Source organism: Artemia franciscana, chromosome 14, assembly GCF_032884065.1.
Source record: "Artemia franciscana chromosome 14, ASM3288406v1, whole genome shotgun sequence".
In the NCBI taxonomy this organism is placed as follows: domain Eukaryota; kingdom Metazoa; phylum Arthropoda; class Branchiopoda; order Anostraca; family Artemiidae; genus Artemia; species Artemia franciscana.
Genome location: NC_088876.1, coordinates 9,434,789 through 9,506,877, shown reverse-complemented (window position 1 = coordinate 9,506,877; position 72,089 = coordinate 9,434,789). Strand labels below are relative to the sequence as shown.

General features: G+C 36.8%; 1 protein-coding gene across 1 annotated transcript; it reads left to right on the top strand.

The window, feature by feature from the left end:
• Positions 1-20,405: 20,405 nt before the first annotated feature.
• LOC136035285 (proteasome assembly chaperone 2-like) lies at positions 20,406-66,134 on the top strand. Its single transcript, XM_065716968.1, has 7 exons — positions 20,406-20,521; positions 28,505-28,673; positions 30,697-30,755; positions 41,186-41,355; positions 51,931-52,062; positions 58,944-59,058; positions 65,955-66,134. The coding sequence occupies exons 1-7, from the start codon at positions 20,468-20,470 to the stop codon at positions 66,030-66,032; spliced, it is 777 nt and encodes a 258-aa protein (XP_065573040.1). The 5' UTR covers positions 20,406-20,467; the 3' UTR covers positions 66,033-66,134.
• Positions 66,135-72,089: the final 5,955 nt, after the last annotated feature.

The following is a 72,089-nucleotide window of genomic DNA, read 5'->3' as shown; positions in this document are numbered from 1 at the left end:
AAATTGTGACTTCCCCACTTCACCTTCATTTACTAGCGGTATGAAAATTCCGTGCAAAGTTACGCCACAAGCGTGCCCTAGACCTAGATCCTTTGGCAAAAACACACCCATAGTCACACCAAGGAATTCTAATCCCAAAACTAAGACAGTAACTAGGCCCAGCAGTGAGGATAAAACTCCATGCACGAATTGTTCTGAATACGTTAATGAAGTCTCAGCTTTAACTGACAGATGTTCCGTTCTTGAGAATCAACTCTCAGCTATTCAAAATGAACTATTACCCTTAAGAAATGCTCACGAATCACTCCAATCTGATTTACGTAACCTTCAGAACTTAACTGACGAAAAAACAACAACTATTGACACCCTAATGATGCAGTTAAATCAGTTGGGAATCCTTTCACCCATGCCACCCGTGAAATTACGCTCGTCTCCCTTTAGCTCTGAAATGAATAATTCTATACAAGGCCCGAGCAATCAGATTTGTAACTCATTAAGTGACGTAAAAAGTGCATGCAGTGTGAGAATGATCCTCGATAACGAGATTCAGGAAAGTGTTAAATTAGCTGACGTAAGGTTAACTGACGAGAATAATTTTCGTAACATTCAACCGACTGAAGATGAACCGTTAATTGTTTTCGAGAAAATAGTGCAACAAAAAGTTAAGCGCAAGCCCTTAACCAGTAAAGGATGTAATATTATATGCAGGTTTTTTGTGAAAGAGGCTCCCAAATTTAACAAGATATGTCGGTATTTTAATGAAAATGGTTTCTGTAAGCACAGAAAAAAGTGTCGTTTTTTACATATATGTCCGCGCTTTATTTCGAAAACTTGCAGTAATAATGAGTGTAATTTTGACCACGTTGATTTATGTTGTGTTTTATCATGTACGGAAAAAGAATGTGTTTCGCGCATGCGTGTTGCGGTACATCAAAAAGACGTAGCTCCAGTCACACCAATCGACAGGAAAATACTTTTCTGGATCCGAACCCGGCATCAAAAAACTTAATTGGACGGGGGTTACGAATTCAAAAACATCGCGATTACACCTTTTGCGGACCTCCGTGGCCCCCCTTACCAACAATCCCTCCCGTACATCAACATACCCCCAACCAAGCGTGTGTTGCGCCTTCTCGGTCGGTCGGAATGTTTTTCCCGGATCCGCTACCTCAGCAGCATCAACTTTTCTACCCCCCACAAAAGATAACGTCCCCGAGCCCCCCGTACCTCCCCCCTCACAGCCCCCAATGGCGAGGACACAATTTCTTTCGTTTCAGCCGAAATTCCAGTACTGAATAAATTTGAGCCCCTGGTTGGTATGGGTAATCCTGATGACAGCCTCACCCACCAGGGAAATAACATATTCTTACAAAGACCTACAACAAGAACATCAAACACCACTAAGGTAAAGTATTATAATTCTGATGTTTTTTCCTTCCCTAGGTTTATTTATGCAAATGCCGAAAGTTTAAATTTTGATAAAGTGGCTGAGTTAGAAAGTCTAGCTCAGGCAACAAAGGCATCTGTCCTAATGGTTTCTGAAGTTCATCGACAAAACCCAGAACTCCTGAAAATAGGTGGTTTTGATGAGTTTATAAAAATACGACCTGATGACCATCCACTGGGGAAAAAAGGTGGCGGAGTTCTTATTTATGCCCATGAAATTTTTAAAGCAGCTAGACTTGATGTCCCTTTTTTAACTGAGTACGACGAAATAATGTGGGTCATTCTAAAACCACGACGTCTCCCCCGGAAATTCACTGGTATTGCTCTCTGCGTGTATTATTACTCGCCGGGTCAGACGAGTGAATACCGCCAAGCATTCGTAGAAAAGCTACAGCTCAGTTCGGATTTTGTTTTGGGCAAATACCCATCATGCGGAATTTTCATGATGGGCGATGCCAATGAATTAAAGCTCCATCACCTGGACGCCGGAATCGGCCTGAAGCAGCTCGTCAATTTTCCCACAACCAAAGGTGGCACCTCCCTTGACCGAATTTCCACAAATATGCACGAATTTTACAACATACCTACGACCGGGGCTCCAATTGGAGGAAGTTACCACTTTTCTCTTGAACTTAACCCCACCTGTTCCATTAAAATCGATTACACTACAACTGTAACTATCAGTCGACCAATCACAAGTGAGGGACTTCTGACTTTTGGCCAATGGTTAAGCTGCGAGAAATGGGAAAAATTCCAAGATGCTAAAAGTAGCAACGAAAAAGCTACTATTTTCCAAGAAGCTTTGCTTCATAATTACAAGGCCTGTTTTCCTGAGAAGTCAACAAAACGTTTCTCGTCAGATCGACCATATATTACACAAGAAGTTAAGAAAATGGTAATGGAAAAGAGATGGCTTTTCCGTCAAGGTAATACCCAACAAGCCAACAGGTTGAAAAACAAACTAAGAAAAGTCACTCGAAAACACGCGAACAAATATGTAGAACGTAAAGTTAATCATCTGTTCGAGTCCAAACCAAGCCAGTGGTACAACCGAATCAAAAGGATGACGGGCAAGCTGGAAAAAGGAGTCGATTTTGGCATTGATGAAGATGACGTCGTAACAGCCAACTCCCTTAATAAACATCTGGGTAACATTGTGCAATCCCTCCCGCCTTTACTGAGCGTGGGAATACCCACCCCTCCTCCTGAGTCTTTTGATTTCCCTTTGATATCAGAGTCCCAGGTGTTTTTCAAATTAAAAAGGCTTAAAAGAACAAGCATTACCCCTGTAGATATTCCCATTGATCTCATCAAAGCATTTCCAGATTATCTTAGTGGCCCCCTAACACTCCTTTTTAATCAGGTGACAAAAACAGGTGAGTATCCATCAATTTGGAAAAATGGGTTCATTACACCAATACCAAAAAAAGATGCGCCCAATGATTTTTCGGGTGTCCGACCGATCACTATGACACCCATTTTTAGCAAAGTGTATGAAAGTTTTGTTGCAGCATGGCTGAAAGACCGTATTCTGGACAAAATTGATCCAAGGCAGTTTGGAAATATGCCAAACACATCTACATCTCATTACTTAGTAAGTATAATTGACAGTATTTTGCAAAAACTCGATGAACCAGATTCTTGGATTAATCTTATTGCAATAGATCTAAGAAAAGCTTTTGATTTAATTTGCCACAAAATTCTTGTAAAAAAACTTCTTGGACTAGGTGTAGATTCATTCCTTGTACGTTTAATTGCTAGTTTTCTTTCTGGTAGATGTCAACGGACAAAATATAAGTCCACCTACTCCGACCCACTGCCCATTTTTTGTGGAGTTCCCCAAGGTACCCTCTTGGGACCACTTTTGTTTCTTGTTATAATAAATGATTTGGCAACAACACTGGACGATCGCTGGAAGTATGTCGACGATCTGTCGCTCATTGAATGTTGTCGGAAAAACCTACCAAGCAGAGCAGGTTCATTAATGAAAGATATATGTCAAGAGGCAAAGGTGGACAAAATGACTGTCAACTTTGATAAATCTGTAATTTTAACATTTTCTTTTTTAAAATCTGCGCCAGTTTTTAATCCACCTATTCCCAGCGCCAGTCACGTGACCGAAATTAAACTGCTCGGCGTCCATATCACTTCAGATCTGAAGTGGAATAAACATGTTGATGGCATGTTAAAAAAAGCTAATTTGGCCATCAGGTCTCTAAAGTTGTTGGCTCGCCATGGAATCCCTGCACCACACCTCCTACGCATCTATTTCTCTTTTATACGTTCCACACTTGAATACTGTTGCCCTGTATGGCATTTCGGGCTGACTAGGGAACAGTCGGACCGGGTTGAGAGGGTGCAATACCGTGCCCTCCTAGTAATCTCAAAAGCCCCAAAAATACCGTACATATCCCTCCTTAATCAGTTTCAACTTCAAACCCTTCAATCTCGTCGTTTAAAACTAGCCCTATCCTTTGGTAATAAAATTTTGTCCAGCCCTATACACCGAAATATCCTTCCTCCCCAACATCAACCGGCACGGGTAAGGCCACTCAGGGCCGTTGCAGAGCCTGTACCAAAACTTCAACCTGTGACTGTGTCACATGCTGGTTATGAGCTTAGTTTTGTGCCCTCGTTTGTTAAGTTGTTTAATGCTGGATCGACTTTTTAATCCGGATTATTGTTGTTAATTGTATTATTATAATTTTGTGTATATTTGTTGACTTATTTTCGTGTGTATGTGACAATTATTATTGTTAATTGTATATATTATTAATTTTGTGAATGTTAATTTTGACTTGTCGACGAATTTTTGTGTGTGTATGACAATAAAAACTAATAATCGGCTCTGTCCGTCGAATGTTTTTTAAATAAAATGAATTTGAATTTGAATTTGAACTCCTGATTTAATACGAAACCAGCCGCTAGCCTCATTCCAGCAACTAAACATAGCAATTTTATCCTCGTACATAGCACTATTAGATTTAATGAGTTCATCTGGCATTCCATATAAGGATAGGACCTTTGCTGAAGCTCTTCTATCAATTCAAATCAGACACTTGCTCACAATCTATAAATCTGAGGAATAAACGGGATTGATGACACGGGCATTACTCAATTATGAATCTAAGAGTAAAAATTTGGTCAACACAAATTTAATTGCGGAATTCCTTTCACAAAGTTATACGTCCAAAATTCACTTTCAGGTAGTATTAGAACATTCAAGCTATATTGTCGTTTATCATACGGAGCACAAAAGTCCTGCCAAAGAAAAGAGCAATGAGGGCCCAATATGATATTTTTTTTTCTCCAAGGCCATTTCTATAGAAGAACTTGTAGAAACTTCGAAAGTGGCTATATCGATACAAAAGGAAAAGTTCTAGAACTCTATTTAAGATGTAGAAAGTCATTGTAGGATAGCCAGTCACCCTCCCACACAAATCAATTCCCAAATACATCCAATCACATCATATTCATACTCAAATACATCTATTTTGTTCATTATAGTTGAAAGGTCCAGTAACAATGTCTCTGGGGATGTCGACCCCCTCCCGCCCCCTAGAGGCCTCGGGACATGGGCTGTAGGTAATAGAATTTACCTATTCTTTACTATTGTTATTGTAATGTTCCTGTTATTGTAATAGTTTTTGTTCTTGAGAAAGGCAGGCATGTTTGACCTTTAGTGTCCAAAAACACGAAGGGCATTCATGTGAAGCTTTCAGAGAATATAGAGAGGAGGGTTTAATTAATTTAAAACATGTTATATGCATATGGGTTTTCAAAAGGGCATTTTTCAGGAATGACTGAGTGTATTAAGTTGGAACTTTAAGGAAATGATGAGAGGGATGATCAGCTGACCAAAAAGACAATATTTGCAGGCTACTAACACTACTACTAATGATCGTACTACTACTGCTACTACTACTAATGCTACAATATTTAGTGCTTCTGTAGCGACTACAATCAAGGATGAGGATACTGAAGTGAAAATTGGAGGAAATGTTGAGGGGAAAGTTGAACTAAACTAAAACATACTACGTGCATACAGATTGTCAAAAGGGTGGATCAGCACTGCCTTAGAGACGACTTACCATATCAAATTGAAACTTCCAAGAGATTATGGGGGGATGTTCAACTGACCAAAAAACAACACCTGCATACAACTACAGCTATCAATACTGCTGCTGCTACTACTACTACTACTTCTCCTACTGCCATCATTGACACTAGTTGATACTCCTACTATGATAGTAGTACTATTAAGGCTAATGGTATAAAAGTGAAATGTACCAGAATATTTGAGGGAAATTTGGACTAAATAAAAAGAACTATATGCATACATATAGTCAAAAGGTGCGTCTGAGAAATGGATTACGAAACCTATTAAGTCGGAAGCTTAAGAGAATGCTTAAAGAGGAGGGTCAATTGAAAAAAGTAATGTGCGGACGCTACTACTAATACTACTACCATTACTACCGCTGTAATATATTCAGCCCCATCCAAGAGAGGAGCTTTCTTAATCGATAGATCAAGTTTTTCACTCCGGTTACTCCAGAGCTGAATAGGTAACCACTAACATAAATCATCTACAACACCTAAAGTTATTGGTGATGCTCATCGTACCGTGTCTTCTAACCGCATATTTCCCTGTGCATTATTTACCCTAGGGCATGTGCAACCGTAGATTTTGTCATGAATAATTTTCGTTTGCAAGTCGTTGTGATACTTGATGTCATATGTCTTCTAACCGCAAATTTCGCTGTGCAGCAGTTTCTCTTACGATTCACAGTGAGTCTTGCTTTCAGTAATCTTCTAGCCTTAGATTTCGTTGGCCCTAATTTTAGTTGGCAGTTCGTTATGATGCTTGTTGTCGCATGTCTTCTAACCATAATTTTCGTTGCACGTCGTTTTCGTTTGGAGTTCGTTCTGATTCTCGCTGTCTATTGTATTCTAACCGCATATTTTGATGTGAGCAATTTTCTTTTACGATTAGACATGATCTTGTTGTTGCTTGTCTTCAGACCATAAATTTCATTGTGCATCTTTTAGCTTGAAGTTCAGCGTGCTTCTCGCTGTTGTTTGCCTTTTAACTTTAGATTTCGATGTGCATCATTTTCATTTCTGGTTCGTTGCGATGCTCATTGCCACATGTCTTTTAACCAGAGATTTCGTTGTGCTTCATTTCAGACATTTTCCCCTTTCTTTTGTTTTAACTATTCGGATACATTCGTCATCCTGTATAATTTTGCCTGACGTCATATATACTAAAAAATATTCAAGAGCTCATATGACACTTGTGACGAGGTCGGAACTTAAAATTAGACTCGGTACTAAAATTGTCGATTTCATCGTCCTAGCACGTCAAGAAGCACCAAACACGCAAAAGCACTAGAAATCCCTCAAACTCCCCCAAAGAGATCGATACGGTTAGCTTATGTCAACCACGTATCTATAACTTGTACCTATTCTCGAACTTACCAAAGTACTAGAAATCCCGCCAACTCCCCCAGAAAGAACAGATTCAGTCCGGTTATGTCAATCACGTATCTAGAGATTGTGCTTATTCTTCCCATCAAGTTTCATCCCGATTTCTTCACTCTAAGAGTTTTCCAAGACTTCCAATTTCCAAGATTTCCGTTTCCCCCCTCCACCCCCCTATGCCCCCGGATCCGATCCAAATTAAAAATGGAGCCTCTGAGACATGAGATCTTTCTATATATCAAGTTGCATTAAGATCCGATCACCCATTCGTAAGATAAACATACCTCCATTTTCACGATTTCCCTCCCTCCAGCTCCCCCAGATGGTCGAATCGGGAAATGATTCTTATCAAGTCAATTTGTACAGGTCCCTGACACGCCTACCAATTTTCATCGTCCTAGCTCGTCCAGAAGCACCAAACTCGCCAAAGCACTGGAAATCCTCCTCGACTCCGACAAAGAGAGCGGACTTGGTCCGGTTATGTCAATCACATATCAAGGACTTGGGATTATTCTTCCCACCAAGTTTAATCCCGATCTCTCCTCTCTAAGCGTTTTCCAAATTTTTCACTTTCCCCCTCCAACTCCCCCCAATGTCACCGGATCCGGTCGGGATTTAAAATAAGAGCTCTGGGACACAAGGTCCATCTAAACATCAAATTTCATTAAGATCCGATCACCGGTTCGTAAGTTAAAAATAGCTCATTTTTTCTAATTTTTCCGAATTACCCCACCCCCAACTCCCTCAAAGAGTTCGGATTCAGTCCAGTTATGTCAATCACGTATCTACGACCTGTTCTTATTCTTCCCACCAAGTTTCATCCCGATCTCTTCCCTCTAAGAACTTTCCAAGATTTCCTGTTTTCCCCTCCAACTCCCCCCAATATCCCCAGACACGGTCGGGATTTAAAGTAAGAGCTTTGAGACACGACAATCTTCTAAATATAAAATTTCTTTGAGATCCAATCACCCCTTCGTCAGCTAAAAATACCTCACTTTTTCTTATTTTTCCGAATTGACCGTCCCTCCACCACCCCACCCCACCCCAGAAGGTCGAATCGGGGAAATTGGTAAATACCAAGTGCCGTAAAAACGAATTTGCCTAAAATCCTAAATACATCTAGATCCTCTTTTGAAGCTGATAAATACTAGTAAATCAATATTCAGAAAAAGTTATCGAGCCGTTTTCGAGAAACAATTATTGCTCTCTTAAAAAGGTAGAGATATATATCATGATAAATAAAATCAAATGAGTTCATGAATTTGTTTCAGTAAATTTTTTTACCTGGATGATTTATTAGCCTCCCATTGTCTAAGTTCATCTTCCATAATTGGCATATACTGCAACCAAGAAACGAAGCTTTTTGTTTTGATTTTTTGTCCATTCTAGAAAGCGAATACGCCAACATCAATTCTTTCAAGCTAAAAAGGGAGAAAAGTGTTATCTTTATATACTATCCATGTATATAACCTTCTAGCGATTTGCCACTAAATTATTCGAGCATAACTATGCGACAGCCGAACTATACGCAGTTATACTATACGACATTTTTCCAGATTAGTTATAGAATCATGAAAATACACACTGTAAAAATAAAATTGAAGGAATATCCTGTATGCACAACGACAATGTCAACCTGATCGCCAAGAAACTTCGTGAAGCTGTTGAGTATACTGTTGATATATTTTAGGCCTAAAAATCCCCATCCCTAGAAGGCCCTCTTCATAATTTTTGCGGTAACTGAAATGGATTTTATCAACTAACTGGTCATTTCTACTGCTTCATTTGGCTGATATTACTGTTGAAATTACTTAATCAAAACCAACAACAAATAAACACGCGTCTACGATCTTTCTCCTGAAAAAAAAGAAAAAAAATCCGAACGTCTGAAGGGAAGAGCTTGATACTTCCACAGTAGGGTACACTAATATGCTAAATCTAATCACAGGACTAACGTACATAATGCTATACTAATGTAGCTAGCGTCAGGGGGCCTGCAAAGAACATTAAAAATCAAAAAATAGAAAGTGGAACACATTAAAAAATACTTATATTTTGTTTTTCAATTACAAAAAACGTAGAAGAAGCAATTTCCTTTGGAATGAGCTCTTAAACAGCTTCTATGATTTTCCAGTTGCCTGCTATTTTGTTCTATCATACAGCTTAAAAAGGATGCCAAATTTTATCTGATCCTAACTTATTAATATTAATTTTTATGTAGCGTTTAACTGGCTTTGGGGATTGAATTGAGTTTTTCTATTTGTACAACGAAATAATCAATTTATAAGCTTTATGGTTGTAGTTTAAGCCTTTCCTGGTCGCTCATTACTTTAACTTCAGCAATTGACACATAATAATAGATTCCAGATCAATTTCGCAGTATATGTAGCTATGAACTCTTTCGTGCTTTTGTATTAATGAACATAATATTCTACTATAAAAAAAATATCTCTTAGTATGAAACTACATTCAAATATTCATGCAATATATAGCCAACGCTCAACATATATATATATAAGCACCAGGGATGCTCAAAAAACAGAGTTTGTAGTCTTGTTCACAATTGGGGGTTAAAGTGATAAGCTCTTGAACCTTACAACTGACTTTTGCAGAAGAATGAGAAGGAATGAAAAAAAGAATAAAAACTGAAAAAAATTGAGCATTGCTCACCATATTTCCTTTCTTTCTTTGACACATTCTGTACAAGTTATTTATGCTAAATACTGAACCATAAAAACTAAAAGTAACGAGAAAGAGGATATGAGGGATTTAGGTGGCACAGGCACAGAGATATAATAAACTTCTTCCAAAATTTTTGAAGAAATATGGGAAAAACAAGTTCACATAATATGCCCGAAAAGGTACTTTTAGCATGTCAGACACCTATCCTTGCCCCCACCTCAAATTAGATTAAAATTGAAAATTAATCAAAAATATCACTTGAGTGTCCTATTGAGTGTCCTATGTCCTACTGTCCTATGATTCTCTTGTTAAAAAGGGGACTTGAATTCCATTTGTTTATTTTTTTCTAATGTCTATTCTTAAATTCCTTTTCAGCGTTGAGTAAAATAATCATTCATGAGGAAAAATTTATGCATCTTCATGTTTCAATCCTCTTCATTAACAGCCTTAAACCGAATTGAGGTAAAATTTTACCACTGTTCAGCATACACGAAAAAATTGTATTAACACTAATGAATCCACTTCTAATTCCATCACTAATGATTTGCAGCAAAGTAAGCATCTTCTGTGCTTTTATTCCTGGTGAAGTATTATTTACTACTTCAAGGTACCTGTCCATAAAATATATCTTGGTATAATCTTCAGTTTTTCCATATCCACTTTGCTTGGCAATTGTTGAAATACAAACGTTCAAATACCTTCCTAAGTATGACAAAGAGTCGTTATTGTTTTCAATCAGACTCATTTTCTAGAATAGAAGAAACAAAGATAATAATACTCTTTGAAAAAAATGGAAATTAAAGCTTCAAACTACTTGCACTTTTCGTACTTATATCGCCAATGCCAACATGAAAGAACGAGATTTTTTCAATGCAAGCCGGATTCAAGTTTAATGCTTGCATCTCTTTAGCTCAATACGAAATTCAGTTCAGAGCACGTTACTGAATATTAGTGGTAGCTTACAGTCATTTCTCCTCTGACTACATAAAAAGAATTAAATTTGATATAACACGTTTTAAAATTAAATCTATGGTGGCATTTATAATTAAAACTATAATGGTCTTCAAAATCTTGACATCCTGTGACCAAACGTTACAAGATATCAGAAGAAGAAATGTAGGTCAGGCACAATTAATGTCTACTGATATGTCACTTTACATCTATTATTGTCTCTAAACGCCGAATTCAAGCTGAAGCCAGTAATAAATTCAGAAAAAGAAATTCCTGAGAAATCTTGGGTTTGCAAAACTCCTAAAAGAAATATTACCAATATCCAAAAACCTGCAATTTAATGATAAATTTTGCAAAGTGGAAGATCTAGCAATAAGAAGGGCAGTAGAAGTGATCACAGAGAGAGTAAGAGAATAACAACTCCTGGCTAATTTTGTAGGATAAAGAAACAATTGCAAACAAAGAGGGGCCCCATCGGCAGCCGTATCGCTTCAGTCCACTAATCGGTTCACGGTCAGACTTAATGGAGTTCTTTTAGGATTTTGAATAGCCTCCGTGCCTTTTTTCTGGCCTGGGAGTGCTTTGCACCAAAGTTCCCTAGAAACAAAAGGAGCCATCAGGCCTGCACCAGGCATTGCCGAACCAGGAAAGATAGCAGCAGCATATCCAGGTCAAGTTTCTGTTTGAAATACTGTCTTATTAGTTCATTCTGGACTCGGTCATCTAGATTCATTGTGACAATCAAAGTTGCCACACCTAAAGATCTATCACTATTTCTAGTGATTTTTTTATGTTGCCAAGTGATTTTCTTCTAGCTAAGTGATTTATAGCAATCTTTGTTCTAAAACAAGTGGTTTTTCTCTAAAACTAGTGATTTTCCACGATATAGCATTTAGATTGATGATTCGAACGAATAAATCATACAAGAAGCTAATTAATAAAAGAAACAACACAAAATAGTGATTCACTACAGTTCCTAATATGTTCCAGATCAGTATTTATGCAAATACACCGCCTTTGAAACTTCCAATTTACCAGCATATGTTGTTACCAGATATAAACCTCAGAGCGTTATCATCAAGATAATAGGAGAACCTAGTTAATCGCCAAACTGAAAAAATGATCAATACTTCCTATTTCACAACATTTGCTCAGGTCAAATTTTTGTCTCCATATTTATGGAGCTTTTTTTTTCTCTGTAATCTATCAGTTTTAAATTAGATTTTTTCTATTAACACCTTTGAAAATGGGGTAAACGGTGGATATGAATACACCCTCTACATCTGCAAATGCAACAGATAGGGAGTCAATGAAAAATTAGGAGGTTGGTATGCATTAAATATAATCTTCTAATAAAAAAAGAAATCATTGAAAAAGAAAATTGAACTTGGTGTTTTTATGGCACTTGATATTTGCCAAGTGACATATAGCGATTGCAAATTGTGTCGGTTGGTCTGTCTGTCTGTCCTGGTTTTGCTAGTTTTGGAACTTCCATGTAAGCAAGGACGATGAAATTTGGCAGGCGTATCAGGAACCAGACAAGATAAAATTAGATTTCTCTGATACGACCATCTGGGTGGGGGGAAGTGTGGGAACGGATGTGATATTTAGAAGGATTTTGGGTCTCAGAGCTCTTATTTTAAATCCCGACCGGATCCGGTGACATTGGGGAAATTTGGTGGGGGGGGGGGGGAACCTAAAATCTTGGAAAACGCTTAGAGTGGAGGGATCAGGATGAAACTTGGTGGGAAAAATAAGCAGAAGTCCTAGATACGTGATTGAAATGACCGGAACGAATCCACTCTATTTGAGGGAGTTAGGGTGGGGGGATTGGGAACCGGAAATCTTGGAAAACACTTAAAGTGGAGAGATCAGGATGAAACTTGGTGGGAAGAATAAAAACAAGTCCAAGACACGTGACTGACATAACTTGACCGGATCCGCTCTCTTTTTGCAGAGTTGGGAGGGGGGAGTAATTTGGAAACATTAGAAAAAATTAGGTATTTGTAACTTACGAACGGTTGATCAGGTCTTAATGAAATTTGATATTTAGAAGGATCTTGTGCTTTAAAGCTCTCATTTAAAATCCCAACCAGATCTGGTGACATTGGGGGGAGTTGGAGGAGGAAGCCGGAATTCTTGGAAAACGTGAGAATTGAGGTATCTCTATCTTATGAATGGCCGATCCGGTCTTAATGAAACTTGATACATAGAAGGATCTTATGTCTCAGGTGCTCCATTTCCAATCCAAATCGGATCCGGGGACATAGGGGATTGGAGGGGGGAAACAAAAATCTAAATCTAAAACAAAAATCCAATATGTCTTGATGATTTCAACTTAGTATCCTAAGCCATTCTTATGATATTAGAGTCTTTTTGATAGACTGCATGCACATAGTGTCTTTTGATCCAGTTCAAAACACCCCTTAACGTTCTCCAAAGTTTTACCTTTATACCCTCAGCCTTTTTTGACACACCAAGAATCAAACATTATCTCTTTTATAAAATAGTAAATCCTGCATGTCTTACTGTTCAGATTGGACAGATTCAATCGGCATATTGTTCATGGGTAGATTGCATAATTTACAATCCTTGCCCTGGGGCTGTGGGGGGGGGGGTATATAATCATTGAAGACATTGTTATTCGATATTTTGGTTATTTTGAACAATAAGACTTTCTCAAAATTTCGGACCGATGCTAAAGAAGCAGCACCTAAATATGGCCAGGGGGCCGGTTGCCCTCCGCTTACTCTTCAACATCCGTTTCAACATGCCCTGAGAATTTCAACTGGATGCTCCCAGATCCTTTAACATTGTTGATACACGGTTTTGACAAGCAGCATACACATAATGTGTTTTGATTGTGTTCTTCATCACTCTCAACATTTCCCCAAAATTTCGCCTTAGTATGCTAAGCCTTTTTGGAGGCCAAGGCTCAAACATGCCCCCTTTCTATAGGCAGCCTAATAGTGCTACCCAAGTAAAGGGCAATGTATTATCACTTATTAATTATTTTAATAGGGTAATGTTAGTTATTTAATGGGGTAAGTCATACCCCAGGGCATATAAGGCTTATGTAGAACGGGTGGTCAAATAAACTACAGATTGGAAGGAGGCTTATTTGATTTTAAATCAGAAGTTCTAGCGCTTTTTTAAGAGTCAAAGTGAATGTAGGGCAACCATCCCCCCCAAGCTTACCATTCTTAAAACACATCCAATCAAAATTGTATGAGCAATTTTTTTCAGCATTATTGAAAGATCTAATAATTATATCTTTGGATGTCAACCACCCCACAGTCCTCAGTACAATTTGTTCATTGCTTACATATTGCATATATTATTGAGCAAGGTATGTATTTTTAACTTTACTTTCCAAAAAGACGAAGGTCATTAAGGTTAGCTTTTCATGTAATGCTAAATGAAGTGCTGAATTAAATCAAACCATATTATGTGCATATAGATTGTGAAAAGGGTGCAACTCAGGAATGATTGAACATATTAATTTTGAACGTTCAGGAAAGGTTAAGGGAGAGGATCAAAGAGGTAAAATTTGCATGATACCACTAATGCTCCAACTATGACCACTACTACTGCTACCACACTATTCCGTTCACAATACGGAGGGGAAATTTGAACCAAATCAAAAGATGCTATGTGTATGTGTATATAAAGAGCATATCTCAAGAAAAGGTTTGGGTATTAAGTTGGAACTTTCAGAGACAACTTAAACGGAAGATCATTTGACTAAAATGCAATATGTACATGCTATTACTAATACTTCTATCACTGCTATCTTTAATACTACGTTTTCAGAGCATTAAGACAATCTATCACAATAAAAAAATATCCAAAGCATCTAGAATGGAATGACTAAAAGAAGACAAATGAAAATCACAATTTGCAATCTTACCATTAAACTTCTGGCCACACAAACTGTATTAGGCTACCCAGCTCTGAAATAATTGCTCAAGTAACTTAGTAGTAACTTTAACTAATATTGCAATAACTTTATAAGATTTTTCTTAATCATTTTATTATCTACCTATCCCACCCAGTAAAAGAAAAAACCCACCCACCTACACAAGAAAAAAGCCAGTTTTAACTAGGCTAATAACATAGTTTTTAAGTCTATTTTAGTGCAACCTACCCAACAACAAAAAATCAAGCTCAATAACTGACCACACTGGTACACAAAAGTGGTGCCTTCATCTTGGATCCATCTGAAGACATACTCCAGGCGTAGCTATAATTGAAACTTCTGCCTTCTTTCCGAGTTAACTTGTGATGAACGTACAAAATGTAAAAGTTGTTAAAAGTCTACTTTTCATTAACTTTCAGTCAACTTTTTCGAACACTAAAAGTTAACTCAGAATCGCAAATAAAACGTCGGAATGCTGGTTTCAGTCAACTTGAAAAGTGAATCAAACCCAACTCTGAGGGTGCGTTTCTTTACTTGTCCGATTATTAATCTGATTAATCCAAGCGTTTCTTTAGACACATATGACATCAGAGATTAGTCGGATTATCCCCACAAACGCTCAAGATTACTTGTCCATGGGCTGGCACTTTATAACCCCCAAATAAAAAGATTATTTGAGGATTGTGACGTCAATGCTATATATTTTTTTAAATGGATAAACATGTGAAATCATTAAGTCTAGAGAAAAGACAAGGAAACTGTACATAATAGAAATAATCTTAGCTTTTCAGTGACCTGTAAGTAATATTATGCATATTCCTTAGTATCTAAAGGGTTTTTGGTGTTCTAGGCCTGTCTTGCATAGGCTAAGCTTCATAAGGAGTCAGAAGAAAAGTTTTTTTGTTATTAAAAAGGTTGATTCTTAGGGAGGCAGCTATCACATTGGTGAGTTAGTCAAATGTTATTATATCAAACAGGCCTAGTTTCTAAACCATCCTATAATTATTAGTTGGAAAAAATTTAGAATGATTAGGCCAATACCTATAGCCTTTTATATAGTCTATATTTGTTGAGACTGCTACTTAAACTGGATTTTTAAGATACAGTAGGGGTAAAATTTTACTTTAGCTACTTTTGGCTATCTTTGAAAGAGGTTAGGCTACGAAAATGAAACTTTCAGGGATGTGTCTACAGGCTAAAGTATTTCCCAGGAAGGTATTTTGAAGTACCTACTTCTACTTCTTTTCCCTCTAAAGGGTCCTGAAATTTTTGGGTGCCTCATTTTTTTGGTTATCAGTTTCTTTTTCTCTGGCCTTAGACAACTCCTGTTGATTGAGCAGAACTTTAAGCCATAACACTGTTTTTTTCTAATTCTAAAAATAATCTTTTATGCCACCTCATTATAGGTTAAATATATGGCTTATATTATTTATTCTCCATGAATTTTTGTTTTATTTGATTTCATTGATGTCAGTTGCTTTTCTGTTAAAAATATATTTATTTTTTTACATCAAGCTTCTTCTTTTGTGAAAAAATTTGAACTGTTTTTCTTTTTATATTTTGTATAAAATGTAAAGGAATACCTGGCCCTTCATTTCACAGATTCAACTGAAAGTATTAGAGGCATCTTACATCAAAATTCATTTGACACATTTGAAATTAACATTTGAGCCAGTGTTTCCACTTTCTTTTTTGAAAAATCCCGAATCAGAGACGAAAAATCCCTAAAAATCCCTTTTTGGTTAAGCAATAATCCTTTGAAAAATCCCTCTCATGCTAATCACGACAGTTAGCTACTGGTTTCCTGGTCCACAAAGTCCATCTGTGTGCTTCTGTCTGAGCACCTGATTGTTTTAAATAAAAATCTCTTGCTGAGGGCAAGAGATTATTTTCAAATGTAATACAGACTGATAGGCTATCTTCTAATTGTTTTGTTTCTCTATTAAATCTTTTCAATCTTTTTACAGATTTCACATTAGCATTGGACTCAGATTCAAGATCACTTTTAATCTCTTCTTCAGTGATTTCTTTAGGTATTCCCCTTATTACTCCTTGACATCTGGGTTTCAATTCATCAGCTTTACCTTAAATTACCTTAAATCGCACTGTCCGGCGAATAAGGTTGGGTGAACATCCTGTAGATTCGCCGGTTGAGTGATGGAGGTGGAAGTGCGTTGTCTAGTTCCGTTGAGTAGATCCACTGGCCTCCCAGTGTAGTTTCCACTCCATCGCTGCCCAGTCTCGGTCAATTGCTTTTTTGAAGTTGTCAACAGTTTTGGACTGAACTGTTTCTTCACTAAGGGAATTCCACAGTGGAACAGCACGAGTTGAGAAGAAGTTGGAACGTTCTCTCCGTGAGCTTCTTTGTTGCTGGAGCTTCTTGGTGTGGCCCCGGGTGTGGCTAGAGAGCGACTTATTAAAAAGCCCTGGTGTGACACCATTCTCCAGCAGCTTGTGGGTCAGGATTGCATCTCCGCGTTTCCTCCTGTACGTCAGGGTTGGGAGCTTGAGTTTCTTGAGGCGTTCAGGGTACGAGAGGTTCTTACATTTGGTTGGTAGTTTTGTAGCCCTCCGCTGAACGCTCTCAAGGATCATCTTGTCCACGACATAGTGGGGAACGGCAAGAGAGACTCCGTACTCAAGTTGCGGTCTGACCAGTCCTGTATATAGCTTCCTGATTGTCCTGGGAGATCTACTGGTGATATTACGTCTGATGAGACCAAGGGACCTGTTGCCTTTTGCAGCTAGGTATTTGCTGTGACTATGGAATTTCATTTTGTCATCAACAATGACCCCAAGGTCTCTTTCTTCGGTGACAGTTTCCAAAGTTATGAGCTTCCCAGTACGATCTGTCATTGTATATGTCATTCCTGGGTTCTTAGGGCCAAGATGTAGGACTTTGCACTTTTCAGCATTAAACTCGAGGGACCAGGAAGAGGACCAGTTGTTGAGGGTGTGCAGATCTGCCTGCAGAGCTGCGCACTGTTGGTTGTTTGCGACTGGGCCAAACAATTTCGAGTCGTCTGCAAACAGTTTAAGGTCATTTTGCACTGACTGGGCTGAGTCATTGATGAACATGTTGAAGAGGGTAGGTCCCAGTTTAGTTCCTTGCGGAACTCCGCTGAGCACTGGAGTTGGGTTTGACATGATTTGATTCCCCTCCTCATCATACATCATCACCCTCTGTATTCTATCCTTGAGAAACTGGATAATCCATTCTCTTACATCTTGGTGGAGTTGATAGAACTCTAGTTTCCTTTCCAGGTACGAGTGTACTACCTTCTCGAAAGCTTTGGCTTGGTCCAGCAAGAGTACGTCAACTGGAAGGCCTTCCTCAATCATCTTGGTGATTATGTCATATGATTGAATTAGGTTTGTCTCCACAGAGCGACCCTTCCTGAAACCATGTTGTCCATCGTATAACAGGCTGTTAGTTTCCAGATGTGCAACGATTGCATCATTTAAGACGCCTTCCATGACTTTTGATGGGACAGAAGTCAGGCTGATGGGTCTGTAATTCTGTGGTTTATCTTTCTGTCCTTTTTTGAAAACTGGCATGACATTTGCTGTTTTCCAGTCAGAGGGAATAGTTTTGGAAGCTATTGACATCTGGAATATTCTTGTCAGGGGTTCCGCTATTTCAGCTGCGGTCTCCTTCAGCAACCTAGGATGGATGCCATCGGGTCCCTTTGCCTTGGATGGGTCCAAAGTTTTTAGGCGCTTGTAAGTATCACAAGCTGTGAACTGGATCGATGGCATAGGGTGTTTGATGTGGGTGGTTGGCATATCCGGTGGGGGGCATCCAGGGTCTTTAGAGAAATTTGACGAGAAGCATTGATTGAGGGTATCTGCCATTACCAATGGGTCGGTTATTTTGGTTCCATCGCTGGAGGTAAAATGATGGATCGACCTGCGGCTTGGGTTGTTTGAAGTGACATATCTCCAAAACTTTTTTGGATTGGTTTTTGCCTCTAGTGCTATCGACTCCTCATATCTTATGGTTGCTTTTCTGGTCGCATTTCTCAGTTTGTTCCTGGCCTTTTTGTACTGCTCTAGATGGGCTGCACTCTCACAATTTTTATACTTTTTCCAAGCTTTCTTTTTCTTATTAATGACTTTTTTTAGCTGTGGTGACATATACGGAAGGGTTCTGGGACGTTCTGAGAAGTAAGTTTTCGTATGCTTCAACTCAAGACTCAGTAGTATGTCCTTGAAAAGCTCCCAGGATGCTTCAGTGTCTTGTTGCAAGGAGTTTTCCCATTCAATCTCTTGTAGGTCCTGGCGTATTTTCTTGTAATCAACAAACGTTCGTTTGATTTTGTTGGTTGGTATCTGATTCAAGATTATTGCACTCAGGATACAAAGATGGTCGCTTGCTCCAAGGGGGGGTAAGTTTGCTGTTGACATAATTTTTTCGGGGTTGTTTGACAGAACGAGATCAAGGAGAGATGGAGTTTGATGATCTCTATGTCTGGTAGGGAACTCAACTGTCTGGACCAGCAGGTTATCAGCAAAGGCTTCAAGAGTTGGATTGGTATAGTTGTTTTGAAGAGTAAAGCCTAAACCATCGACCCACCTGGTGTCCGGCATGTTAAAGTCTCCTGTGATGATGACATTTTTGGGGTTACATATTGTCATATTGTCTTTGACTTATGTTTCACCTATTTTCTTAATTGTCAATGCTTTTGCTACAGCAGATTCAGTTGGAAGAAATATTGTGACTCTCTTTTTATCTTTGCTCAGTTCAAATTCAAAGTGCTCAGGTTTCAATGCTTCTTTTAGGCTTAAAGTGGTTTCTCTTTCCATAGGCAAGATTTTTGTTTCAATTTTGCTAGACAAGATTACTCTATTATCAAATCTGTCAAGAATCTGGATTCCCTTATTTTTTGGGTGGTACTTAGGAGCAGCTGTGTAGCAACTCTATTGTTTTCCTCAATGAGGGTTGGGGATATAGCTCTCTTGGCTCCTTTTCCCAAGTCATGAAATAATCCTAGCTTAGGGAAATTTATGATACCCTCCACTTCTTTAGGGTTTGCACTGCCTAAATTCATGGCTTCATCTGAGGGAAGAGGTGGGTAATTTTCATCAATTGAATTCAAAATTTCAAATGAATTTGATGTAGGGACTGTAGCAATGAATCTATTTTGGGAGTGTGGTGAAATATAGATTTGATGCTGACTGTATTGACTATTGTGGGGGGCTAGAGTTGTGACATATGGTGATTGTCTTGCCTGATTAAATCCTGGTGTCTGCTGTATAACCTGACCCTGCTACTGTATAGCTTGAGACATAGGTACAACTTGTGGAATAAATGTTGTGTACATGGGGGCCTGCCCCTGCTGATTATTTGGACCTACTGCATTTGGCCCCATCATCACTCCAGGAGAGTGATGTGGATCCCAATTTACCTGCATCCCAGGTAAAGCACACCACTATAACCAAAAAATTAACAAAAATATCAAACCCTCAATTCAAAAATAATATATCTTACTTTTACTTTCCTTTTATTTCTTCTTATTCAACTAGCCAATTCCAATTGCCGCTGTTGAATTTTGAAACAGTTGCCAAGCAATTTTGAAATAGTTGGCGAGTAGCTCACTATATCGCTCATACTGAAGAAAAACAAAATCCTTACTGGGAAAGATAAAAAATTCTGGAAGCTGCACGAAACACCAACAAAAATCCTTGAATACACCATCAAAACTGAAAATCTTGAATATCTCTAGTTTAGTAGGGAAAATCCCTTAATATCTCAATTATCCCTGAAAAATCCCGTATCCCTTTTTAGAGAAAGGAATCCCGCGGAAGGCCTAGAAATCCCTCAGAAAGGGAAAAATCCCTCAAAGTGGAAACACTGATTTGAGCGTTCGAGGGGATAATCCGAGTTCTGACGTCATGTGCGTCTCATAAAACGCTGGGATTAGTCAGATAAGTAATCGGACAAGTAAAAGAACACGAGGAATTACATGACATTTGAAATTAAAAAACATGGATTTCTACATTGGGAGAAAGATTGAAGGCCAAGGGTATTTTTTAGTTTTGGTGAGTATTATTGCCAATTGCTAAATAAAATTAAAGAACAATAAGTAATCCTTTACTGTCTAAAGAGGGAGGTACATTTGAAAAGAAACGTTGAAAACTAGGTTTCTTAAGTAAGAACCTTTTTTGGTGTAAGGTTTATACTAACGGCTGTTCAAGCAGCTAAAAAATAAACTTATCTCTATTGTCAGAATTGCATCCTGACTCCAAACGTAACAAGCATTTGTGCTGGAAAATGAACTTTACCCCACTCCTATATATAGCCTACCAATTCAGGGTATCCTATATATTTGCACATGGGAGGGAGAGTAAATTTCAAACTTATCTCTTTAGTAAGAATTGCTTCCTCAATCCAAATTTAATATTCATTTGCATTAGAGATGAATTTATGCCTACCTCCCTAATGTGCATATAAATAGCCTAGGCTACCCTGAATTGATAGGCCTAAATATAGGGGTGGGCATAAAGTTAATTTCTAATGCAAATAAATGTTAAATTTGAGATAAAATTCTAGTTTACTGACTTCTTGCTATCTTGGAAAGGGGTTAGGTTAGGAAGATGAAACTTTCAGGGAAGGGTCACAGGCTAAAGTATGTCCTGGGAAGGTATTTTGAAGTACCTACATTCGCTCCCTTTCCTTCTAGAGGGTCCTGACCTTTGATGACCTTTAAAAATATATGTGTTAAAAAAGTGAAATTGTGAAAAGTGAAAAAGTGAGTATTTATGGCTATTCCTCTTCCTCCTACATTAGATAAGTTGGTGACCAAAGTGTAGCCTAATCAGGAATCTGGATCTGAACCTCTCCAAGAGGGGTTTTAGTCCACTTAGGTTTTATCTTTCTAAAAGCATAAATGTCTGCTTTTTCTGTCAAGATTGTATATTTTATTTCATGGAATTTTGACATTAATCAATCTGTATTACTGAAGACAACTTTTAGATACTACTTTTATTCTGGCTATATGTGTCATTATTTGGGCCATTAGGTACTTCAGATTCAATGCCATTCCTTCTACTAGCAAATAATAAAGATGAGGGTGTCAATTAAAGAGCTCTTTTCAGGGCTCAGAATAATAATTTGCAAAAGAAGCACTTAGTGAATTAGAAAAATACATAAAAGATGCATGAAGTGGTGTGTTTGCATTCTACCAAGCCGAGTAATAGAAAAACTCAAAATTGACCATGAAATTCTCCTGAAGATTAATATCAACAAAACTTTGATCTTTATTTGTGTCTTGGAGAAATTCATCCTAAATAACATAGCAATGGCTATGGGAGAGCATTAAATCAAATTAGAAGGTAAAAACCTTCCAGATGTAGATTACACAGAGGATATTGGTGGCCTAGATAAAAATATTAATAAAATAAATGGATTTTTAGGGGGATTTTGAGCTCTTGGTGCAAGAATAGGAGTGAGAATTGATGTTACAGAGACTAAATTGGTTAGACTTGGATGAAATGAAGGTAAGGAGGTGTTATGAAGGAAAATTAAAATCCAATAGTAGAATAACCATGGCCCAGGGTGTTTTGCTCAGTCAATTTTTTTTAATGGAAGTATAAGAAGATAAGTCTAGAAACCAAGATTAGAACACTGGAAGCTACAGTCATGGTAGTTGTCTAGTATGGTTCTGAATATTGTTGCTTCAAAAGGCAGAAGAAAATTTGATACACGTTTTCTTGAGGAATCACCCAAGGTAGGTTTAGGTACCATTTCACTGACTGTATGTCAAACTGCAAGATTTACAAGAATGTGGTTCAGTTCCACTTTCCAATGCTTTAATGAAATAATGGTGTAGATGAATAGCATACATTTTATTGATGAAGGATGACAAGAGGTCAAAAGGAAAGATTTCATGGAAATTGGAACTTTATAGAAGGGATAAATAGGGAAGTTTTGAATAGGTTAGGATGGAGCAAAAGCATGAGCTGGTATGTTTGCCTTGAGCTGTAGTTGGTTGTTAGAAGTAGCATCAATCACTACTATTTCAAATTCCATTTTGAGCCTTTAAAGAGACACCCTGTTCCTTATTGATTTCTAATTAAATTGAGGGAAAAAATGTCTTCTTTATGTCTTGTGCTCCTCTGTTAGGCAAAGAAGGTTGAAAAAGCGACAAGGTGCAACATTTTTCTTCCACCTGTTTGGGGGACATGGACCGTGGATCTGCCCTTCAAAGATGATTTTTGTGAGAAGGAGCTGGCTCATCTATTTTACATGACTGAGCTAACGAAGTTGTTGGAGTTGGATGGTGTTGATGATTTTTGATTGGATATTGAGGTGCTCAAGGAGTTTGACATTTGATATTTGATCAAGGAAGGTAATACCAGCAATGCAGCAGATTGTCATCTACCTTTAATATCCATGTTTCACGTGAATATAATGTGATGGGGATTAAAAATTATTGAAAAGTCTGTAATACATTAATACATAATACAAAATCTGCAATATCTGTAATACATTCCCCTCTCCACCACCTGAGGACGTGCTGAGTGGCCTGGGGGAGGCCCCTACGGAGAATATGACTCAATAGTACTCAGTAACTAAGCAGTTTGATTTTCCCAATATATTTTTATTATTTATTTGTTATATCAAATAGCAGCTAGCACAATGCTTGTTGTATAAAATAAGAACGCTTATTGCAGCAATCTCAAAACAAGAAACAGCAAATAAGGCAAACAAGAGAAAACAGAATAAATTAAGAAACAAAACCAATGCACAAACTTATTTGACAGCCTTCCAGGAATTAAGATTATTTACATAAAGCAGTGTCCTGATTCTGCCTATATTTAAATAATTACATATTATATGATTCTACCACCTTTCATGGCAGGCTATTCTACTCTTCAGCAAACTTGTTGCTCAGATTGGTGTCCAAAATATCCAGTTTGGCATAACACAGTAGTAGACCATTTTTCTAATTTTGGCCAATTTAAAAAGTCATGAAAAGGTGCTCCAGCCTAGCCCCCCCGGACTTCCAGTGGGAAATCCCGCAAGAAGATTCTCCCCTCCTCTCTGCAGAATTTCCACCCCACATATCCCCCTGAAAAGTTCTCCCAAAATATAAAATTTAGCAGTCAAAGGGAATTTTGCAAATAAAAAGAAAAGAGAAAAGTATATAATTATACATGAGCTGTTATGAAGGAGGGGTGGCGGTTATTTTGTAGGTAAGGGGGAGGGATTCAGATGCCTAATATAGAAGGGGTATGGGAGGATAAGGAAATTAATCTTGCATCTTTCTTTGCTTAGATTTAGCCTGCATAAGGGTGCTGTAGGGTGATGCATCCCTAATTACTGCAGAAAATTGTTTCTGACGTTCATGTTAAAGCTTCGTTTGAGTAAACTAATTTGCTCAATATTTCACAAAATTATGTGCAAAGATATGTAAGCGTGCAACCTTTTTTGATATCTAGTCCTTTTATTGACCCTTAGGACATCTGTCCAACATTTTGAGGTAGCTACTTTGTTTAGAATAGTTTAAAATACCAGTAAATTTGTATCCAAGGATGACATAACCCTAAACAGGGGTGGGTCCAGAGGAAAATCTTGGGGGAGACCCAATATGACAAGGGTGCCAATAATTGACAAAATTGACAAATTTATTTAAAAAAAAGTGTAAAGAAAGAAAAAAGTAACGAGGGCATCAGAAAATCTTGAGAGGGGTCTTCCCCCTGCCCCTGGGATAAGTGCCATAAATTATGCCCACTGTCAGCTCTTTATAAATATGCTTTATAGTGGAAAAGTAGGGACATGTTTGATGTTGGGAGTCCAGTTGCGTGAAACTTTCTGGGTTTATTCTTTGGCCAATAAGATACTCTTGCCAGTTAGATAATCACCAATTTGCTGTGGGAAGTAGGAGGGGTTAGGGACCTGGAAATGAGCCCTAAAAACTTTTTCCTGATCAAAATGAAATTTACAGGTGCAAATCCTTAGGCTAAGGTGATTAATGTATAAAAACTTTTTAAAAAATTGGTCCTTCTCCTAACAAAGGGTAAAAAAAGTGCCGAATTTTTCTTATTGGTTTGATACTTAGGCCTATGTGAAACTTTGGGCTAAGTTGGCCCCATTGCAGAAGGAAAATAAAAAGAAAATATTGCTTACCCTCATAATGCAGCCTCAAAAGGGCCCAAAGAGGACCCCAGATACAGAAGGAAAATAAAAAAAGAATATTGCTTCCCTTCAAAATGCAGCCCTAAAAAGGGCCTGAAAAATTCAAATTTTGTTTCCCTTCCTATTCAAATGAAAGGGGCTATTTAAGAAACTTGGGAAGGGGATTATTCGATCAAAATTTGAAACTTCTTGTGCTCTTTTTAAAGGCTGAAAGCTGCTGCAGCGCAATGAGCCTCCTTATCGGCTTCTTATTTGTTATTCCACCCCTCTGTCACCTCTATGATTTTGAGTCAGATTTTGGGATATCTGTTTTGTTAAAAAATTTGAACCCTCTAATAAGTTTGCCTTTGGGGTTAACATCACCCACCAGAGCCCCAATTTTAAACTTTGTCTTAACCTGCTATAATAACTCAACCCCCAGAAAGACGAAAAAGAATTAAAATAAACTAAATATATAAAAATAAATGCTATAAGACATCCTACACCGCATATACCGCCTATACTTCGGAATATTGATAGAATATTCCACAGTTCCTTTTTTTCTTTATTATTTTTATGTGGAACACTTTCTCTCTGACTGGCCAATTTTACGTGGGGGGATTTTCAACGGGGGGGGGGGGGGAGGGATCTTTTGCAGGGAGATTTTACACGGGGAATAAGATAAGCGCTTACTTGTAAATATAGAACCGCCTATGCTGGACTTGTGGCTCTTCTTTTGCTGAACATTAATCATTTCACTTTTTTGAATTAACAAGTTTTGAAAGTCAATAAAACATTCATAAAATCAAGGATTTTGTTTTGATTTAGTGTTCAATGTAGTCATGTTAAATTCCCTTTTAAAAGAAGATAGTTGAATTTCATTTTCAAACAATTTGTGGTAACAGACTGTACATAAGGAGTGACTTGGTCCAATAGTAACCAAAGCTATAAAAAACGGAATTTTGATATCAAGTGGTACATAGAAAGAATCAACTTGTTATGCTGAATCCAAATATATAAAATGCATCAAGTTTAGTGTTACCCATCAAATTTTACGAGCCTGAGGAAATTTACCTGATTTTTGAATTAGAGAAGAAACAGCCCGTAAAATTCAAGGAATCTTGAAATAAATCACACCATCAGATTCAGTTTACCAGAGAACCCTACTGTAGAAATTTCAAGTCCTGTATACAAAAATGTGGAATTTTGCTATTTTTGCCAGAAGACAGATCATGGATGTGTGTTTATTTAATTTCATTTAGTTTTTTCCAGTGGAGATTGTATTGAAATAATGATCATGAAAGATTGGGAGTGGGTGCATTCGAATGGAAATAAAAAGTTCTAGGGCCCTTTTTAGGTGACAAAAAAGATGAGAGGGCAATTGGCACCCTCCTAGTCCAATTTATTTCCTAAAGTTATCTGATCAAAATTTTGAGTTAGCCATCTTTTTCAGTGTAGTTGAAAGATCAAATAAGTATGTCTTAAGGGGTAAATGAACCCCCACAGTCTATGGGGAGAGGCTAGTAAGTTATGAACTTTGCCCATAGCTTACATATGTTATTTGTTATTGGGAAGTGTGTAGATGTTTTTTTTTTGGGGGGAATTCTGTCCTTGGGATGGTTTTCCATTGGAAGAATCTTCATTAAGGAGGAATATTTCCAGGAGGGGTGAATTCTCCAAGAAAACTGGTGGGATTTGACAGACCTATACGAATTCTTTTTAATTGTCTTACATTCTCTTTGTCAAATCAATTTTGCATGTGAAGACGTTCTGGAGGAATTATCCTGGAGCAATGTTCTGCATGGTTTGATTTTCGGAAAAAAAGTTTCACGGAATGGGGCATTTTTGAAGTGATCGAGAAACTTATTAGTGATTCAAATCTTCTTCAAATGAAAGTATGCTAAGGATAGCTTTCAGGCTGAATTGTCTGCAATAAATTTTACGGGGAGGGGGATTTTTAGCAAGGATTGAACTGTCTGGAGGGAACATGACGGGGGGGGGTGTACTTTACTTTTGATAAAGTTTTCACTGAGTAGTTTCCCGTGTGTGTGGGGGGAGTGAGGGTGTATTTTATGGAGGGTGAGCCAGATTTACCTACATTATTTGAACAAAGAACAGACATTAAATAAAAAACATTTTTTTTTTTACCGAAAGTAAGGACTAACATAAAAATTCAAAAGGAACAGAAATTACTCTGTATATGAAGGGTTGTCCCCTCCTCAATACTTTTAGGCCAATGTTTGATTGTTTGCCCCAATTTTTTAGGAACGGATAGTGAAACACAGGAGCTGTTTAATTAAAATGGAAGCTTTTTTAAATTGCTAACGGATTTAGCGTAAAGAACAAGGTACTGAGGAGGGAGCAACCCTTCATATACGGAATAATTTCTGTTCGTTTTGAGTTTCAATGTTGGTCTTTACTTTCTGTTAAAAAAAACTTGTTTTCTTTATTTAATTAAAAGGAAGAATTGAATATTATCTAGTTAGATTTGTTTAGGGATGAACTATTAGTTTTTGCATTTCAACCAATCAGCAAAATTTTTATCTCGAAAAAAATTAAAGAAAAAAGAAACAGACTAAGGCAGGGTCCTTGGTAAGGCTCCATGACTGGGAAGTGTTGTAGGATACAGGTAGAAATAATGAAATGAGGATACTTCTCAGTCAGAAAATAAATGACAAAACAACCCAACCAGCTACAAAGACCACACAATTCTTAATTTTTTATAGTAAAGTTGTGACCTCTTATAGCCAATTCAGGTAGAGTTTTCCAAACAGTTTGATGCACAATTAAGGGTTTGAGTATGATCTTACAGATACAATAAGAATAATTTAAACCTTACACAAATTTTAAAGATGCCATAAGAAGACTGCCATGGAGCAGAAGAAAACTGAAAAATGCACTGGAGAAAATATACACTGATTCAAGACTAAGTAATTTTAAGCTATTGTTAAATTGGTTTCAGAAATTCCTTGTTTCATTGTAGTTATTTCAACATGGACTCAGAAAAGTGGAAACAACTGAAATCTATGTGGTCAAGCAATAAAATACATTAAACTGAGTTAAACAATGATATAGGATTTTGGGATATAAACATTCTGAAAGGAAGACCTTGACACAGAATCTTGCGCCTGGCACGTTTTAAGTTTTTATGCTCATTGTTATTTTTTCAGTCGTAAAAAAAGGAGTCAATATAAAGTTTTGTAAACATTTCTATAAAATCTGAATTGTTGAAGACAAGCAAAGTTTGCTGGCTTTTAGATGAAGTTTTAGGGCTTCTAGAGATCTATTTATTCTTCTGCAACCTTTGAGAAGAGCAGTGGTCTTTTGTGAATTTAACCAAATAATCCTGTAGATCTAGTACTAATAGGATACATAATACATAGGTATATCTGGGACATATTTACAAACTTTTAGAAATACACAAATAAAGAACAGAAACCTGAAATACTGTCAAAGAACTTTAGCCAGTCATTTGTCAACTTTGACCAAAGGACGGTTATCTCAGCGTTGGCAAATCTGAAATATAAGGGTCTTTATATGTTCAAAATTAAAACTAGAATAAATGAGGATGCGATCAGAGATAAAACTCACAAACACACATTCAGAAGCAAACCATGTGTAGGCTGGTAAAGCTCTTACAGTAATGATTCAAAGTTATCATTTTGTTATTTTTTTTCTTTTTTGGGTAATAAGATTGATTTATAAGTGAAGATCAATCGTTCCATAGGCCCTTTTTTTGGTTTTCTTATAGATTTGCAGTGTTTTACAGCTGTTTTTGCTTACAAAAATGTTTAATTAAAACCCTGTCAAGGATTATTTTAAGGATCTCTATTTTCAAAATCATAAATGAGATTTATTGATATATATTTGCCATTCTTAACTTTGAACTCATTAATATATTGCAGCCATCATTGTCTCTTGGTAATGTTGGACAGCTTTCCATAGACCTACTTCTACAGTCATTTTCAGACGAAGTTGAAAAAGTTGGATATTTGAACCATCCGTCTTTACTGCCAGTGGTTGGTCATTCTCCTTATTCTATAGATGTAGCTGAATTGTACCTTGGATGTGAAGGTAAGGATGTATAATAGATCTTTTAGAGAAGTATGCTTTGTTTCTTGTCTGTAGAGCTTCATTAATCGCCTATGCTTTATTAATTTCAAGATTCACTATATTGTGTTTGAAAATATTGCTGCTTTGTATTTTTTGCAAAAGCCCCTGAATGAAATTGATGCCAAGATAGATTTGAAATATGATTAACTGTACATTGGACATGAAGCCTCCGTTCACCCTTGAAGGTTTCCACTACAACGTTAAAACTTACCTGTAACAAAACATCCCCCATTCTTGCCTAAGACGGAAAGGGAGGAGCGCCACGGTGATTGCTATTAGATTCTATTTTTGATTTTATAATGTTTTAATTGGAGATTTTCCTTTCAAAATATTTGAAGTATCAAACTTAGTTGTTTTTATATTCATGTCATCTGTGCTTGTAATTTTAATTTATCAAGTTGTTTAAAATGTCAGACCCATCATTTGAGGACTTTTATAACTTAAATAAACCTTTCTTCAACGGAGATCGAATATATCATTTTTTGATGATTGATTTTGATTTTGATTTTCCTCATTTTTTGAGGGAAATAAAGAAAATAAAATAAATAAATATTATCATTTATAAGAGGCATGCAACCTCAATACAGGGGTGTCAATAAAAAAATGTAGGGAAGGGGTAATGATATTTTAATCTTTCAAAATGAAAGTACCTAATTTTTGTTGCAAAATCTGGGGTGGCAATGGCCCTCTATAACAACGTCCAGTCTTTGCCCCTGCATAATCAGTTAGTGTGCACGAATCCATCTATAGATATAGTTCCGCCAATAAAGTTGTGCTTTTTTTTGAAAAAAAAACACAATTTTTTTTAAAGACATTTAATTCTTTAGAATAATTTTGCCATTTCGACCAATCGGATTATACCTCTATATTAAGACAGTGTTAAGTGAACATAAGCTACAAGTTTAGTATAGATGACCGATGTGGTCAGAATTTGCCAAATAAGGAGATGAGTGTTTTCGCCCGATATGTAAACTGTGGAAAGAAGATTTGTGTAAGAACCAAGTGGTCACAACCATGGCCCTGGAATGTAAAAAAGCGTTTGACTTACTAGATCATGGCGGTTTATTCCGTCAGCACAGTAATATGGAAATTCATTGAGTTGTCGTTCTGCTGCCAGGAGGAAGGGGGATTTTCCAGTGAATATTTGCAATGTGAATAATTGATGCAATTTAAATGTGTGAATATCTTGTAGTGTTGTCATAAAAATGAAAATGACTTGATTTTAAATAGGACCAATGATATAAGGGTTAAATAAACAGGACTAAGGGCTCGAGGTGAATTTTTTCATTTTCATCCTTTTTCGCGATGAAGGCTATTGCCCTCCCGATCGCCCATTTCTGGGAGTAATCGTGGATAGTATGCCATGAGCTTCTATTTTAGGGCTTCTAGAATGGCCTATATTTTCTGTCTGATGTCGGATAAATTATGATATCAATGTTTTTTTTTTTCTCTATGATATTTTCTAATCAATATTCTTACTTAAATATATGAAACACAATTGGAAATCAAAATATTTCCTGTAATATATTCTCAAATATTAAATAATTTTGTTTTCTTCTTAATAGAATTGTTGAGACTTGAAATTCCCTTTTTGACTCAATGCTTTTTTTCGGTTCTAATCGGAAATGACCGCCTCTTGAGCTTCCATGTAGGCTTCTATGTCCCATGTCTTCAAATTCGTTCCTCTGCTTAGATTAAATTTTAGTATGCCTAATAACGCCACCAATTTATGAAATTAGAGGGAGGTGTATTTTTCAAGACATGGGGGGGATGTTTTGAAATTACTCAGTAAAAGTATCCAAAATAAGCCATTCTTCATTAAATACCGAATTTTTTTTTTTGGGGGGGGGGGGTTGAAAACAAATGAACGGCTAATCTTAAGAACGGCTTTTGCCTCAGTGCCTTCTGCCCACCTAATTGAAGCCACTGGTACCCAAGAGTTGCTTTTCAGGATTATACTCATTTGATTTACTTTATTTTGCAGTATATATCATCGATAAACTGAAGTTGATCGTGGTACAAATTAGGACCCTTCTTACAAAGGTAATGTTTCAGTTTCGCGTTTTAGCATTGTCAGAGGAATTTTAAGTGCCTTTGTTTTGTCAGAGATTATTTGACACTCTTATCATTTATTGTAGAAAATACAAAAAACGCAATTAAAGTATTGAAATAAATTATGGACAAAAAATAAATGAAGAATATTTTCCTACAATGTATGCCTTTTCATCATGGAGGGGGGAGAGGGCTGAATAAACCCGCTGATTACGAATATATCAGGAATTCTTCCTAGGGATGTTGACGACTCTTGAAAGTCATCTTAAAGGTTATATTTGCCATAAATTTACCATGTTGATTCTGTCTCTATTTATCATTTTTTTCAGCGATATGTGTACCAAACTAATGCAAAATTATGTGTTTCAGGATGAAATAAAGATTAAACAGCCATGAAACCTACAAAAGAGCTACTAGCTGCAGTAAACATCTCCTAAGAAGTTAAGAATAAAAGATAGTTAATTTAACAGATAATGCAATGGATTCACACGAACAGCTGGCTCTTGCAGCCAAAGTGGTAGTTGCCACAACATCAAAAGAACTAGACCTTATTGAAAAAAAAAACCTTTAGCATAACAAAGTAGCCCAAATTCGCCAGCAGGGTTGCCAACTGTTTGGTCCATGAATATGCCCCCTGAGCATCTAAAAATGTGTCATTATTAGTCAAATTATGTCCCTTTATTGTCTTAAATATGTCCATAATATGTTCATCTTGGAATCTCAGAAACTAGTTTTCTTTACAACTTGTATTATTGACCAAAAGGTGCTTTGTAAACCTCTTTCAAAGCGACCAGTTAACATCAAAATAATGAGAACGAAACATATTTATTTATTACATCCATACAGAATGAATTAGTGGGAAAGCACAAAACTCATAAAAACATGTAAACCGAAAACTACTAGTGGAAGCTTAAGGCTAATCTTCCAACGAAAATTCCTCTTGACTGGTATGTTTGGTATGAGGGTCACCATTTTTACATCCTTTGGTAGCTTATTGCCAATCAGAGTACTTCTTGCGTATGTCATAAGATATTATCCAGGAGTCAAGTGACGCTCCAGAACGCCGGATAAGCTGGGCTGCACTTCAATCACTTTTGACTCTTAAAAAGAACAATGGACTTTTCAATTTCCAATCGAATGAGCTCACTTCGAAGTTTCTACGACAAAGCCTTCTATACGAAGTTCAATAAACTGTGTTCAAAAGACAACAAACTGTGCCACATCGCTCTTTACTTTAGCAGTGCTATTGTGCTGCCTATGATTTATAGTCGTTTAGAGTTTCAATTATCAAAGGAATTTATATCTGCTATATTTATTTCTGGATTTTTACATGTTCTTTGGACTATTTTGAACAAAATGGCTATCTCACAGTTTTGACCACATGCGTCTGGGGAAAAGAGGGCGCAAGAGGAAAGGGCTAATTGCCCTCTCTTATAACATTTGGCTCTTAAAAGGGAACTAAAACCTTCAATTTCAAATCAAATGAACTTCCTCTAAAGATTAGACGACCACCCCTTCCATATAAACCTTATATGCCTCAGGACGTAACTTACAAAACTTACCCTCAGGCTGGGGGGTAGTGTCAATCCCAAATGCCTTGTTATATGATCTTCAAAATTTTTTTTTAAACAAAATGGTTATCCCAAAATTCCTATCTGATGCTTTTGGGAAAAGATTACGAGAGGGGAATGGTCTGTCGCCCTCCAACCACGTGTAATTCTTAGAAAGGGCACTAGAACTTCTGATTTCCAATCCAATGAGCCTCCTTCGAAGCTTATATGACCACCAATAACGTATATTATGCTGCTACTACTACTAACAACTCGCTGCAGCACCAAGCCGCCTGAAGCCAATACAGCTACACACGCTCCTCCTCCAATCCAATCTATTCAAAGCCTTTCTCTTTACACCCTCCCAGGAAGTTCCCCTTTCATTTAAACCCCAGACGAGGACGGACTGCTTTCTGTTTAGCCCTAGACGGTTGGACAAAAGGGACAATCTTCGGCAATCTGTCATCCTTCATCCGCAGAACGGGTCCTAGCCATCTCCACCTTTTTTTCATTATAGCCCTAAAAAGCGGGATTGAACCGTATTTTTCGTACAGCCCACTGTCTCAAATACGGTCAGTCAGCCGGGTACTTAGAACAATCCGAAGGCAATTTCTCTGAAAACATATAGCAAATCTTCATCTGCTTTTTGAAGCGCCTATGCTTCAGAGCCATATTTGACCACTATCATCACTGTAGCTTCCAATATTCTAATCTTGGTTTGCAGCCTTATCTTCCTATTAACTATAAAAAAACAAAAAAATACCCTGAGCCTTGGCTATTCCACTTTTAACATCTTCATCGCTCCCACCGTCTTTACTAATAATACTACCAATGTAAGTGAAGCTGCCCACCTGATCAATATTTTCGTTACCCAACCCCACCTTTTAATCTTCACTTATTCCTAGCCCTAGTGACTTAGTCTTCTTAACATTAATTTTCAAACCTATTCTAGCCCTCTGAACTCGCAAAACTTCTAAAAGTTCGTTCATTTTGCTCACACTTTCATCTAGAATGCTTAAATCATCAACATAATCTAAGTCCGGGAGAGTTCCCCTCCCATTTGATTCTATTATCTCTCATTGCCTTTCCTTTGCTCCTTAAGACAAAGTTCATCCATATCAAGGGGGATAGAACACAACAATGCTTAACTCCTGATTTAATACAAAATAACATACAAACTGTTTCTCCAACATACAAATAGCAACCCTTACTATGGATTCTTATAGAAGAAAACTGAAAAGATCTACAATATTTCTTTTTCCATGAAAAAGACTTTGTCAATAAAAAACGAACGATTAATTAAAAAAGTTCCCCAAGACACGTTTTTCGAAGAAAAGTAAAGAGCTACATCAAGCCAAGAATGAGCAAAAACAGATTCAAATAATCTTCCAAGCATAAAACTACCAGAAATCACTATCAATAAATAAATGAAACTTCAAAATGAACAGAAGTTACAATAAATATCCGAGTCAAACTGAAAACGAGCATAAATTAACATGAGTAGGGCTGATAACCCCTATGCCTCCTCAAGACCAGAACACAATTTGCGCTTTACTGAAATCAAAATACGCTTCAAATGTTTTCACCTTTCTTACTTTCATAAATGAAAAATTATCAAAATCTTAATGAAGAAATGTCTATAGATGTCAATTTAACCGACAATACACGGCCATTTGTTCCTTTGCTTTTTTCAGTAAAACCCAAATTGTGTTCTGATTTTGAGAAGGCATAGGGGTTTAAGACCTACTCATGTAAATTTTTGCTCGTTTTGAGTTTGAATCGGCTATTTATTGTAATTTCTGTTTGTTTTGAGCTTCATTTATTTATTGATAGTGATCTCTGGTAGTTTTACGCTCAGAAGATTATTTGACTTTATTTTTGCTCATTCTTAGCTCCATGGAGCTCTTTAATTTTCTTTGAACAACTTGACTTGTGGAAAAAGTTTAAGTTGGTTCTAAAAGTTAAAGTTAAAATAATACAAATCACTAATCACATTAATATATTTGTCTGGTATATCATACAAGGATGAGACCTTTGCCAAGGTTCTTCTATCAACAGAATCGAACGCTTGCTCATAATCTATAAAACTGAGGACCAAATGTGTTTGACAACTCAGAAACTTTTTCAATTATTAATCTAAGAGTGAAAATTTGGTCGACATATCCTCTACCTTTTATAAAACCGCACTGTTCTTCTCTTAAAACTTTGCCTACAGCATCTCTCAGTCTAAAAAGTATCATATTACTAGGTAATTTGCTACCTACAGAGACCAGGCTAATGCCTCGATAATTACCGCACTCACTCGTATTACCTTTCTTATATAATGATTTAATTAAGGTTTTCTTAAAATCGTTAGGTACTCCTCCTGTTTTAAAAATCATATTCGTAATTTTCAGTAACTTATTTCTAACCTCAGAGCCGGCATATTTAAGAAACTCATTTACCACACTATCAGCACCTGGAGCCTTTTTTTTAGTCCTTTTAGTATTGTCACTAATTCTTCTTCGTAAAACAAATCTTCCTTCACATCCAAGGTATCACAAACTTTTTCATTTCTCTCTATATCTTTTTTTGCAACTCTGTCTCGTTTTAGCACGTTCTCAAAATTTTTGCCCATCTTTTTTTTAACTCTTTCCTATCTTTAACTGGGACAAGTCCGAATTGACTACTCCCTCTCAATTTATTAACATGCCACTGCAATATTTTACTATTATGCCGTCTAGCTGCATCTTCCAGATCCACGGTAGTTTTATCCATGGCCTCACCTTCAAACCCCCTTAGTTCATATTTTAATGTTTTCTCCGCTTCTTTACGTTTCTTTTATTTTCGTATGGTCTATCATTCAAGTAACTCTTGTACAAACCCCTTCTCTTCTCTAATAAACATAAAGCCTGCATTCCTAACGTTCTTCCCTTAGACACCATCCGCAACTTCACAAATTGTTTATCTAATCATCTTCCACATTGTCAAATTTTAAACTCTCCAGTTTAATATTCAACTGTTCCTGGGAATTTTCTCTCGAATCTTCATCCTAGAGTCTACTAACGTCATAACATCTCGGTAGTAGTTAACCTTCAGAAAATTTCAGTTTTAAATTAACCCTAGACACCACTAGATGGTGTTTTTTATTTTTAACATCAATAACAGCACTTCTAAATACCCTAGTATCTTGTATTGATCCTGCCAGTCTTGTGTTCACTATAACATGATCAATAAGGTTTGTTCTCTTACCACCACCTGAATACCATGTCAACTTATGGGCCATTTTATTACCAAACACCGTATTGGTTATAACTAGATTGTTATTCCCACAAATTTGCAAAATTCAGTAGCCATTACTGTTTCCTTTCTACACCAAATTTATCTAGGCTAGAATACTATCTATCCCTATTTTTACTGACCTGGGCGTTAAAATCTCCTAGTAAAAACACCATATTTACACCTGGGACCCTGCCTATTTGCTCCTGTAACTTTAAATAAAATTTGTCTGAGTCACTAGTATATCCATCAGTCGGTTCTACAGGGGCATATACTACTATAACTGATGCCCTAAACTTTTTAGTCATGAAATGAGCAGTTAGTATTCTATTATTGATACCTTCCCAGCCTAAAGAAGACTTAGCAGCTTACTTACTTATCATAGCCCTACTTCCTGTCTATGCACCCCATACTTCCTGTCTGAGTAAGCAAATTCTATATCATCTAATTTCATGCTTCCTAGCCGAGGGATGTGAGCTTCTGAAACTCCTAATAAGTCCAGTTCGAATCGTCTGAATTCGTCTGTCAAAATAACGATACAATAGTAATTTTTTAATCCCAATTTCAAATTGTCAGGTTCTTTAAATTATTGAAATAATTTTGGCCTCAGGAAAAGCAATGATCCCGGATACCAGTGCAGGACGGGGATCAACATATAGTCTCAAGTCTTCACCGAAGTGCTTAGAACCGGACAGCAGAAAGTCTCTGGGACCTCCGGTATGAATGCAGGCTTTGTGCAATCCTGGGCCCATCTTGGTCAAAACATAGTTTTCAGCACTTGGCGATTTTCTTCTATCAACAAGAGTCGAAATCCTGCACTGACAGTCTCAAGCCTATTACCTTCGACTCATCATATATTCATGACTACAAATATTATGCTACTACGGGAATTATGGGCAACTGGTATAACTCATAGCCCTTGCCCTCAGGGCCTTGGGGGGTTGTTACCCACAAAAACATAATTGCTGGGCTTTTCAACTATGCTGAACAAAATGGCAATCTCAAAATTTTGTTTGGATGTGTTTGGAAAAATCACTTTTCATCGTCCTCCAATCACTTTTGATTCTTAAAAAGAGCTTCTTAAAAATAGAGAATTCTTAAAAAGAACTCTAAATTTCCAATCAAATGGTCAGAGCCTTGGTCAGAAAAAATAATCCATTTTGACCGTGTCGCTATTTCCCAAAAAAATTCAGACTGACGAAATATACCCTGAGTGCTTGGCTTTTATTTTGATTCCAGACCATCAAGAATCCAAAATTTTAATTTTCTAAACTTTTCATTTTCAGTTGTCAATACTTGATAAACTGATAAATGGCTATCGGAAGCCGGAAGTCAGTGTTAACGAAAACGGTGCCTGCTTGTCTATTATCTTGACTGTAGTGTAAAAACTAGGAGAAATACAATCGTTTATAGATGAAACAATACAAACTCTTAAGGATTTTAAGAGTATTTGCGCATAGTTGCCTTCGGCAAAGAGGAAGTAACTCCGAAAAATACAGTATAAAATGCAAAAGATTAGTAGAAAGTAAGAAGTTAAGTAGATATAGTACTAGATAAGTAGTTTTGGCACTAGTTTGGTGAAGAGTGAGTTTTTTTTCATAAAAACGTATATCTGGTAGGGAAATTATGTGTTTTATGTCATAAACTTGAAAAAGGTTTCCTTTTTGTATCCTAAATTTCTAAAATGTGTTCCTTAGTTGCCCTATTGAGTCATTATGTCCCAGCACATAGAAATATGTCCAGTTGGCAACCCTGTTCGCCAGTGGATATTCTTAGGTTGTTCTTATTGATCCATACTCTTATTGTTGACTTGCACAATTCTATCAGACTGTATAGATGGTGGTAAAAAATCAGTCTCTGGATTGTTTTCAAAATATATTTGAATGTGGAGCACAAGGAAGAACTATAAAGGCAGTAGTGCTCTTCCACAACACAATTTGCTAGTGTTTGGATATGAAGAGGGGATGTTTGGATGCTCTTTATAAATGTCAGTTTTAAGTCGAAATTTGTAAGCTAACCTCTATGTCATAGGATATCCTTCCACTTTTGTGAATCATGAGGGGAGCAGGTGAATTGCAAGAAATTTTTTGATTATTTGGGACACTATTTGGCCTTTTTTTACTTTATTTTTAATGAACAATTGACCCCCAAATAAATTGTGTTCCCGTCTCAATTCTCAGACACGCTATGAATGTATAATATTGAGTTTTGTTTGTTTTTCATTATTTTCAGGTAGAATTTTGATACTTCCTCCTCAGGAAAGTGTACTAAAGTTAATCCTTAAAAACACTACTGCCAAATGATAATTTGGATTGGTATCATTCAACCTTTTGTTATAGGATAACCTCTATACCAGGTCAATTAAGCATTGCGACGATATTTGGATAAATGTGCGGATAATTTCGTATATAAAATTCACAGAGGGCTCCTTCCTTTTTGCATGATAATCCAATCCTTATTTCTTTACTCTAAATATCCATCCACTTTCTTTTTCCTTTCATTATTTTTTACATCATCACTCAACTCCCCAAGTTTTTCATCTCTCGAATACATCGTATCACTTCTCAAATCTTTTCTGGCACCTCACTGATCATTTTCTGTTTTGCAGGTTCATTATCTTCGGTATTAATCTCCGGTATGGCCCATCCTTTTATTGCTCCCGGTCGATCGACTCCCTGTAGATGGTTTCACTGATGTTTCTAATTTTCAATGACTTACACCTTTCGAAAATCAATCAAAATAATATTTCTGAACCTTCTAGTTTCTATTCCTGTACACGTCTTAGAAATGCAAGTCATTGCCGGTATATATGATGGACAATCCACTGGCCTGTCTGTCTTTTTTGTCTGCCTCAAAGGTAGTTGTGGACTGCTCAACACGAAAATCAAAAGTCTGGATTTGTCCAGAGATTGTCTCCTAAGGTGCTTCCGTAAATGGTCCAGGCCACCTTTTGCTTTTGCAGAATTAAAAATTGTAGCTTGAGTGTGGTTTTTATGGCACTTGGTATTAACCAAGTGACATATAGCAATCGCAAATTCTGTCGGTCTGTCTGTCGATCTGTCGGTCCCGGTTTTGCTACTTTAGGCACTTCCAGGTAAGCTAGGACGATGAAATTTGGCAGGCGTATCAGGGACTGGACCAGATTAAATTAGAAATAGTCGTTTTCCCGATTCGACCATCTGGGGGTGGGGGGCCGGTTAATTCGGAAAAAATAGAAAAAAAGAAGTATTTTTAACTTACAAACGTTTGATCAGATCTTAATGAAATTTGATGTTTGGAAGGATATCGTGTCTCAGAGCTATTATTTTAAATCCTGACCGGATCTGGTGACACGGGGGGGGGAGTAGGGAGGGGGAAACCTAAAATCTTGGAAAGCACTTAGAGTGAAGGGATTGGGATGAAACTTGGTGGGAAAAATAAGCACAAGTCCTAGATACATGATTGACCTAACCGGAACGGATCCGCTCTCCTTGGGGTAGTTGTGGGGGGGGGGGTTAATCCTGAAAAATTAGAAAAAATGAGGTATTTTTTAACTTACGAGCGGGTGATCGGATCTCAATGAAATTTGATTTTTAGAAGGATATCGTGTCTCAAAGCTCTTATTTTAAATCCCGACTGGATTTGGTGACATTGGGGGGAGTTTGGAGTGGAGAGATCGGGATGAAACTTGATGGGAAGAATAAGCACAAGTTCTAGATACGTGATGGACATAATTGAAACGGATCCGTTCTCTTTGGAGGAGCTGGGGGGTGTTAATTTGGAAAAATTAGAAAAATTGAAGTATTTTTAACTTAAGAACGGTGACCGGATCTTAATGAAATTTGATATTTAGAAGGAATTCATGTCTCAGAGCTCTTATTTCAAATACCGACCAGATCTGTTGACATTGGGGGGAGTTGGAGGAGGAAATCTTGGAAAATGCTTGGATTGGAGGAATTGGGATGAAGCTTGGTGGATAGAAAAAGCAAATGACCTTGATACGTGATTAACGTAACCGTACTGGATTCGCTCTCTTTGGTGGAGTTGGGGGGAGGGGTTCAGTGGTTTGGCGAGTTTGGTGCTTCTGGACGTGCTAGGACGATGAAAATTAGTAGACGTGTCAGGGAGCTGCTATTGACTTGATAAAGTCGTTTTCCCAAATTCGACCATGGGGGGGGGGGCTAAAGGGAGAGAAAAATTAGAAAAAATGAGGTTGGTGATCGGATCTTAATGAATTTTGATATTTATAAGGACATCGTGACTCAGAGCTCTTATTTTAAATCCTGACCGGCATTAAGCCTCTAATTTTCTTTTTAAATCAATCTATTGATTCTTAGAATTTTTTAGAGCTCATCATATGAGCTCTTGGCTCTTAGCTCTTCTTGCCTCGTCACAAGTGCCATACGAGCTCTTAGCTCTTGTTGAGGTGTATTTCTTTCTGTCATGATAATTATATTTAATGTTATTCCATGAATGTGTTTGATGTTGCGATTTACATCTATTGTTATGTGGTTTTTCGACTGAATTGTATATTTTTAAGTTTTCAGTACTAGACTAAGTCTGTCAAATATAAGTAAGTGTGTGTGTGTGTAGTGTGCTAAAAGTTTAAAGAAATATGTACTCTGTTGGTCACCGAAGTGACAGTGGGACACACCATAATTACACGACTTGATTCTGCTTCTTCGTTCTCCTATGGAAAAGGCAAGTATTTGATTAAATTGTATTTATCGTTTCTCCATAATTGTTACGATAAAGTATATTGACAAACTTTTCAATGGGGAAAAAAAAAATCAACCAAATCTTGAAGAAAAACTTCGTGGCTTCAACTTAAACACCCTTTCAACCTTGGATTTAAAAAACGGCACTGCTTTTAGTTTTCAGTAGAAATTAAGTGGCATAGAACTTTATCTCTACCTCTGCATAAGACATTTTTTCTGAAGATCAGAAAAGATCAGCTGATTCAGATAAACAAAACAATTTATCTGGATACTAATGCAAGTACAGTGAGCCAAAAAGAACGGCTTTATTTACTTAGGCTGTGTCATTAAGTAAAAACTTTCTTGTTTAAATCCTTGAAAAAAAAGTTCCCGCGATAAGCTTCAAGTTTGAAGAATTGGCTCTCATGAGAAATTGTGAGTATACCATGAGATATACTCATGATATTGTGATTCATGAGAAATTGTGAGTATAATTGTGACCATTGGATTGAATCAACAGTTCATGAAGCTCCAAAGCCACGTTCCTTCTCCAGTAAAATTCGAATAAATCGGATACACTCCCTGGTTTTCGGATTATTAGTAGCTGAGTCGAGTGGTTAGCTCTGTAGACTAGAAATGCTTTGTCCGGGAAGACGGGGATTCGAGTCCTGGTGTCGCTGGCTATTTGTTTGGAACGGGGTCAATGTCCTGACTTCGTAAGCTCAGCCAGAGTGGAGCCAGCCCTAAAAGGTTACCTGGAGAACTCTGGGAAGGTAAACAGGAAAGGTGTGCAAAAGCACAGGGTGGCTGGCCCCCAACCCTCCGCTACACCTGCTGGGTGAAAGGCCATGAAACGGAGATCAGCATCGCTGCTAGGGACCTTTTTATAGATCAACTGATTTTAAATCCGTTCTTTATTATTATAATTTATTTTCAGTCTCGACGGTCAGATTTCGTCAGAAAGCTCGTGTCATGGGCCAAAGAACTGAAGGTAAACGAAATGATATTGTTAGGGAGCTCCTCGTCCAATGTGAGGAAAGATCAGCAAATGGTTGGTCCACAATACCGTTATTTGAAGAATGACTTTAGCACATTGGAATATCCAAGGTATCTTTTCTATTGTTTTTTAGTTGCATATGTAGAAATATTATAAAATTTGTATTTTTATTTATTTTAAGCTATTGATTATGCTCTATTATTTGTATCAAATTCGAAATTTTTCCTAGCTTGCCCGACCGGCGTTGCTGTGATTAAAAAGAAAATACCCCCCCCCCCTCCTTGCGGAACATTTTCGATGCGGAAAACTCTCGTGGAAAATTCCTAATGGGAAATTTTTACCTCGTGGAAAATCACCCTCCCCCGCGTTTTAATAACGATCGTATTTTTTAAATTTGAAAGTATTTGATTCCCCCGCGGACAATTTCCACCCAGAAAATTCTCCTCTTCGCAAAACTTCTCCAAAGAAATCCTTCCTTGGAAGTTTTTATTCCAAAGAGTTTTCTTGCGGGAAACCCCTCCACCATAACAAGGCCCCTGGAAAATTATCCCAACACATAAAAGAACGATCGTATTTTAAAAGCTAAACAAATTTGAAATTTTTTTAGGATTATTAACTTACGATTGGGCATTGTTGGATGATAATTAATTTGCAGATGATGTGAATAACGTGAACGGAAGCAACTGTCAAGTATTTGTGTTCAGGGGTTTCTAATTTTACCGGAAAATCCCCCTCCGTGGAAAATTCCGCCCTTCCGAAAACTTCCCCACATATAAGATAATGATCCTTTTTTTTCTAAATATACCAGTATTTGAAAATTTTAGGTTACGGTTTTTAACTTACCCGTTGGGTATTGTCAGATAATTAATATCCAGAAAATTTGAATAATATAAACATAAGCGACTATCAAGTATTTGTTTTCTGGGGTTTCTAATTTCAGTCAATTTTCTAAAAAAAATGTATTTAGAAGGTCTAAGTGGGGGGGGATTATGCCTAAAAATTTCGCAACAGTGTAATCAAAAACTCCTTATAGTTTCTTGACGATCATATGAACAGCGGTAGTAATGCATAAAAGACACACGCGCACACAGACACACATTTGATTAGATTTCTCATACATTCAATTAGATATATAGATTTCTCAAATGTTGTTTTTTTTGTGTTCAAACATTTAATATATGTTTTGAGCTTTCAAATGAGACATATTCATAAGATAAAAGACTACTGTTGTAAAATATTGTTATTGCTGGTATTAGTTGCTTCAGTTCGCGAAAATATAAAGGAGGGAGGGGTCAATTGCCTCCTTCTATCAACTGGCACCGCTACTGAAAGTGTATTATGTTCAAATTTCATCATGCCCAAAATGGAAGCACATAACTAACCTTTTATTGAATAACAAACTAGAAAACTTTTCTACTAAATATTTATAATGGTTGGACTCGTACAAGAATGTCAAGCTTTGCAAATAGTGGGGGGAGCTTTTTTAGCTTGTTGGTGTTTTAAGAATTGAAACCTCATTAAGAAAAGAATAAAGAAGAATATAGGTTTAAATATTGCTCTTGGTAGTTACAATTGCCTTCCGTTTAAAAATTAGTTTGTTTCAACATACTATAAATATATGAATAGTTGTGCAAAGTTCAGGTCCTCAAGGCAAGGGGGGGGGGGTAGGCACTTTTTGGTCATGTGACTTAGAAAATGTATCTAGCTGCCGCAAACCTTAAGAAGTTTTGCTGGCTGGTAGTTTTTCAGATTGGTCATGACCTGACTGGGGATGTTCACACTCTTCTTGTATTTATGTGTGTATACGTAAATAATTTAAATAATCACGTTATTAAGTTTTCTGAAAATGATAAAAACGACTTTTTATTATTACGGGGAGGAACATATGGAAACCTTCTTGATAGATGTAACCTGAACAGTGAGTGCTTAAGCCCAACACGTTCAAAGTTTTCCTGGTTGCATTTAAGACTGAACCTCGGGGGGGGGGGGGTATTTCTACTCCCATCAATAGCTATGTTAGAGTTTACCTAACAATTCAGGTTGATCTAACCAAGTTCCAGGAGTTTTTCCTGCTAAAGTTAGACAAATTTAGACTATTCTGCTGTTTCGTTTAAAATTTCATTTGCGAAAAATAATTGTTGCTAACTGCAAAATTTTTCCTATTTTTATCAGTCTATCTTGAAAATATATACCTGTTTCATCGAGTATATATCTTATTTTTGTCAATCTGAGAAAAACTTTCACCAGGGAAATGCTTTGACATATCAAATTGATAGGTAATCTATTAGTTCTTACAAAAAAGAGAGAAAAAGAAAAAAAGATTACCCGTCTAATTGATTGAGAAAATGTACTGAAGGGTAGTGCTCCCCCTAAGTTAGTGTGAAAGACCTATTAGAATACTTCTTGTCCTAACAATCTTTATGTTAGCGTGCTTGTTTCATCTCAAAAATAGCGACTAAGACCACACTGCCTTTCCATATCAAAGAAATACAAAGTAGAAACAATAGGGATTTTTTTTCAAGACATTTGAATTCAACTCAGTGAATATTTCGGCCCTATGTCCAAGGGCCGTGTTCAGCACAGTACGAGAAAAAAAAAGAAAAAAAATTATATATAAACTTACATTAAAATGTGAGAATTAAAACTAATAATGTTTTTTTTAAACTTAAAAAAAATAGCCCGAGCATCCTTACTTCAACGAAGTTCAACCTTACTTCGTAAGTTGCCCTCCAATCACTTTCGACTATTAAAAAAGTCACTGGGCCTTTCAATTTCCAATCGAATGAGCTGTTTTCGAAGTTTCTACGACAACAAATGGCCATCTCAAAATTTCTATGGGATGTATTGCGGGATAATACGAGGTGTGGGGTGGGAGTTATCCACCCTCTGATCACTTTGAATCTTAATAGGGACACTAGAACTTCTGATTACCAATCCAGTGAGCCCCATCCGAAGTTTGTAGAAAAGGGCACTAGAGCATCTGATCTCCAATAAATGAGCCCATTATGGAGTTTTTACTATTACCGTTTCAGTGTATACCTTATATGTCCCCAGGGCATAACTTATGACCCTTGCCCTGAGGGCTGTGGGTGGTTGTCATCGTCAAAGACATAATATCCGGACCTTTCAACTACGTTGAATAAAATGACTATCTCAAAATTTTCATTGGATGTGTTTGGGGAAATGGTGGGCATGGGACGGGGGTTAGTTGACCTCCAATCACTTTGATTATTAAAAAGGATACTATTCCTTCAAATTTTCAATCGATTGAGCTCTTTTCGAAGTTTCTACGACAACGAGTGGTTATCTAAAAATTTCTGTCAGATGCATTTCGGGAAAATACGAGGTATCTATGTGTATGTGTGTCTGGGGAGGGGTTACCATCCTCCGACTACTCTTAATCTCAAAAATGCACTAAAACTTCTGATTAGCAATCCAATGAGCCCCCTCCGAAGATTGTACGATTATCCTTACTATATTAACCTTAAATGCCCCTAGGGTATAACTTACAACATTTGCCCTGAGGGCTACGCTGAACAAAATGGCTATCTCAAAATTTTTATTGAATGTGCTTGAGGAAATGGTGGGGATGGGAGGGGGTTTAGTTTTCCTCTATTCTCTTTTGACTATTAAAAAGGGCACTAGCCCTTTCAATTTCCGATCGAATGAGACCTTTTTGAAGTATCTTCGACAGGTCTTTCGATACGAAGTATCCTAGTCTAAAGAAAAAGAATACATTTTGTCCACATCGCTCTTTACTTAGGCAGCGCTATTGCGCTGCCTTTAATCAATGATAACCCCTCTTCAGATTTGTACCTTTCTGCTTATTCGTTTTGATTATCTATTCAGGTCTGTTATTTCAGTTTTTATTCATGCCAAAACGACTCCTGAATGTTCTATCACCTCCTAACGAACGTAACTAAATTACGAATGCCATTAGTCGCCAAATTGTTTGCAAGTAAAGATCTATCGGAAAAGGAATTCTCCTGCTCTTGTCTATACTGAAAAATAAAGTAATGAGATGTCAGCACTATTCTTCTTTAGAGTGAATTACAAATGTTGCAATTAGGGATTTAAAACAGAAGGACATTGTGATTGCTCATTGCACAAAGATTCACTCAATAAAAGTGAATTAAAAGGGTGCTCAAAGTAAATAAAGTGCAATCACGCACATTTGGAATCATCTGTTGGGTTGAGGAGGAGGAAGGGGGGCACAGTACAAGACTAAGGTTATGAAAAATTTCTGAAGCAATGGTGAGAATTATAAATATCATCATTTCTCTTTATCGGAGGCAGAACCGAGGCCCAGAACGTACTTAGGTGCCCTTGATGAAGAGTATATAATGGAAGAGGATAAGTAAGGTCTACCTGGACGACAGGTCTGTGGTTTACATTTTTTTTTTTGGGGGGGGGAAAGGACTCAATTTCATTTTTCTTTATTCAGAAACTCTATATGGAAGTATTTCTCTACATTTGTTGCATTGTTATCTACATATTACTCATTTATAAGGCCCATTGAACAATTGAAACATTTTTTTTTTTTTATTAAAATACTAGGTGCTCACATGACGACTGCGTAGAATATGAACACTTCTTTGGGTGGCACAAACCACTGAGGTAGATGAATTTATGATGGAATCTTCAAATTTGGAATTTACACTTTCACCTCACTTGCCACTATCAAGTATTAATTATGTAATATGAAAAATACTAAAAAAATGAAGGATTGGCATTATTGAACAAATAGACTGAATATTTCACAGAGATAGAAAAGCGAATAGAAGCCATATTCTCGCTAATTGGCGTCAATTATTTCTTACATAACGAAAATTCTATTCTGAATGTATAGCTTGGCTCCTGGCGACGACAAAATCCGACAAGGAAATTTTGTAGAATCTGACCCCTTTCTTCTTTCTCTGGAATATATAATTGTCACCTTAAAGTTAAAAGAGTGAAGCCGTTTGCTTACTAATGAATAACATAAGCTATAAAAGATTGGCCTTTGTTCTTTGTTTTTACTGAATCAAACAGTTAGTGGTAAGCAACTATAAGAAAGCAGCGATACAGTTCAATTGTGACCAAAACTCTAAAAAGAAGAATTTTAATATGAATAAATATATAAAAAGAATTGGCTTATTGTGTTGATTACAAATATATAAAATTCATTAAGCTCAATGTTACCCATAAAAGGCTACGAGACTTAGAAAATGTGCCTGATTTTCTAAAAAGAGGAGAACACCCCCTAAAATTTTAAAATCCTTAATGGAAATCACACCATCAGATTCAGTGGATCAGAGAACCCTAGTGTAGAGATTTCAAGCTCCTATCTGCGTACACGTGGAATTTTGTACTTTTTGTCAGAAGAAAGATTAACCCGAGAGGTGACGATATAGAACCAATGGTCCTAGAACATCGGGATATGGCTCATTTAAATGAAAAATAAAAGTTCCAGTGCTCATGTCAAGTGACCGAAAATACTGAAGGGTAACTAGCCCCCCTCCCATGCCCTTTTTTCCCCAAAATTGTCTGATCAAAATTCTGAGATAGCCATTTTGTTCAGTATAGTTCAAAAGTCCCAAAACTATGCCTTGGGAATAATATGACCCCTCACGCCCAGCTCAAGGGGATAGGTCTTCGAGTTATAAAATTTGCCCGTTGTTAACGTATAGTAGGGGAGAGTGGGGTTGGTTCGGACGTGGGGTGAATCTGGACAAGCGCTTTTCTTCCTACAGAGCCGTCTGCTAATCATGAAAAAAAAAAAAAAAAACACTGTAGACTTGCCATCTAGCATTCTACTTGGTATTTAGTTTTGTTACCCCACGTGCAGGCGTTTTGGAAATATTTGAAAAAAAAACTGAAAAAACCAAGGTAAGGCATCCTGTATCTTCTTTACTTTGAGATTTAATTCAGCCTATATTAATAAACATTTAGCTTTCTTAATGCATGACACGTTTAACTTAGACTTTGTTAAGTTGTTTTGATTTTGGTTTTTGGGCGCCATCTGTAAGTTCTGAGGCGTAGGTGAGGTTTCAGGCTTTTTTTTCATGTGGGGTTCGTTCAAACAACCACAGTGGGGTGCATTCGGACACTGTCCGAAGCAACCCCACCAAATATTTTGGCCTTTCCAATCATTTTTCTTATCATTTACCTTTTACGATTTTAACCCGAGAGGTGACCATATAGAACCAATGGTCCTAAAACATCGGGATAGGGCTCATTTAAATGAAAAATAAAAGTTCTAGTGCTCATTGCAAGTGACCGAAAATACTGAAGGGCAACTAGCCCCCCTCCCATTCCATTTTTTCTCCCCAAAATCGTCTGATGAAAATTGTGAGATTGCCATTTTGTTCAGTATAGTTCAAAAGTCCCAAAACTATGCCTTGGGGATAATATCGGGATAGGGCTCATTTAAGTGAAAAATAAAAGTTCTAGTGCTCATTGCAAGTGACCGAAAATACTGAAGGGCAGCTAGCCCGCCTCTTGTGCCCTTTTTCTCCCCAAAATTGTCTGATCAAAAATTTGAGATTGCCATTTTGTTCAGTATAGTTCAAAAGGCCTAAAACTATGCCTTGGGGATAATATGACCCCTCACACCCAGCTCAAGGGGATAGGTCTTCAAGTTATAAAATTTGCCCTTTGTTAACATATAGTAGGGGAGAGTGGGGTTGGTTCAGACGTGGGGTGAATCTGGACAAGAGCCTTTCTTCCTACAGAGCCGTCTGCTAATCACGAAAAAAAACACTATAAACCTGCCATCTAGCATTCTACTTGCGTATGTTGTTTTTTTACCCCACCTGCAGTCGTCTTGGAAATATTTGAAAAAAACTGAAAAAACCAAGGTTATGCGTGCTGTATCTTCTTTACTTCGAGATTTAATTCAGCCTATATTAATAAACATTTAGCTTTCTTAATGCATGACACGTTTAAATTAGACTTTGTTAAGTTGTTTCGATTTGGGTTTTTGGCGCCATCTGTAAGTTCTGATGCGTAGGTGAGGTTTCAGGCTTTTTTTTCAGGTGGGGCTCGTTCAGACAACCACAGTGGGGTGCATTCGGACACTGTCCGAAGCAACCCCACCAACTATTTTGCCCTTTCCAATCGTTTTTCTTATCATTTACCTTTTTCGGATTTTTATTTTTACCTGTTTCTTATTGTTTTTTTTTTTTATTCAGAATACCTCGAGTATACAAAAGAAAGTGGCCAGATTCTCCTCCTGATCAAGAAAATATGAAGAAAGCCGTTGAGGCTTATATCAAGAAAGAAGGCACGTTGAGAGGAATTGCAGAAAACTGCGGTATAAAAAAATCTACACTCCTGGACTACGTCAAGCGATCAAAGCCATCAAGGGAAGAAGCTTCAACAAGTGCCAATGAGGAGCCTCAGCCACTCTGTATCAACTTCCTGGTGAAATCCAAACGCAACAGGCAATTTTTTGACATGGGACACGAGAGGAAACTTGCAGACTATTTCCGAGTCTGTTCTACTATGAACCACGGACTTACGACAAGAGAATCAAGATGTTTCGTCTGTTCTTAAGCTCGTGCAAATAACATTTCTGTACCAGAAAGTTGGACGGAAAACGAAGTAGCATCAAAGGATTTCTTAAGCGCAATCCAGACATTTTAGTCAGAAATCTGGAACCCACAAGTCAGGTGAGAGCATCCAGTTTCAGCAAACCTGTAGTTCAAACATCTTTTGTTAAGTTGCTTGATGTGTGCGGGAGATTTGGAGCCAAGCTGACACCCGATTGCATCTGGAATGTGGATGAGACTGGCATACCAACGGTGATTCTACCGCCTAAGTCCTAGCGCCGACTGGACAAAAACAGGTTGGTCAGACAGTGTCTGCGGAAAGAGGTCAAAATATAACTGCTGTCTGTTTCACAATTGAGTCTGGAGCAACTATCCCTCCGGTTTTCACTTTTCACGAGTGAATTTTGTACCTAGAATAATTAACGATGCCCCCCCTTGCTCACCCTCCTTGGATGTGTCAATGGCGACTTACTCTTGGAAGCTGTGAGACACTTTGTGAGGATCACCAAGCCAGATGCAGAGAACCCGATCCTCCTGCTAATGGACAACCGTGACAGCCATCTCGATGTAAGGGTGATCAAACACTGAAAGGAAAATTTTGTGACACTTTTGACATTTCCACCTCACTGTTCGCATAAACTGCAACCACTCGACGTAGGTGTCCTTTCTCCTTTCAAGAATGCACCAAAAGGGTGCTTCAATGAGTGGCTACAGTTATATCCCTGCCAGCGTATTTCGATTTACGAAGTAGCATCGCTCAGCAGAGCTCTCTTCCTAGATAGTGCGACGAACATTGTATCTGCGTTCCGAGCCACTGGGATCTTCCATTTCAATCGTGACATATTTCCCGAGGGAGCTTTTGTACCGTCGCTAGTGAAAGACAGGCTCCTAGATCAAACAACCGTTTCGCCAACTCTTCTGTCGTAGGCTGACTCCGAGTCCAGACCCTCACCAGCTTCTTCCATGATTAGGTCTCCGGAAGAAGTTAGACCCTTCCCCGAGTTGAAACTAGCTCTAGTTCGGGTCGCGGGAAACGGAATCGAGGCATGACTCGCATTTTAACAGACACACCTGAAAAGGAAGAGATTACAGCTAAAATGCAGAAAAAGATCAGACCACCAAAGCAATCTGCGAAGAAACGCAAAAACAGTATGACCCGTAGTGATGATGGCGAAAACGACGGAGCGGAGCCTTATTCCGGCTTGGCTGCCTTGAATGATTCGTGAAGCACGAGTCTCTTCACTGCGGAGAGCTTGTAGAGGACTTTGACTTAGTCTTTTGACATAGAAAATGCTCAAGTTGAAAGCTTTGTTCTTGTGAATTTCGAGCTGAGAAAGTCAAAGAAGTGTGGTTTTTTCTGTGCTTCCCAAATCAAAGGAAAAAGTGGAAGTGACATGGAATTCTCTTTCCTGCGCAGAAATGGAGCACGGTTTGTCTTTCCAGATATCAAGGACAAAGCATTTGTGTTTTCAGATGACATTGTTCTTGCCCTTCCATCGCCTGCTGCTACCGGCAAGACAGAGCGGACAAAGCGAGGTCTCACTTTCCATTACGACCTCTGCTGCTACAACTTGAGATAAAGAGGATCCAATTGTGTACATATTGTTTGATTTTAAGATTTCTCTGTATCCGAACTTTTAAGTACATTGCATTTTATTGAGAATTAAGTGCTGTCCGAACCCACCCCCATATAGTCCAAACTCACCCTACACGATGGGGTTGGAAATTTGTGAAACATTAATAATTTGAGCTTAGTTCTAAAAGACGGGAGATAAAAATCTGCAAGAATTTCCAACGAAGCATCAACACATTCTCTTCTGTTCCAGCCAAGAACTAAAAAAGGCACTGAAGTAGAAGCCACAACCAACCCAAAATTTCTGTCCGAACCAACCCCATCCTCCTCTATTTCTTATGGGAAGTACAGGGGAAGGGGGATATAGACATTTGGGGGTGGATTTTGTGCTGGGATTAGGTTTCCATGAGAATAAATTTCCGTTTGAAGGGCAATTTCCGGGGGTGAAGTTTCCAGGGGAAATTTTACTCTTTGGGGACTTGATAGAATGCCTCCTAGACGAAATTATTTTTATTTATCTTACTTTCTCTTTGCCTTCTCAATTTTGCATTTAGACATGTTCCGGGTGAATCGTCCAAGGGAAATGTTCAGCGTGTCTGGATTTCCGGGAAATAATTTTAGCGGAATGGGGATTTCCAGAGTGATTTGAAAAACGGTTAGAACTTAATCCTTTCCAAATTAAAGCATGCTATGGAGAATTTTTCGGGTTGAGTCTTCTCCAAGAAATTTTACAGAGGGGGATCTTCAGTGAGGATAGAATTGCTCACAAGGAATTTTAAGGGATGTCTGTGCGTGTTTTTTCTTTACATGGGAGTAAATTTCCACGGAGAGGGGAGGCCTCCTCAATACAGGGCTCTTTACGCTAAGTTTAAGTGTTTTTTTCCAAATTTTTAAGAACAGCTCCTGAAACGCAAGGCCTTTAAATTGGAATAGAAAGCTTTTTAAAGGTACCAAAACTTTAGTGTGAACATTTAGGTATTGTGGAGGGGGCAATCCCTCCATATACGGAGTAATTTCTGTTCGTTTTGAGTTTTAATACTGATTCTTACTTTCGGTTGAAGAAACATGTTTTGTTTAATTTGATGTACTATAAGGCTCTAGTAGTTTCTGGCGGTATATATATATATATATATATATATATATATATATATATATATATATATATATATATATATATATATATATATATATATATATATATATATATATATATATATATATATATATATATATATATATATATATATATATATATATACGAAACTTAATTTAGATTTTATGTAAATGAGATTATCGCAATCCTCATCATCTGCTATCAGATTCTGTAGAAAAACAAGAGTGAAACCGTTTGCTTATCAAATGTGAGCTGTTAAACATAGGCGTCTGTCCTTTGTTTCTATGGTGTTTCCATGTTTATGTGGTGTTTATAATTCTATTTAAACTATCTCGGGGTGGTTCTACCTTCATTTTATTAATAGAGATTTGCTTTGTACTGAAGTTGCAAAGGAGCTAGTTTCAAAGTTTTGCAACACTTTATCTACTTACTGTGCCAGAACTTTAAGTCAGAAATGGTCTTTTAGGTCAGAAAATTGGATTAAATTTGAACCACTGCCAAAGTACATACTCGAAGTTAATCGAAATGAAAATATCGAAGGAGGAGATTCAATCTCGATTCCTTTTGGCGGAATTTGTAAAGCTGTCTATCAAGCAAGGTAATTAAACTGTATCAATATTTTTTGGGGTGTTCCCATTCTTGTTTTAAGAATGGGGGAGGGAGTGACGAAATATTCTACTGGATGTTTGTAAAAATAATTGATTTACATATAAATAGTTTTTTTTTTCTTTTAAACATTTTAACAATATAAAAACTTTTATGATATAAAGGATACCATCATGTTGTCTCTTCTCTGCATACTGCCTCTGTATATTTTCCCAATAAATTAAATTTTGTTTTTTTTTTAAACATAGGATTTTAAACAATCCTATGAAGAGATTAGCTATTATCTATTATAGTTAACATAATCCCAGGGACTTTATGTACAAGAAGTTTTTTGTCTAAAATTGGCCTCTTTTAAAACTAAGAAAAATTAACCTGGATTAACCACATCGGTGTACTCACCGTTTTATTTCGCCCATATCCTTGCACTCGCATTTGGTACATTACGAAATATTTGTACATTACGTACAGATTTTTTTGTACATTTGTACATTTTGAACATTTGTACATTTTTTTGCACATTTGTACATTATTGTACAGAAACATTTGTACATTACGCAGGGTGCGTACTTGCAACTTTTTTTTAATATGTAGGAAGACACGAGGAGCTGACGAAACGGAGACACGCTAAAAGCTTAGCAAAGCAGCTTATACGAGAACGTAGAAGGCTATTATACGCAGTGTTTAAGAATGAGTAGACCTTGAGAGGTACACCTGTCTTTGGAAACCAAAGACATTCCAAAAATATTTGTACTATCAGAAGAAGAGATTTTTTAATCATCTTTAAAACAACCTCGGAATCAACATGTTAGCTGCGACACAACTGACTTCAAAGCATGGCGAATATGAGTATTATGAAGGAAATGCTTTCTTAATGAAACCAAGGTTACGGAATTCCCTCACAAAAATATATTGTTACCACACAGTCAAACCGAAGAGAGGCATAAAAGAGCGACTTGGGTGGAAATACTGTCTTTGCAGAGTTGTAAAGAATCTCCTGATTGGCAGGATAGATTTCATAAGTCTAGAATAATATACTAAAACCGGTTCATCAACATACCTTAAATTGTAGCTTTTGCTCCGCTTCATGCATCGCAAAGAGCTTGAAGTTTTTTTTTTGAAAGCTATTAAACTGGCTATTAATTAAGCAGTTCTGCAAAAAAGAAAAAAAAGAAAAAAATACTTAAGCGTTTCTGCTCTTCAAGTCTGCAAATCCGTACTTCTTTAATTGTAACTATTAGAAATTAGCAAAAGTTAAAAAAAATTAAAGCCAATATATTGGTAACCTTGTCAGTGTTGAATGTGTAATAATGTAAAAAGATAGATGTAAAAATGCGTAAACAAAAGGAGCATTTATCAAATTGTAAATGCTTTGATAAAATAAACATCATAGGAATCCCCACTTGACGGAAAGGTTTTAACTATCAAACACCTTAGCAATGCCACGTTCAATTTTTCCTCTTTCTGTTCTACTTTGTCTCCTCCACCTCCTATTTTGCCTCTATCCATCTCCATATTCTGTCTCTCCCAGTCTCATTCTCTTATAATCCCTGCTTAATTTTTTTATTCAAAGGAAGAAATTGTATATTAGCATACTATATCGAATAGTGCCTTTAACAGTTGCAAAGTTTGGAAAAGAATGAACTCTAACTGCATCTCTTTGACGTTTGACGTTTCCTTTTGCTTGAAAATAACATCTGATAGAAAGACCATATCCAGGGGGGGTCTGAACCCCCCTATCCCCTCGTAATTTTTCATGTTTTTTTAAAGTTTTTTTTGCGTTCAATTTTTAATTCGTTTTTTGGAATTAATTTTTTTTAGTTAGATAACTTTTTTTAAGATTTAATTAGTGAATTCATTTCTTATTTTTCAAACCTTGGGATTGCTCACAAGTGTGATTGTGAAATTAGTGACAAATTATTGAAGATTATTAATCTAATTTTTGAAAAAGGGGAAGTACCAAGCGATTTGAGTAAAACTTTAATTAAACCCTCTTTAAGAAAAGTGATGAGTGTGTGTGGTAATTAAAGAGGCAATATATTGGTTTCTGTAGGAAGCAAATTACTTAGTATGGTGGTACTTTTTAGACTTGGAGATGCTGTAGATAAAGTTTTAAGAGAAAAAACAGTAGAGTTTTAGGGAGGGGGAGAGAATGTATCGACCAAATTTCCACTCTTAGATTTACAATTGAGAAGCGCCTGAGTCATGAGGCTCTTATAGTCCTCGGTGTTATAGATTATGAGCAAGTATTTGTTCTGGTAGTAGAGGATCTTTAGGGAAGGTCCCATTCTTGAATAGTGTGCCAAATAAGTACATTAAAGTTATCAACGCTATGTACCAGAATTATACTGCTGCGGTTATGGTAGGAAATGAGGTTAGTAGGTGGTTTCGTACTGAATCATGAGTTAAGCAGGGTTGAGTTCTATCCCCATTTCTATGGATCATTTTGATGGACTTTGTCCTAATGAGCAAATACAAAGGCTATGGGAGAGCAAGAAATCAAATGGGGAAGTAAAATTCTCCTAGACTTAGATTATGCTGATGATTTGAGATCCTAGACGATAATGTAAGCAAAATAAATGTATTTTTGGAGGTTTTGCGAGTATATAGTCAAACAAGTCAAACAAGGGATTTCAGAATTAATATTAAGAAAACTTAAGTTGGTAAAACTGGGAATAAATGATGTTGAAGAGGTAATGCTAGGTACCGAGAATATTGATCAAGTGGACTGCTTCACTTACTTAGGTAGTATTGTTAGTAAATACGGTTGGTATAGTAAGATATTAAAAGTAGAGTAGCCAAAGGTCAGGGTGTTTTTTTACAGTAGAAAAAGTTTGGAAGAGTAGGAAGAAAACTCAGTAAACCAAGATTAGAATATTGGAAGCTACAGTAAAGACAATAGGCAAACATGGTTCTGAAGCGTGGGTTCTCCGAAAGACGGAGGAGGATTATATTGGTGTTTTTCAGAGAAATTTTCTACGGATTGTTTTTGGTACCTGCCTCATTGACCTAATTTCAAATAGTAAGCTGTTCGAAAAATATGTTTCAATCCCACCTCATTGGACTATAGCGAGAAGAGGTTGAGACGATTAGGATAAGTTCTGCGGATGAAGTATGATAGATTGTCAAAGATCATACGTGTCGGCCAACCATCAAGGGCCAAGTGAAAAGCAGGCAGTCAGGGAAGGGGTGGGAGGAGGTCGTAAGGAAAGATTCAAGGGAAATTCGAACATCATGGGGTTGCAAAGAGGGAGGCGTTGAATAGACTGGGATGGGGGAGGAGCGTGCGTAGCTGTGTTGGGCTTAGATGGCTTGGTGCTGTATCGGTTGTTAGTAATAGTAGTAGTAGAATCTTGGGATGTTATCGAAATGTCAGTGGCACTCCTATCACATCTGCAAACGGAACAAAAGCGCAAGCCCTAAAAAAAGAAATAAACTGTTTTGTCAGTTCGTTAATGTCGGCTCACTTATGGTGTCCATTTTCAAAGAAAATAAAATATAGATTCTCAAATGAGGAAGACATTTTCTAGTCAGCTTGTGTTCATGAAATGTTGAACAAGCTTGGTTTTGAAATGGGGTAATGTCCCATGTCTTGTGTGCTAAACACATACGATTTCTACCATCCACCAGCAAATTACATTGGATAAACTTAAATGTAAATTAAAAAGATCTAAAACAAAGAGTTCGTCGTAAACAATAAAGAAGAAGAGACTGAATAGAAAGTGGAATTGATTACCTAGTGATATACAATAGTGACAACGAAAACTAGGATTAGGCCTACTTTCTCATGCAATTCCATTTTCATTCATTTTTTGTCGCCTGCTTCTGCAGCTCAATAGAAGTAATGTGCGTCTGAAATGCTTGAACATGGCATGCTGATTCTGAAATGCTAAAAAACTCGTTGTTTTTCCTATAAATTTTGCTTTATATTTGAGAAAAATTCGCTGATGATGAATATATTTGCGATCGGGTAGAAGAGATTGTATTGAGTATAGTGACCTATGAATAACCTAATAAAGGAAAGTAAATGTGATGCCTCCAAAATAATAACTCTAAAGTGTAATAAACCTGACCCACAATAACTGACGTTTTCCAGTGGCGGAAAAGCTCTTCAAAGATTGTAAAGATATAGATGCTCATCAGCAAGACACGTACCTTATTTTGGAACTACTGCACCGGGCCAACGATTATTCTAAAATCTGTTCATAAATGTCGCACTTGCGCGCCCATGGACAGAGCGTGTTCACTTATGAGCTCATAAAAAGTGCAGGTCAAATTGGTATGCAGCCCCTCTCACTGTTCTGATCAATCTTTTGTTTAAGGAAAACCCTTGAAGTGGCTTAAAATTCTACTGAAATAACAGGAATTGCATTTTCAGAAACTAAAGCAAATGAAAAGAAGATTGAAACTGAAAAGTTAAGTAAAACAGTTTTTTTCTGCATTAATACAAGTTCATACCTGTATAGAAAATATGCTTGACTTTCACCCTCTGCAAAAACCTGTGATTTATGCAATCGTCTTAGCCTAAGGAATAAAAAGAAGGTAGACATAATGACTCATAAATAACTTCCCAGGCTTTATTTTTGGCCATGGATTCATTTCTGAAAGTGTCGTTCACCTAACTCAACTGCTTTCCAAGATTGCTATCACAAGCCGATGTGGGCGATTTGCACTTTGGTGTGTAGGCTTAACGTCTTTGCAGGGTTTAATAAATCCTAGAGTAGATGTTGAAAAAGTTTGTTTTTGCCGCGGCTTCTCCATCACCTTACTGCATGCTCACTTTTTGATTTCGAAGAAGATTGGTTGCGCCAAACAGCTTTTGACTTATTTTGTTAAATCCGGATTTCCACTCTCCACGTTTCCAATCGTTAATTTGCCTTTTCCTTGTATCTATTTGCCTTTTTCTTCAATGGTTGTTGGAAATGTTGGAAAGGTGACTGGAGGACAGGGGGAAGCGCTGGAGGAGCGCTACAAATCATGCAAATAGCCCATTCGTCGTTGTTACGCTATAGAGGAAAGGTAGAAATATCGTTTCTTGTTGACAAAAGTTGACTTTGCATGTTTTGAGGGTACAAAGTGGAAGCTTGACTTTTGAAACATTCCTCCTCCTCCCTAGTTTTGCACCCCCTCCCAATTTGAACTTGTCTCTCCACTTTGGTCACAAAGGGATGATTAAAGGGTTTTTGAATAGTTAAATTTATTGATTGAATATCGTTTTTGCAGAATGACTCTCCTAAACAAACACACCAAGTACTGACTCCACAAATGGTGTTTAGACTCACCAGAGTCTAAACGCCAATTCAAATTTCAAACGCAAACGTAGATCTTGATGCCACCTTAATGTGCATAGTCACGCACTACCGTATTAGTCATAAAAATTAAAGTAAAGTAGTAAACTAAAATTAAAGTAAAAATTAAAGTAAAATTTAAAGTTAGTCAGTAAAAGTTAGTCAGCACAGGAAGAGATAACAGAGATTATACCGGCTCAGCAGTTGTATCTTTTGCACTCAAATTATTTAATTGGAAGTTTTTATTTCCTTAGTACTTTTTCTATCACCTTTTCGTAAAAGAGTGCAAAGAAGAGGGATTTTAATTAAAAATTTGCAAAAAAGTGTGATTTCCGTCCGTGGAGGGGAAGAGGGCAATTAGGTAAAAAAAGAGTGTAAAAACTAAGAAAGTGTGGAAGTTGGCAATCCTGATTGACATCAATGTCAGCGATCATTGCTATTACAAGCTCCAGGAGCATTGTTAGAGTAACAAATGAGGAAAGCTTTTAGATTTAAAGCCATGCTATCGTTGTACGAATGAATACGGGATTTACTGGAATGGGAGAATGAAGTGAGAGAATGGAGGGATTGGGCTAACCATTTGATGACTGCCCGTATCTTTTAATAAAAATTTCGCTGGAATCTTAAAAAAATCCACTGATGGTGAATGTACTCGTGGCTGGAAGAACAGATTGTAACGAAGCAGCACCTTCTACCTAATCTTACACAGAGAAGTAAATTTGACGCTTCCAAAATATTCTGCTTCCAATTCTAATAAACATTCCCCACCATATCTGAAGTTTTCCCGTAGCGGAAAAAACAAATGGATTTCAAAGGCATAGGTGCTCATCAGCTAGTCACATAGATTATTTTGGGTCTACCGTACCAGGCTAATGATTAGTTCAAAATGCATTCATTAGTTTCGAACTTGCAAGTCTCTGGATAGGAGGAGCCCACTCAAGGAAAGTTTGAAGGATTGCCTGAGAAGATTTTGCAATCGCTTAATCTTTTAAACGAAGTTTTTGGCAATTTCAGACGGTTTTCTCTCTGTAAAAAAATACCTTGATACTCCTCTGCCCCTGAAATTTTTGTAATTGACACTGGTGTTTCTGATCACAGGTGCTACTAGTTTCAGGAACGTTGTTAGAGTGAGAAACGTAGGAAAGCTTTAGATTTAAAGTCCTATAGTGTTTTGTATGAATGAATTGGGCATTTGATGGAATATTAAAATGGAAGGATTAAATGAGAGGATAAGAAATTGAAAAATGAGCAATTAGACTAACCATGGAATGATTTCCTGTTGAGTGGTTTATTTTAAGTAATTTGTTCTGAGAATGTTTTGTTTCTTCTGATCCGTCTCTTAATCAGTTTTGCTTTCCTTTCTAGTGATTGAATGTTTTTCCTTTGATTCACGGAAAAAAGAAGGAAGAAACTTGTTACAAAAAGAAAATACTCAAAAGTTGTATAAGAATCTAGAAGTTGTACTATTTTTTAAGGCTTCATCACCTTTTTCTTTTAATAGGAAGGTAGACTTTGAACAATTTTTATTTAAATGGATGATTGTTAATTCTAAGAAAACCTGAATTAAATTTGCAATTTTTCTGTTAAGTAATGAAATACGGATGCCAATGAGTGCCATTCTCTCTTTTACATCCGAAGGGAATAATATACCAGACGCTTTGTTGGTCATTGATAAATTTTCGGAAGCACTGCAGATTTCATCGGTAAGTCTTTTTACCTCGTTTTTCAATAAGCTATATATTCTATAAAAAGAGACTTATTCTTAACTATATAAATAAAACAGGAACCAGTGGAGCTCCCTTAATTAGATATAAAAGACGATTGGACTGGGTCTTGTGACTTCTTAGTTGTACTGAGTCTTGTAGCTCTACTTTCTTTTGATATAAATCTAGACAGAAGATGGTTAATTTTGGCTAAATGACGGTGAAATGGTGTAGTAATCGACTGACGTCACTATAGGACTATTCTAGCCTTTCATTCAGGGAATTTTAGTTGCAATGGTAAGTCACGTCATGAAGGACGGCTTTCAGCCCTACTTTCTTTTGACATAAGGCCTGACAAAAGACGGCGAGTTTTGGCAAAGGGATGGTCAAATGGCGAGTGACCCAGTGACGTAAATATAGGGCTGTTACGATATTTCATCCGGAAAATCTCAGTTACCACGGTAAGCTGCTTTATGATATACGTCTTGTAGCTCTACTTTGTTTGACATAAGGCCTGAGAGAAGATAGTGAATTTTGGCAAAGCGAACGCAAAATGGTGAAGGTAACCTAGTGACGCTACTATAAGCAACATGTAGGCTGGAAGGGGGGCTCTACTCCTTCTCTCTCAGTATTGGGAGATCTCTAATGTTACCAGAGTGACCTGGCGGTATCTCAGGGGGTCATGAACCGCCTCGGATCTCTAGGTGTCCCGTTTCTGGCTATTTTCACAACCGTCAGGGTTCTGACAAGTGTATTTCCTCGTGATATTAAAGCTCCAGACTATTTAGCGCCAGGAACTATAAGCATTAAACTGCCAATTCTCTTTCTTTCCCTCGGGGAAAGATCTTTTGCTTAGTCAGAAGTCTCTTCGTATACCAAACTACACTTATCTCAACCTCTCTCTAGGTTTCAGATCCTATCTAGGCTAATTAAAGAGTCAAATGAATAAAATAAAACATATCCTACTATTCACTTTAAATTCATCACAAGAACTGAAACACAAAAACTCTTACAATTAATCGAGACACTTTGAGACGCACCTTCGCGCGTGCCCCTCTGGACCTCTGATTGAATGGCTGAGCCGAAATTGAAATTACCCAGTATTGTTTGGAGATTGATTAAACATTGAAGACAAAATAAGCTAAATTTACAAAGAGAACATTTTTATAGTATAGAGCCAAAGGTTCCAACTCCTCCCTCCTAAGAGAAATGACCGCCACCACGCCATTGGTCAGAGCGTAAAAATACAAAACATATAACACCAACTTCAAAATCACTAAACTTATTTATCTTCTCATCTTCTTTTGTACCTCTCCACTGCAGATACACGTTTGCTTATAAATACATGACTATACCATCCCCTTGGCTTAGTTCCATTGCCATTCGTTATATCTTTCAAACCAGTCAAAGCTATTGTTTGTAAAACTCGCTTCATAGTTTGGGATTTCTGAGAAGTGAGAATCCACGAGATTTGTGGAACTTAATCGTGCTGAGCACGATTAAATTTAAAGAAAATTGGTCATTCTTGCCAAATTTACATTTAGGAGAAGTGTAAAATCAGGTCCGGGCACTTTTGGTGATGCCAGTCATCAAGAAAAATTAGCTCAACCAGCCTCCTCATCTCCATCGGTGGAAACAACACCACATCTCAATTAAAACTTGAATTGCCCATTGGCATAACTTGAAATCATGTATGGTCGAAAATACAAAGGCCAGTCAAAACGATAGGGGTTCACGATGAAGTACAAATCTGAGCAAACCATGAATCACTTTTTTCTGGGTCCCATCCCCTAAGACAGTTGTATGAAGAACAAACGGCGATATCAACTGAAGACTAGAAAGGCAAGGCCTCAATAAAGGAATCACAACTTGCCCACCAGTTGTGCGTTGAGGAAAATGGCAGTCTTTTACGGCTTCCCGCAGGGGATCTTCTCCAAGGGATTCCTCTCCCTCATAAAACATCAAAACTTCTAGTTGATCAGACTAGTCTCAGATTTCTTTTCAAATTTCTTCAATCCAACCCCAAAATTCAGTACCTCCCAATCTTTCTTTGACCCGTTCTAGTCCTTTCAATTTTATTTTATGATTATTTGTAGTTTTTTTTATATGTCATGGGCCTTCTCCTCCCTCCTAAGCTTTTTCGTCTTACTGTAGTTTTGTAATTTTTCCTCTGTGTCTGTTACCACTTTCCCCCATCCCCCTGAGCTCTTTATCTTTTAGTAATTTTGTAATTCTCCTATTTTTTGTTTTCCGCCCTTGCAGACTAAATTCGTAAATTTAGTCTGTTTTCTCATTTCTTTTTTACTTTTCTCAACTTTGTCGATCGTGCAAAATTAATCATCATCAAATCTGAATTGAACTCGAATTTCCATCATCTTTGACTGCATTTCTTTATTGCAGTTCCGTTTGTTATTTCTTTTCTCCTTTTTATCTTTCTTTTCTTTTGTCGTAATAGGAATCAACTCGTCGCTAAACGAACATTGTATTCTTAAAGTGTAGTTTCGCTTTGCGTCTTTTTCCTCTCTTTTAGTTTAATTTTACTTTTACCGCAAAAACAATAGTTCGTAATCAAATTGGAATTGAATTCTGTCATTTGGTTTTTCATACTATACTGAAATTCTCTAACTTTAAAAGGAAAAGCATGTACGATCAATTTATTCTCATTTTTTTGGGTACAATTGGTGCTTCATTGTGGTATGTACTTGTCGTTAGTTTAAAGTTTGTTAGTTCAAAAAAGTTTGTTAATTAACAAACTTTAAAGTTTGTAAATTTCTAAACATTCTTCCGAAAAATCACTTTACATGTCCTTATTTTCAACATTACATGACCTCTTCACTTTCGCATCCCATTTTTACGGATTACCAGCATTTCGAACCGGAGTATCAAGCGTTTCGTTTTTTAGACAAGGTGGCTTAGCCTCCCATTTTGTTTTATGGGTTCGTCCACCTCTTTGTGCCCCAGTGGGCTTTAATTATACCTATCGTGGTTCATCTAAATTCTTGGCGATCTCTCTCTTAATTTGCCTCTCTAGCTATTCTTTCAGCCTTCTCCTTACGTTCCCTGGGTATTCTTTCAGCATCCTCTTTCTGCTCTCTAGTCTCTTCTTTTTGCATTAAGAAATTCAGCATTTGCGTAAGATGTACTTTATTGCTTTTTTTGTGACCCCTTGCTAGACATTGAGCCCACACTACTCCTGCTACTCAGTTTATTTTGATTCTCTCTGTTGTCATATACTCTGAATTCATTTTCTGTGTCCATCCGTTCCATATTTCTTCGTTCCTTATGTGTACTATTTCTGATCGGCAACTCTCCTTCATTTTGCATGGCATCTGAAAGGTAAACTTGTCTTGTTTTTTTCATGTATTATAGCTTCCTTGCCTACTTCATACCCTCTCATTTTCAAGGGTTTACTCCTTCCCAATTTTATTATCTCTTAATTAATTGGTCAAACGTGGTAAGCCCGACACGCAAAAATTATGACACGCAGTTACAGTTGTGAATTATTAGTGCCGCGTAATGATATTCAACAATTCCTCAAACAGCCGGAATATCTAGACTTAATTAGAGAATAACAGCTGAATTCACAGCAAACAAATTTTACACCAGGGAAATATGTCTCCAAAAAGTGAAATAACAGGGATTGGACGGGAAAAGTAAAGTGAACAAATGCGCCAATATTCTACTAATGGATTAGCTGGACTAAAACTCAAATAGGGAAAACTATCCTGCAAAACAGACAACGTATCCAACTTTCATACTGGTACTCCAAATGTTATCTCCACTCAGGCCGACTATCAAATAGGACAGGTGCCTCTCACCTTCCTTATCAAATGTGCGCACAGAACTGACAAATTTTCCGAAGTTTTCGTGTTCAATGATCTTATATAAATATAAGACTCTATATTCTTAATCTTATATAAATGTTAATTTATAAATATAGACATACATTTTTGACCTGCTGAATAATCAATCTTATAATTTGCTGAAGTTATCTCTTTTGTTATCTCTAAATCTGCTAATTCACTCAAATAATACTCCAGCTTTCACTTTGTCTTGTCCGTTCTTACAACCTATAATACTTTTAAATACGGAGAGACTCCCCCAGTATAAACTCAAAACTCAATTAATTCCACGTTATTTCTTTTTATCCTCAAAATTTTACAATTGACTATTGTAATTTGTCTAGGAAAAACGGCCGATTTTTGTAATTTTCTCTAATTTTTATATTTAATTAGGCTTGGCCTAAACCCCCTTTGTCGCCAGAGTAACCTGGCGATACACCTCTAGGGTCACCACGCGCCACGGATTTCCCCGCGTCCCGTCTTTGGCGTTTTCTACAACCGTCAGGGTTCTGACAAGTGTACTTCGCCAGTGGTATAAAAGTGCCAAACTATTTGGCTCCAGGCGCCATAAGCCAATTTTCTTCTTTTCCCTCGGGGAAAGATCTCTTGCCTAGTATAGGATTCTCTTCCTATACCAAGCTAATCTTATTTCAGCCTCGCTCTAGGCTTCCGACTCTACCTAGGTTAATTAAAGAGTCAAAGATATAAAATAAAACATATCTTGCTGTTCACTTCAAACTCATCACAAGAGCTGAACCAGAAACAATTACCCAGCATCCTTTGCAGATGTAAAAATGAATTGAATTAATTAGCGCTTGATTAATTAGGCTTGAATTGATTAGTGAATTTTTCAAGACGTTTTGTGATAATAAACTGCTCCAGAGTTTAGACATTGAAGATAAAATAAGTTAAATTTACAAAAAGTGCATTTTTATGATAAAACTTTACGAAAATTTCTTTTGATACGTATCTAAAGGAAGATCAGACTTAGAGTACCTATCTAAAAAAGGTAAATAAACGTTTTTTCATTTCATTTTATTTTGTTTTACGTGTAGTTCTGGCACTATTTGCTTGTGGAAGCCATTTTGATAACAAAACTTTTTATTTTATCCAAGCTTTAACTCATTTTGAATGCAATGTATTCGACCGAAGAAAGGAATTTTTCACTTTGATCCAAAGAGAAGGGAGCTAAATACTATTTGAGATGAAGAAAACTAGAAAACAATTTGTTGTGAAAGCTAGCTACTGAATTTAATTTTGACTCCTGTTAGAATCCGGCTGGATTTTCAACCGACTGAGGTCGTCCCGCCGTAGAAAACTATGAGTTAACCTTAAGTGTACATTGCCTAACAGCAGTATTTTGAAATTTCTCATATGATTAAGTACGGAGATTTTTATTTTTTACCGGCGATAAAAGTCATAATTAATGTTTTTATAACCGAGGTCTATAATGCGCTATCTATTCAGTATATTGTTGACGTATCCTTAGGTCTTAGGGATATTGTAAGCAAAACCTCATAGTTTCTCTGTTTTTGGAGGTCTTGTAATTTCTCTATTTTTGGAGGTTGGGGTTATAACTAAGAGGATAGGTTATAATTAAGCATTTCTAGTCTATGCACTAAGTAATAAAGCTTAGTAAAAATAGATGAGCTCAGTTTCAAAGCTACATCTACATTTTTCTTAATTGGAGCCAGACCATACAATTTAGTAGTCACTTGTGGGCCTTCACTTGGTAACACAGAGTGAAAGGTCCTTCAGATGTAATTCATAGAAAATAATGAATATTTTCCAGAATTTTATATCAAGTGATCTTATAGATGGCTCTCCCCTCGACTTCTTACTGCTGAGCGAAGGTGCTTCCAAAGACAAAATCTGTAAATGTGTTTTTGAAAAAACAAAAGACAAACCAATAGTAGTAAAGAGGGCCAATAAAAATTAGAAAATGTAGAAATTACTCTAAGGAAGAAAGAGGATGCCACCACGTTTTTAAAACCTATATGTTGGATTTTAACCTTGCAAGCCCTTGAATTTCTAAAAGCTCTTTAAGTAGGAACTAGTTGAAACGCTTCGGCTATTCCTACGATCAAGGCCGTAGGTTAGTTAGTCTAAGGCCATAGGTAAGCTAGTCTAGTTTCAAACAGACCATGTTGTGTTTTTAGATTTACTCGGTTGAATTTTGTATCAGTTGAGCTCTACCGCGTTGGATTTAATAGAACTCGAGTTTTTCTTTGTCAAATTTTGTCATTTGATCGTGAATGGGCTAAGATCGTGTAATGGCTGATTTTCGCTTGGTTTTATGTTGCACTGATTGCTCATTGTTTGCAAATTATTGAATCCGTTAAATTTTGCAGGTAAAATTTCAAATCCATTTTGAAAAAAAAGACAAAAATTCAGTATTGTCAAAAGTAGAAAGTGCGGTAGAAAGGAAAGTTAGGAAACTTGAGACTCAGAAGTTGCGTTCCCCGTATCTTCTAAACATATTGATCCGACTCTATCCTTGCAAAGTCGTGAAATTTACGCATGCTCTTGAAGCCAGAACTGGCTTCAGTGTCCCTACTGTTCCTACGAATGAGGATTCCTTCTGAGTAAGGTCGCCACTTGTCTAAAAAAATCTTATAAAGTCAAGTTCAAATCATTTAGTTTTCACCTAAATCAAAGGAATTAGGTTTAACTTAGAAGCAAATCATTTTGTGTTTTTAGCGTTATTCGGTTGAAGTTCATGTCCGTTGAGTTTTACCGCGTTAGATCTGGCACGACTTGAGTTTTTTTTTTTTTAGCGAATTTCGTCATTTTGTTCCTCTATGGGTGGAGGTTTTGCAGCAGCAGAATTTTGCTAGGCTTTATTGTGCTGAGTTTGTTGGTTTATAATTACATCGGTTGAATTTCTCTGGCAAAATTGTAAATCAATCATGAAAAAAAACATTTTTTTTTTTTTAATCTGTTGAAATATTTTGTGGCCTGTATAGCTTACCTACTTCATCTCTTATCTAGTCTTTTATTTATGTACTGCATATATAATTATTGATTTCACTGAAAATAATTTTGTTCTTTTAGAAGAAAAGTGAATGGGTCTTTCCTCCCTCATGGATTCATCTTTACGGTCGTCCAGCCCCAAAATCTTTGTTTGGGTAAAATTAGAGGAAATTGTGAGCAGTCCATATGCATCTTATTTTATACAATAGCATCTTTCTTATATGGCTTCATTATAACGTTAAATAAATACTGCTTTTTATATTTATAACAGTTACTAGCCTGTTAATAATATTGTGTTTATTTGCCTGTTAATAGCTATGGCACTGTCATGCACGAGATTAGGCGTACACAGATATTACCTTCAAAATTAAAGACGCTATTTATGATATGACACACTCATTGCTAGGTCTTGCTACTGTCACAGCTAGGATCCGTTTTAATTGTGTAATAAGAGTAGTAAGGAATTTACTCTTAAGAAGCTTATGCGCAAAGCATGGTAGGAGATCCTGATTTGCCTTAATTCATACGTAAGATGGTTAGAAAAGGCCACTCCTTTCTTTCTTTTGTCAATATCCTTTTTAGTAGGCATAAGAAGAATAGAAGACGCCACTCCCTATTTCCATTTAGAACCAAGAGTGTTTCTAAACCTGTAACAGGGTATATCTGCCAGTCTAAGAAGAAGAGCAATAGGACGGTGTCCTATTTTAGCGTTATTAGTGTTGTTAACCCTGTTTGGGTTATTGCTCCAAAGTAAAGGATCCATAATATCCGTCAATCACCAATGAAGATAAGCCACTGTTCAAACTAAAACGGAGCCTTAGACCAAGGCTGTATCTGAGTGAGAGGGGCTAACAGGTTTGAATCTTCTCCTCCTCCCCAATATTTATCTGACTCACAAAAGAGTAACAAAGATGGAAATAAACAATTTTTTGATGGGTTTTTCAATTTTTTGTAGCTCCCCTCCCCACAAAAATACCCCCTATTCCACGAAAATCCTGGGCATTTCCTTGCCTCTATGACATTGCCAGGATTGAAAAGTAGAGACTGAACATGATATTGTGAATACCATAGTGGCATATGTGTAGTTTAACGAGTCTTGTCTCTTTAAAATAATGGTAGTGTAGTTCATGCTAATTAAGAAGCTTTGAATACAAAAAGAAAGCGTAAAAAAAAAGAAAATTAATCATCTTGCTCCAATAATTTGAAAGTCGTTTTTTCACATATAGTAATGATTACTGGAGAGAAAAAAACCACCCTCCGGACTTTCGACGGTTATCAGCACCTGACGTTTACATAAAGCAAGTTTTTTCAAGCCTCAAAAGTAAGATGAAAATTTTGCTGGCAAATCTTCTTTCTAACTTTTTCTACGAGTGACGAAAGATATGTTTCGAAAAAGATTCTCAAATTTTCAGAACAAAATACTGGAAAACTCATAGAACCAATAGATGAAGCGTGTTTAGTTTATATGATGCTATGGATTTCAGTTTGCAAGAGTGTCACATAAAGCTCTTTGAATAACGACATGCGCATTACCCGTCCAATAAAGCAATACGATAATGCTGCTAATTCTCCTGTTAATATTGGCTCGAAATACGACAACCTTTTTAATATTGTGGAAAAGGAACTTAGTGAAAGTTTTCATCTAGATTTTCGCAGAATGTATAAAGTTTGCCTTAGAATGTTTAGCTTCTTTGCTGAAACTAAAAATCGATGATTTTGATTACGTGACTTGCAACCGAATTATGTGTAAGCGAATTCTTTCATGTTCAAAATGCTTGTGGAAAGACGGAGATAGAGGTGAAGCATTATTAACTTTAATTGCAATAATAATGATAATCTATTTCAACCTTCTTCGCAAGATGGAATTTAAGAAAAAGAACAAAGCAGAGAAAATAAAGGGAATAGTTAGACTCCATCTGTAAGAATTCTCACAAATAAACACACAGCACATTTAAGGGGAAATTTCAAAGTGTTTTACAGCGCCTTTGAAATTTATATATAAGAAAAGTACGCACCTTCTATCTTGTCTTCATTTAATGAGTGTTATATTCCGTCAACAAAAGATGCTTCGAAAGAATTCAACAGTTCAAACTAAGGCTTGAGGAATATACAGATAATATTAAGTAACAAAGATCAGATTAGCTCTCTCGGAGCGTGTAAAAAAATTCCACTGAGGAGATACCCTCTTTTTCTCATTAATATGTTAAGAACCGTTGGCGAAGTTGGAACCCAGTTCTTTTGGAACTTTAAGAAGCTGTACTCACACTGCCATTTTCAAGGAATGGAATACAGCTTCTTAAAATAGTTTTGTAAAATATACGATTTTAATCGACGTTTTGGCATATGGAAACAACCTAGTTTTTCCATAAAGAGGTCTCTTTTACAGGCTTTTTCGATTTTTTTGTGTTTTGCTAAGGACTTCTATCACAAAACTTAAAACTAATTCTGTACTAAAGCTCTATTCATTGACGTGTTAGCATTAATATTTGTTGCATTTTTATATTCATTAGCGTGTTATCATTAATATTTGTTTTTTTTTGTATTTTAAGAGGGCTGTTTTGAAAATTTATTTTATACTGTATTGATGCTAAGCCGAGTAGAAACGACTATCGGAGTCACAAAAATACAAATCTAAGCTATAAACCCAGTCACCTGCTTGTCTTCATTTAATGAGCGTTATTAAATAATAAAAAAACAAGTCTTTTAACTGAAAGTAAGGAGCGACATTAAAACTTAAAACGAACAGAAATTACTTCGTATATGAAAGGGGCTGGTCCCTCCTCAACGCCTCTTTTCACGCTAAAGTTTGACACTTTCTCTCAACTCTACTTTTTAAAACAGTAAGATAGGTAGTAAAACAGTACTTATTTGTAGATAGGAGCTTGAAACTTCTACAGAATGGTTCTCTGATACGCTGAATCTGATGGTGTGATTTTCGTTCAAATTCTATGACATTTATGTGGTGTTTCCCCCTATTTTCTAAAATAAGGCAAATTTTCTGAGGCTCGTAACTTTTGATGGGTAAGACTAAACTTGATTAAACTTATACATTTAAAATCAGCATTAAAACGCAATTCTTTTGATGTAGCTATTGCTCACAAAATTCCTTTTTTTAGAGTTTTGGTTACTATTGAGCCGGGTCGCTCCTTACTACGGTTCGTTACCACGAACTGTTTGATACTCCGTGAACAAAAGATGCTTAGAAATCCTTTTAAAGAATAATCTGTTTTCTCTTTTCAGACAAAACACGGCAAAGAAATCTTTTTAAAACTCTTTCGGAAATTTTCACGTTTTATTAGAAAATATGTATCATGAAATGTAAAATTTTGTATGTACTAAAGTCAACGACGTGTTAGATTTAATATTTAGATTATTTTTTCTCTATTTTAAAAGTGTTTCGTATTATAAACTATTTGTAAAATTGTTTAGCGCTAAAGCTGTCCCGGTATAGCATAGATTATTGGATTCACGAAAAGACAAGCTGAAGTCCCATCAAGACTACATGTCTTCATTTAATGACTTTGCTATTCTCATCGATAAATAACGTGCAGCTATCCTTTTTCAAAATAATCTGAAATTCGTTTTCAAAGAAATACTTGTCCCGGGCACATGGAAACAGATTTAACTTGTAAAAGTGTCGTGAATAAGAAAATTTAGTTCCTTTAACTTGTTTAATATTTCTCGCAAAAGAACTGTTCATGTTATAAAATGTGGTAGTTTTTTGTCCATCCAGCAACTGTATTTCTTTGCATTTCTACATTTGTTGCTCAGCAAAAGTTAGCTTAAACTATTAGTTAAACCGATCTTTAAAAGGGGGGGCTTTATTTCCTATCCAGAGCAAGAAACAATGTTATTGGTTTATGAAAAAAAGTCATAAAAAGAGACGGATGAAATTGAGCACCCCTCTCAACACGGAAGTATATGACACTAATATCTCCTGTTTTTTTAGTCTGGCTTTAAGAACGTTTTAAAATTAAGTTTGCTGCCCTATTCCCTAAATACAAACTTGAAGTGAACTTACCTTCCCTCTCTTATAAAAGAAGTATTCTGGAAAGCCTTAATACTATTCGCTAGTCATGAAACAAACGTCATATACTTATCAAAATACTTGCTTCAGGCTTCCAGTATTAAAATAAAAAAAAAATATGCTCACTTTGATGTCAGAAACAAAGTGACTCTTGTTTTAACAACAATCTGGAAAAAAATCCTGTCCCAGATAATAACTACACATGATTGTTTTCAGATTACCAAAAATCTGGCCATGTAATGATTCAATTTGCATTAAGGACACATCTCTCTCAATAAAAAAAATTCTCATTAACAATAAAAAAAAGAAAAAAGAAATAGTCGTCTTCATTACAGGTCGAATGAGTAGACATTGGGCCCCGAAATCCTGAATTTTCATAAATTTCCGAACGCTTCTTATGCAAAGTATCAAATAATTTGTAGATTTGTTTTTGATTTTTTTGTCCCGAAGTTTTTTTTATCTAAGTGAGTAGTACTCCTGTATGCAGTCCTATGTATACATAATTTATTCCAACCTGAGAGCTGGAAAGATAGGGACAATACTCCTGAAGTCACGCCCGAGGCTTATCCTAGTTAAATGTCAAATGGACACAACGTGAAAAACGTGTTTTTATTTGAATTCAGATCATACTACTTATGAGGCAAGCGCAATGAATTTTGAAAACTCGTTCATTGACATAATAATATGCATAAAGTCCTGTGGTGGCGCAGTGGATTTGACCTTAGCTTGGTAATACGGGACCCAGAGATCGAATCACACTGCAGGAATGCACTGCAGGGTCGACGCAGGGACCTTATAGTCAAGAAGCGTCGTTAATTCTTAAATAAATAATAATATGTATAAAAGCAGCTTGATAATTTGGTATTATTATCATTTTTGAAACAGAACATCAAAAACGGACAAGCGATAACAAGATAATCGTTCTTATGTAAGTAATTTGAATTATATGTCTTATCTATTGATTTATTCTTTAAGTAATATAGAAATCCAAATTTGGTAGAAATTGTTGTTAGAAAGTTGATGCCCCTTGCTGAGTGCCAGGCCTTATGACTGATAATTGCAAAAATATTTGTATATATTTTAACAACGGGATTGCAACAGTTCAAAACGCCGCATGCTGAGTGTCGGGGTCCGGTGGCTGGTAATCCCAAAAATATCTGTATATAGTTTAGAAACAGGATAAAAAAAATTCGAAACGCCATGTGCCGAGTGCCGGGGCCTGGTGGATGGTAATTGCAAAAATATTTGTGTATATTCTAATAACGGGATAACAACAGTTCAAAACGCCGCGTGCCGAGCTCCGGAACCTTGTGGCTGGTAATGGCAAAAATATTTGTATATATTTTAATAACGATTAATAAAGACAGCACATTGTTTTAGATTTGTGCGATTAGAAGACAAGTGACAATGAGAATCTATATAGAGAAGCCTGTCGCGTACCGAGCGCCGCGGCCCGGTGGCTAATAGTTGGAAAATATTTGCACATATTGTAACGGCAAGAGTACAACAATTCACAAACCAAAAAAAAGAAAACGGAAACTTTTCAGCTTAGTTGATAGCGCTGTTAGGAATCAGACTTTCTTTAATAATCAAATTGAAATAACTACAGTATGAAAAACAGCAGATTGTCTGCTTCATGCTGAGTGTAGCTAAGAAGTTTTAGATGATTTTAGAGAATTCGAACAATATTCAAGAGGCTGTAACACAGGCCCTGTTTCAAACTTAGCTTGGATTTTTTATTGCGAAGCCTGAATAGCTTAACTAAAGACTTTTAGATGATTTTGAAATGGGGAATAACTTATGGTCCACTGAATTTTTTGAATTGTCAAAAATCCTAGACACAAAACCTATAATTTATCGTCTACGAGACACCAAAGAGGGAGAGATTCTTAGTGGTTTCTATGACTATGAACTTTAGAAAGTTAAAAACAACGGTTAAATCTATCAAATTAAAAAGATAATAAAGAGTCTTACACAGAAGGAAAAGAGACAGTTGCAAGCTTGTAGGCTCTGATTTTTATTCTTCGGCAGCAGTCGAAGACATACAATGCCTAATGATTTCTGTGCGACATTCATGTCCAGTGTCTCTGATCCACCCTAAACTGATTTGAATACAACAAGTGATTTTTTTTTTACAAAACTGTCCCACCATTAAATTAGATGACAACTACGAAGTTACTCTTGTCGAT

Coding starts and splice junctions, on each gene's coding strand:
- LOC136035285 (XM_065716968.1), top strand. CDS start 20,468: ATGGATTTCTACATTGGGAGAAAGATTGAAGGCCAAGGGTATTTTTTA. Junction 30,756..41,185: donor TTAGGACCCTTCTTACAAAG/GTAATGTTTCAG, acceptor ATTTATTTTCAG/TCTCGACGGTCAGATTTCGT. Junction 59,059..65,954: donor AAGCACTGCAGATTTCATCG/GTAAGTCTTTTT, acceptor TTGTTCTTTTAG/AAGAAAAGTGAATGGGTCTT.